Genomic DNA, 72089 nt, shown 5'->3' with positions numbered 1-72089 from the left:
ATTTTCTGAATTTTTCATGAAATCCTAAAATGAATCCATATGGATTCCCACACAAATATCCTGATAAACTAGAGAAAAACTACAGCTTGCATTATTGCTTGCACAGCTTCCAGAAGTCAAGAAATTAGCATCAGACAAGTAAGCCTGTGAAGACCCTTTTTGTCCAAGCTGTCAGATGACTCTCGCAGAGGGGGATAGTGGCTGCCACACTCTGTGCTTTGGGTCCTGTCTCTCTCTGCTGGCTCTCCTCTGAAGAGACCAACATCTGGAGGTGCTGAGTTGAGGGGCTGCAGTCATGTACAGAATTTGCACAGTCCCAGTGAGTTGAACAAAGCCCAGGGGACTCACTTCCTCCAGGATCACCCAAGCAGCCAGACTTTGGGTCTCCTGCAATGAAGTTTCAAAGAATGCGAACTACGGTTTTAGGGGAGCAGATTTGTGAAGCATATCTTTCAGTGCTGGTGATTGCCAGTGACATACAGAATGGCGGGCAGTCACTTGGTCACACCCATCTCCCTTCTCTGAGCAAAAGCAAACAGCTCAGAAGGAAGATGACGGTTTCCCACTTGAACCAGTAAGATTAAGGGAAAGGGAAAACCACTCCTCTCCTGCATGGAGTCACCCTGGCAGTTTCCTAAACCCTCTGTCACTTTTCCTCTTGCCTCAACTACTTTTCTTTGTCATAAAAGTGAATGTTTTCACAAGCTAATCCAGCTTCTTCCATTTTTCATAGGCTTAAACCTAAAAGGGGCTTCAAAAAGTCACTTCACAGATGGATTCCTAAACTCTCTTTCAAGGTCACTGCTTTGACATTGGAGATTGGGCGTGATGAGGGTGCATCTGGGTTGGGAGGGATAAGAATGGAGTCTGTTGGGGTGCCTGGGGGGCTCAGTCGGTTAAGCGTCCGATTTTGGCTCAGGTCACAATCTCACGGTTCGTGGTTTCGAGCCCTGCGTCAGGCTCTGTGCTGACAGCTGGGAGCCTGGAGCCTGGTTTGAATTCTGTGTCTCCCTCTCTCTCTGCCCTTCCCCCACTTGTGCTCTATCTCTCTCTGTCTCTCAAAAATGAATAAATGTAAAAAAAATTAATTTAAAAAAACAGAATGGAGTGTGTTGATCTTTACTGTGTCAGGTTTTATTTTGTTTTGTTTGTGCATCATCTTGTTACCTCAGCACTATTTATACCCCCAATTCTACCTACTCTTTGTGTGCTGTGGCAAGCTGGAGGGAACTTATTTACACATTTACTTTTTACATACTCCAATAGATAATGGTTTTGTTTTCTTTTTCTAGGTTCCAACCATGAAACACAGATACACAGACTATTAACTATACAGAATCAAAAAAGTAGAGAGGTTGGAAATTATCTGCCTATCTGCCTTCCTTTTATGGACAACAGAAGGCTAAGGCGCAGGAGTAATTCTAGGGGAAGACACCTCCCAATTCCCCCATTTAGTGCTCTGTCCACTAACCATGTCCCTCTAGAACGAACCACGCCAGTCCCTACCACTCTCCTCCTCGACACCAACGTGTTCATGGCAGCTTCGCGGGAACGTATTCACCTCAGTTCCAGAAGATAATTTGTGAAAAATACAATGTGTTGTTCTTGCTATTTTTAATTCAAATTCTCACTGTCTATATATTCAATCACATTCAATAAATTATGTGGAAAAACTTAAGTCACAATTCTTCTGAGTCCAATCTATTTCTCCTTGTTAATTTTCACACCTGTGCTAAGGCCATGTCTACTCAGGGAAGTTATGCCCTTCTTCAGTCCATAAACATGTCTTCTAGTGGCCTGCCCACCATTCCGAAGACTGACACCGTGTCTTCACTTAGTTTATATCAAGGGCAGACAAAAAACTTCCATCTCATGATTTTTTTTAAAAAAATCGATAGCAAGTTGTCATTGAAGGGTAAGAGAAAAAAATACAGTGCAATGTTTAAATTCTTGGTTCTTAAAGAGAACCCTGAGAAGATACCTTCTCTTCTCCCTTCACTACCCCCAAAATGCCCTCACCACATGTGCCTGGAAGGAAGAGTAGGTGTCATAAGGATAAACATTCCTTAGTTCCTCAGTGAAAAATAACTTGAGAACAACCCTGTACTACTGGTGTCCAAGGCCAAGAAATTTATCTCCCGTATGATAAAAGGCAAATAAACTACATAATCACAGCTGTGTGGATTTCAAAGACACCCAGCTGTAACTGGGTCCAGTTCAACAAACTGATGCCCCTTCTTGTGAACTAAGACCCTCCTTAGAAAGTTCTCAAAACAAACAAAATTTAGCCAAAGGGAGACCTTGGCAGCTAACTGAATGCCAACCTGGTAAGGTCCTGTAGAGTCCTCCCTCTCTGACACGCTCGACGAAGGCCTCCAGGACCATGCACACACAGAGCCTTTCTTTCTGCTGGAGGGGAGTTGGCAGTCCCACCCTAGGGTTGCAGGTGGACCAGTAAGCTCTGATGCAACCTCGGGGTGCCTGCAGTTCAATTCCCACAGACCCTAGCGCTCTGGGGCTGTTGTCAACACAGGAAATAATCGCTCTCTGACTGAGCATTTCATAACTCTAATTTCTCCTCTTATCAGAATTACCATTCCAGGGAGTCAGAAGCAAAACACTCAAAAGAAAGGGTGCTGGGTCTGCAGGGGACCTGGGTTGGTGGCTCTTCCGCTCTTCAGCGGCAGTCCCTTGGAGGCACGAACCTCCGTGTCTCAGTATCTAGGGTCCCGTGCAGGGTTAGAGAACTGGCTCCATCCAACTCGGCCAACCCCACCAACCCTTACAGACACCCCTCCGGGCTTTACGGTTGCACACCTGGGGTCCAAGTCTCCCCAGAGCGCGAGCTGTCACGCCGGGCCCTGCAGCCCCTGGCCGGGCGTCTCCCGGGCTTTCTTACAGGTGTACAGCCACTTGATGATGCGGGCGTTCCTGTCGACGACCGACGTGGTACTGGGCACCTGCTCGGTCAGCTCCTCCTCCTGTAGCCCCTCTTCGTCGCCGCTGTGCCGGGAGAAGCCGCTGTCTGAGGTGGCGACGCTCACGCTTCGAACCTTGAGGGTGACGCGGTCCGACCCCGCCGAGAAGTTCTCCCTCCCGAGCGCCTCCACCACCTCGGGCTCCAGGCCGCAGAACTGGAAGAAGGTGTCAAATTCCGCCAAGGACGCGGAGCAGCGGGAGCTGAGGTCCGACTGCGAGCGCTGCAGCCCCCCGCGCCTGGCCCCGCGCAGCTCCGGGCCCCGGGGCGCAGCCCGGACTCTGCTGGGCGTCCCAGAGGGCGCGGGGGACGCCGGGGGCGAGGGAACGCCGGGGGCCGCGGAGGCCGCCGTGGAGCCGGGCTCGGGCTGGACAGCCCCCTCGGGCCCGGCCCTGACCTCCCCTCCCACGCGGGTCGTCTCCGGAGGCAGCGGCGTCTTGTCCCTGCCCGGCCCCTGGAAGAGCTTCCTCACCAGGCCCCCCATGGAGCTGTGGGCGCCCTGTCCCCGGACGAAGTCGCATTTCTGCCGGTAGATGACCAGCGAGTCAGGCCTCAGAGGCTTCCGCGCAATGGCCCTGCGCGCCACGGCACCGGGGACGCGGGCCGGGGGCCGAGGGTCGCCCGCGGGCCCTTCGCTGGTCCTGGTACTGCTTCCCTCGGGAGCAGGGCCCGGGCCGCCTCCGGGCGGGCCCCGTACGTACTTGGCGCGGTCGGCCGCCAGCCTTTCCACCGCGCTCCTGCGTGCGGGCACCGCCGCGTCCCGCGCCCGGGGGCCCTCGGGGACCCCGGTCCGCCTCCGCTCATTCTGGGACGCGTCCGAGGCTGGCAGGGCACGCATCCTCTGGACTCTGCTGGTGCTCGGCGCCCCGCGGACACCCCTCCGCCTGCGGCTCCCGGGCGTCTCGGGCCAACTCCTAAGTCCGCGCCGGGCGGAGAATGGCGCCCAACTACCAGCCTGCCCAGGTCCAGGGTCTGAACTAACCCGAGTCCACACCTGTGGGCGAGCGACGCCGGCCCCGCCCCGTCGGCCCCGCCCCCAGGCTCCGCTCCGCCCCGCCAGCCCCCACCTCCTCCCCACCCGGCCGCTCGGTTTGCAGCTCCGCCCCTTGCCGGGCCCCGCCCCTCACCTCGCCCCGGCCCCGCCCCTCACTTCCCTCTGGACCCCGCCCCTCACCTCCCGCTGGGCCCCGCCCCTCACTGACCTCGGGAGCCCTCCCTTCACCTCCCGCCGGCCCCGCCCCTCTCCCCCCGCCGGGTAGGCACGCCAGGTCTTCAGCAGCACCTCGCCCTGCACAGCCAATCACCGGAGGGCTGCGGGGCCGACTGCGTCTGGTGGGCTGCGCACCTAGAAGAGACTGTAGGGTGCGGGAAAGTCCAGGCTGTCTCCCAGGGCGGAGGAGCCGGGAGCAACCGAGTTTGTTCAGCCCCAGATATCAGCAGCCTCCTCCCTGCCAAGGCTGCCTTAGGTCACCGCTGGCTGCTGCCATTTCTGGCGTGGGGGGAAGACAGAGGGACCAGGCTGCCCCCACTCCTGGGCAGGTGTCCTACATCCTTTGAATTCTTAAAGTGACCTCTGCGTGTTTCGAAACAACTTTGCTTAATTTTCTAAGCTCTACTCCTGAGCACGTACTTTTATCAGAAAGGAGACGGATATAAAAAGAAAGAAGACGAATCGCAGGACAGGGTTAGTGTATGTGTTAGGTAAAAAGAATGTGGACGCACAGCAGGGACCTGAATCGAGACCAGACTTGGTCACTGGCCTGCCATGGGTCGAACCCCGGTGGCCAGACCACCGGGTGCGGAGACTCGGGAAAATAGCAGGCTGGTGGCAGAGGCAAGGCTCCAAGGAGTTGGAAAAAAACCTGACAAAGTACCAAATAACTGCTGTTTTTACCGTAACCGAGGCAACGGGGAAACTGGTCACCAGGGCAGTGGATCCGCTTAGGAATGCTAAAAGTGTAAGAGGAAATAGTTCCAAAAGTTGGACAAAGGACAAGAAATATCAGCTGGACGAGTGAAATGTCCACGTTATCTCTTATGTTAAAGCCACCTCCAAGATACGCTGACCTTTCGAAGTTGAGGATGAGTGTAACGCAGCAGCCCGTGAATGGCGGACAGGAGGGTTCTTAAGGTCTGGGGCAGATTTTGTTTCACCTCTTGAGTGCCAGTGGACACCAAAAGGGGCTGGTAATGGGTCAGCAATTGCAGCACCGACTGACCACCATGCCCTGATGATTGGAGAACTGCAGCTGGGTTGTGCCAAATGGGTCCATAGACCTTAAATCCCTGTGAGGCTAAATCCCATAGTCAGGGATAGAAGCCCAACAAGAAATCAGGTCTCCTGAGAAACAGACTAACCAGATAGTATCCTGGGAAAATGTTATACTCGTGGGAAAAGAAGACTGATATACTAGGTAAGGGGGGGTGGGGAGGGATAGAGTAAGAGAGAGGCTTGGAGAGGGCAGGTGCTGTGTTGGACACATTGTGACTACAGTGTGATACTCCTGCTTGGTGGAGAGAGCTCGTGCCAGCCCCAAATCCAGCCTTTTGTCTGCTTAGGCAGCATGGTCTCTTGTCACTCAGAGGGAAAACAAAAAAAACAAAACAAAACAAAACCCCTGTGTTTAATTGCTTAGTCCAAAGTGACTACCTTGTCTAATTTGAGGCTATAAGGTTGGTCCTCTCGGGCCCTCTGGTTCCTCATCTGTAAATCAGAACTCATTATATCCACTTTGCTAGGGCTTTTGTTAAGTCAATGAGATTATGTACATAAAGAGCTTGGCACTATGTCTGGTACAGAGCAAATTTTCACCAAATGTTAAATTTATTATTTTGGTGATGATGGTTATAAGTTAGTCAGTGTTTATCAAGTTTTAAATACAGTTAGGAAATTCACATATGAGTACTGAACCTATTAAGAATAAAAGTAAAATTACTATAAATAAAGTTTTATTTAAGACATTGCTATGGGACAAAACTAATTACATTTTTATGCATAATTCTCCACTTATTAAACAGATAATTTATTGGGAAAATAGAATTGGAATAGTAAGATAATAAGAAGAAAATTGTCTAAATAAAGTGTCATTGTTGCTCAACTGGTAGCTTAAACTTGAAGCCTAACTTCCTTCCTGGTATCACCTCACTTGATCTTAGCCAAAAGGCCGAGAAGCAATTGTAGGTATCACCTCAAAAGACTTGGTCATAGAAGGAAAAAGTGCTTATGGACCCAATGATCTACAAACTCTACAGCTGGAAATTTATCCCAAGGAACATAGAAGAGATGCACACACAGTATGTGGATTTTAATTGCAGAGAAATAGTTGAAGTCAACCTACATTCAACAACAGGAGGAAGGTAACGTGTGACACTCCCATGCGGTAGTATTGTGGAACCATTTACAATCATACTTCTACAGGATATTTTATGGAGTAGGCAATTAGCATGATATATGTGATTTTTTAAATATTACAAATATAGTAGCAGTCTTAGATAAATTTCTAGAAACGAAGCCTCCTGACACTACGTCAGGAAGAAATGGAATATCTGAATAGATCTATAACTAGTAAAGAGATTGAATCAATAATCAAACATCTCCCGAAAAAGAAAAGTCCTGGACCTGATGATTTCATTGATCAAATATTTAAAGAACTAATACCAATCCTTCTTAGCTTTTTCCCAAAAATTGAAGATGAGGGAACACTTCTTAACTCACTCTATAAGGCCTGATTACCATGATACCAAAGCCAGACAAAGACACTGCAAGAATGCTACAGATCAATATCCCTATGAACATCAATGCAAAAATCCTCAACAAAATACTAGTGAACAGAATTCAACACGATATTGAAAAAAGTATACACATAACCAAGTGGAATTTATTCTTGGAATGCAAGGATGGTTTAACATATGAAATTCCATCAAAATAATGTGCCACATCCACAGAATGAAGGGAAAAAACACATGATCATCTCAATTGATGCAGAAAAAGCATTTGACAAAAGTCAATACACTTTCATGATAAAAACACTCAATAAACTAGGAATAGAAGGAAACTATCTCAACATAATAAAAGCCGTTTGTGAAAAACCCACAATGAATATCATATTCAATGATGAGAGATTGATTTTTTTTTCTCTAAGACCAGTAACAAGTCAGGGATTCTTGCTTTTACTATTTCTATTCATCATAGTATTGGAGGTTCTACCAGAGCAATTAGGCGAGAAAAAGAGATCAAAAACATCCAAACTGCAAAAGAAGTAAAATTTTCTCTGTTTGCAGATGATATGATCTTATACACAGGAAACCATAAAAATTACACACACACACACACACACACACACACACACACACACACACACAGAATGAAAGGTTGAATTCAGCAAAGTAGTAAGATAGAAAGTCAATATATAAAAAATCAAGTTCATTTTTATACACTAACAATAAACAATCTGAGAAGAAAATTACAAAAACAATTGTATTTATATCATCAAAAAATCAAAATACTTCAGAATTGAACAAGGAGGTTAAAGTCTTGTACAATGAAAACTACATTCCATGAAGAAATGAAAAACTACATTAATAAATGGAAACATATATCATGGAATAGAAAACAATCTTGTTGGGGGAGCCTGGATGGTTCAGTCAGTTAAGCATCCAATTCTTAATCTCTGCTCAGGTCATGATCTCACACTTTGTGAGTTCCCACATCAGGTTCTGTGATGATGGTGCAGAGTCTGCTTTGGATTCTGTCTCTCCTTCTCCCTGGCCCTCCCCCACTTGCTCTTTCTCTCTCTCTCTCTCTCCAAAAAAAAATAATATAAAATAATAATAATAATAATAAATAAATGTAAATAAATAAAAAGAGTAACTAAAAATAACCCCAATATTGTTAAAACGTCGATGCTACACAAAGCAATCTACAGATTCAATGTAATTCCTATCAAAGTTCCAATAACATTTTTTCAGAAATAGAAAAGCCAATCCTAAAATTCATATGGAATCTCAAGAGACTTCAAATAGCCAAATCTTGATAAAGAAGAATAAAACTGGAGGACACACACATCTGATTTCAAGAGTATGGTATTGCCATGAAAACCAATGGAATAGAATAGACAGCCCAAAAATACACTCTGATATATATAGTCCAATGATATCAACAAGGGGGCCAAGACCATTTAATGAGGGAGAGTAAAGGTTTTTCAACAATGGTGCTGGGAAAACTTGATATCCACATGCAAAAGAATGAAGTTGAACTTTTACCTAACTTCACATACACAAATTAACTCAAAATGGATCAAGAAACCTACATGTAAACCGAAAACAATAAAACTCTTAGAAAAAAACATAAACAAAATCTTCATGACATTAGATTTAGCAATGATTTCTTGCGTTTGATGCCAAAGCCATAGGTAACGAAAGGAAAATAAGCAAATTGACTTCATAAAAATTTAAAAATTTTATGCATCAAAAGACACTATCAACAAGAGTAAAACAGCAACCCATAGAATGACATAAAATATTTGCCAACCATATATCAAATAAGGGACTAATATCCAGAATATATAGAGAAATCCTACAACTCAATAATATGCGCGCGCACACACACACACACACACACACTAACAAACAGAAGAAAACAAAAAACCAATTCAAAAGTGGGAAAAGGACTTGAATTCACATTTCTCCAGGAAAGATTATAAAAATGGCCAATAAACACATGAAAAGATGCTCAATGTCAGAAATCATTATGTAAATGCAAATATCACCCCACAGCCATTAGTATGGCTAATATTTTAAAAAAGGAAGAAAACAACGAGTACTGATGAGGAATTGGAGAAATGGGGATCCCTGTGCACTTGTGGTGGGAATGTAAAATGTTATCATACTATGGAAAACAGCATGGTGGGTCACCAAAAAAATTAAAATAGAATTACTTTATGATCCAGCAATTCCACTTCTGGTTATACACCCAACACATTGAAAGCAAGGTCTCAGACAGACATTTGTACACCCATGTTCATAGCAGCCTTATTCACAATAGCTAAAGTACGGAAGCACCCACGTATCTATCAATGGATGAATGGGTAAACAACATATAGTATATCCATACAATGGAATATTGTTCAGCCTTAAAAGGAAGAAAGTTCTATAACATGCTGCAACACGAATGGACCTTCACATTACGCTAAGTGAAATAAGCCAGTCACAAAAAGACAAACACCATATGATTCCACTTATATGAAGTACTTAGAGTAGTCAAAATTATAAAGACAGAAAGTATAATAGTGGTTTCCAGAAGCTAGGAAAAGGGGAGAACGGGGAGTTATTGTTTAACAGGGACAGAGTTTCTGTTTTACAAGATGAAAAGTTATGCGGATGGCTGGTGGTGATGGAGCACAACAACGTGAATGTATGTAATACCACTGAACTATAATGTTATGACTAAAGATTTTAAAGCAAAATACTATTTATGAACACATTCATTTACAAATAACCACAATTGCTCTGAAACATATTAGTTAATTATCTTCAGATTGAATACACAGATAGAAAAACCATCGATGTGCTCATTCACCTTTCCTGTGACAATAGACTCTAGCTATAACATATGTTCACATAATGGTTTTAAAGTATTTGTTTGATTAAAATAGCACCGTAGCAATGAATTTCTTAATAGAAGTTTACATATCTTTTTAAAGTTTATTATTTGAATCAGTTTTGGTAATATGTACTCTTTGCTCAGTTAATGAGCTAAGAAGAACATGGAGATTACACGTGGAGTTTATCAGTCATTTAAAACTGCAAAATAATAGTAATCCAAAGCATTTTGATTCCCATCGATTTTATGCAACACTTATCGCCCATTGACAGTAAATTCCTAAAAGTCCTATGGAGAATATTCTTTAATTTGAAATTAAAGTAAAAAAAATAAATAAATGAAATACTTTATAAATGCATGTGGAGAGCAGTAATGTGGCTAATGCTTTATAATACATGATGGTCCAGATAAAAATTAAGGGAATCATCTGCTGTTTTTAATATGTGTACATACACATGCATGTGTGAATGTGTGTATAAAATGAGCTGTGTGTTTAACATATACATATATATGGCTCAGGGACGCCTGGGTGGCTCAATCTGTTAAACGTCCACTTCAGCCCAGGTCATGATCTTGGGGTTTGTGAGTGAGTTCAAGCCCTGCATTGGGCTCTCTGCTGCCAACACAGCCCACTTCAAATCTCTGTCTCCTTCTATCTCTGCCCATTTCCTGCTCATGCTCTCTCTCTCAAAAATAAATAAACATTAATATATTTTTCAATGGAAAGAACTTTGGAGTTAAAATTATGAAGCTTAGATCTGAATCCTGGGTATTTCCACACATAACTGAATGAAGGTGTTCACATCAGTTAAACTGAGTCTCAGATTCCTCACCACTAAAATGGGATAATAATATCTCCTTTCCTCTTTTATTTGAATTTTATAAAATTCAAATTAAGTAGCATCTATAGAAAGGACATTGGAAAATAGAGAGTGTTCTTTGAACCTAAGCTTCTATTGTAGGACACTTAGCTAAATTTTGTGCATAGATTAACCCAAATTGCTTAATAATCTTGAATGACTAAATAAATAAATCTTTTAAACATATTATTGGTACAGTAGTAAGGTTCTGTTAAAGATGTCCATAAGTCACTCTCTGAATGTCTACAGGTGCTCCTATGCCCATTCATCCCCTCCTAATTAAATTTGTTTTCTTCAATATATGAGTAATTAGGAGATATGCACACTTATTTATCATGGCATTTTGTTCTCTGTTATGATTAATTATTGAAGCTCCCTGACATATAACACCTAACTTAAAAATCATTACATGATCCAGCCGGCGCCTGGATGATTCATTTGGCTAAGCACCCGACTTAGGCTCAGGTCATGATCTCGTGGTTTCTGAGTTCCAGCCCCACATCGGGGCTGCTGTCAGCCTGTCAGTGCAGAGCCTGTTTTGGATCCTCTGTCCCCCTCTCTTTGCCCCTCCCCCGCTTGTGCTCCCCCTCCAAAAACTAAACAAATATTAAAAAAAATCATTAGCTTATTCTATTCTGAGACTAAGGAGGATAGGAAAAGCACACCCTTCCAGCTGTAGTGAAGCATTTTCCCTACAGACAAATTACTGGACATCATATTACTTAATAATGGCTACAGTGCTATTACTAGCAAAGTAGCTGAAACTATTCTGTCAACATCAAGTGACGGTTACTACAATAGTTCTATTTGGACACTATTTCAGCTACTTTATGAGCTAAATAATGGTTGTGATGGATTATCCATTAAATTACCGTTTATAACATTTTTATGTTATAATTTTATTTTATTACAATGAAAAGGTATATTTGGAGTTCTTTTAAATTTATTTACAAATGGACTTTGGAAACATATCCATTTGTAGTATGCCTATTGCTCTTGATTGTATCTTTTATAGCAAATGCATCGCATTTAACTACATATAACATAGTAATATTTTAAAACATTAACAAGAGCTTTTTCAGTATTTCCTTTTCCCACTAGGAGCATCTAAGTTGTTCTCTGCTCAATACTTCAGAAGAAGGAGATGACATGAGAGAGAATGAGAGAGAGAGAGAGAGAGAGAGATTCAGCAACATATTTCCTGGCATTCAGGAATAAGCAGCTTAGCCTTGGATAAAGGAGTGATTTTGGAGGAAGTGGTATGAGCTCAGTTCAAAAACAACAAAGCTGATTTAGGGTGGCAAATGATGTATTAAAAACCACTTTCCCTGGTTCCTTCCTACCTCCAGACTAGATTCAGAGAAAGAATAAAATCATGCCATTTGCAGCAACATGGATGGACCTGGAAGATATTATGCTAAGTGTAATAAGTCAGTCAGAGAAAGACAGATATATGTTTTCACTCATAGGTGGAACTTGAGAAACTTAACCAACGACCACAGGGGAAGCGAAGGGAAAAATAGTTACAAACAGAGAGGGAAGGAGGCAAACCATGAAAGACTATTAAGTACAGAGAACAAACTGAGGGGTGGATGGGGTGTGGGGAGAGGGGAAAATGGGGGATGGGCATTGAGGAGGGCACTTGTTGGGATGAGCACTGGGTGTTGTGTGTAAGCGACGAGCCACGGGAATCTATCCCCAAAACCAAGAGCTCGCTTTACACACTATATGTTAGCCAACTTGACAATAAATTATGGTTTAAAAAAAGAAAAAAAAAGAATTATTAGAACAAACAAGACACTTTAGCAATATTGTTGGACATAAGATCAACATATAAAAATCAAACGGTACTCATATACATGATATACAACAACCAACTTGAAAATATAGTAGAGAAAAATATTCAAGAGATAAAACTAAAAAAATCCAAGGTATATAGCTTAGTATATTCCAAGGAATCTGGTGAAGTAGCTCAAAAATACACAAAACCTGGATGTGGAATACTACAAAATATTTTTAAGGATATAAATGAAGATCTAAATGAACAAAGACACAACTTGCTCATAGATGGATGGACAATAATATGAAAATGTAGATTATCTTTTTTTCATAGAACTTGGCAATTCAAAAAATCATTTGCAAGAATAAAGGTCCAATGCACTATCTAGCATGGTAGCCACTAGCCACATGTACCTACTAAGCCCTTGAAGTGTGGCTAGTCTGAATTAAGATGCAGCAAAAATATTATATTTTATATTAAGAAAATGATATTTTGTGTATTTTGGATTAAATAAAATATATCTTTATTTTTTTAATTTTTTTAATGTTCATTATTTTTGACAGAGAGAGAGAGAGAGACAGTGTGAGCAGGGGAGGGGCAGAAAGAGAGGGAGACACAGAATCCGAAGCAGGCTCCGGGCTCCAAGCTGTCAGCACAGAGCCTGATGCGGGGCTCGAACTCGTGAACCACGAGATCATGACCTGAGCTGAAGTCGGTCGCTCAACGGACTGAGCCACCCAGGCGCCCCTAAATAAAATATATCTTTAAAGTTTTAAAAAAGAGTCAAGGCCCCAAAATAGCAGAATTTTTAAAAATTGAAACAAGGAGGACAGGATTTTTACTAACAGATATTTAAGACTTGTTATAAAATTACTTACTCTATTATTATTGATAGAGTATGACATTGTTGCAAAGACAGATAAACATAAGTTAAAAATAGTCTTGAATTAGATATAATATAGGGAGCATTTAAAATTCGTGATTGATAGGGGTACCTGAGTGGCTCAGTCGGTAAAGTGTCCAACTCAGGCTCAGGTCATGATCTCGCAGTTCGTGGGTTCCAGCCCCGTGTCAGGCTCTGTGCTGACAGTTCGGAGCCTGGATCCTGCTTCAGATTCTGTGTCTCCCTCTGTCTCTGCCCCTCCCCGACTCACGCTTTGTCTCTCTCTCTCTCTCTCAAAAATGAATAAACGTTAAATTTTTTTTTTAAATAAAATAAAATTAGTGGGTGGTAAATGTTCATAATAGTTTAGGGACAACTGTCTTTATGAATAGAAAATTACTCTATCTCTTCCTCTCAATAAACACAAAGTTTGTGGATTAAACTCTGATAGATTAAAGAACCAAAGTGTAAAAGTAAAAATATAATATTTAAAATTTTTATCAAGTGATTACTTAAATAAGACATAGATAATAGTAATAATAAGAGAGGTATTTCATAGTCCCAACACATCACAATTATAAAAACTTATGTATTACAAAAGAACATGAAATAAAAGGCAAGTCACACAATGGGAGAGGTTATGTACAACAGATCTAATTGACAAATGTTAGAATTCACTTTATGTGAAGAACCTCTACTAACAAATTAGGAAGCACAAATATTCCAATAGCCATATGTCAAAGGATATAAACAGGCAACTCACAGAAGAGAAAATCCAAATACCTGACAAACATATTGAAAGATGAAGCCCGTAATAATCAGAAATTATAAACAAGGAAATATTTCACACTGTCGTGATTGGCCAATCTTAAAACATTCTGACCATAGTATTGATTTACAGATAGTGAAATGTACACATACACCTGCTGATTGGAATATAAATTGGCAGAATCACTTTGGAGAACGATTGCACAATATCTGGCAAATTTAAAGATGAAAACACTCTGCCACTTAACAATTTGAATTAAAATAATTTTTTTAAATGTTTATTCAGTTTTGAGGGAGAGAGAGAGAGAGAGAGAGAGAGACAGAGCACGAGAGGGGGAGGGGCAGAGACAGAAGGACACAGAATCTGAAGCAGGGTGTAGGCTCCAGGTTCCGAGCTGTCAGCACAGAGTCCAACGCGGGGCTCAAACCCACAAACTGCAAGATCATGACCTGAGTTGAAGTAGGACGTTCAGCTGACTGAGCCACCCAGGTGCCCCAACAATTTAAATTTTGAGTGTATTGCCTAATTATAAACGTATTTATAAGGAAACATGACACATTTATGTGTAATAGAAAAAAAGAAAGGCAGCAACCTAAATATCCATTGGTAGGGAACTGTAAAGATAAATTTTGAATATTTATACAATGAATACATTGAAGTAGCTAACATGAATGAACTTTATTTATATGCATTGACTTGGATAAATCTGAAAAACAATGCTTTGTAAAAAGGAAATTACAGAATATTATGTACATTTTGATATCTTAATAAACTAAAAAGAAAGAGAACAATACAGTATTTTGCATATGCAACTAGTATACACCAAATCTACCCTAGAAGTTTCCTCTGGCGAGGGAGGTGGGACACGGGCTTCCACTCTGCTGCAATGTTCATTTTCAGGTATATGAAAAAATTTAAACCTCACTCTCTGTCACAGTTTGTTGCTCTCAGAATATGACTTTAGTATAAAATGTCCATGCATCATTTACTAGCTTCTTTTTTCTTTCCGTTGCAGTTGATATTGGTGGTGATACGGACAATTCAAGTGTCTAAAGAAATGTACTGGAGTGTAGCTATTATTGTAAATTTGAGTTTGGTGGTAGCTAAGATGTTATAAACAGAATTTCAGCATGAACAGATTGGGGAGTTAAAGTTTCCTGCTGTGGGAAACATGAGAGACCAAGGCTTTAACCTACAACAGCTGGAAATAGCCAGTCAGCTACATCAACACATAAAATAAAAGCATTATTGATAAGGCTTGAAAGATTATTTGGCTCAATATCAGGGAGGGCCTGATATGTATTACTAGAGCCTGCATGTGATTTGAAAAGCAAAAAAGTGAGCAAGATTTATAGTATTATACTGAGAGATATACTAACAGTGACAGAGCAGTGGTAGGATGGTTTGAAGTGGTGAGGGATTAAAAAGACAGAAGGCCAGTTGGAGAGTATTATAATTTTTTTATTTTTTATTTAAAAAATTTTTAATGTTTATTCATTTTTTGAGAGAGAGGGAGACAGAGGATGAGCAGGGGAGGGGAAGAGAGTGAGAGGGAGACGCAGAATCTGAAGCAGGCTCCAAGCTCTGAGCTGTCAGCACAGAGCCCGATGTGGGGCTCGAACTCAAGAACCATGAGATCATGATCTGAGCTGAAGTCAGACACCTAACCTACTGAGGCACCCAGGCACCCCAAGAGTATTATAATTTTTATGAGATACTGTCAGTGATAGGTGGATATGATAGTGGAGGTGATGCTTAAATTTATAGGTCAACTTGGATGGGTCACAGTGCCCAGGTATGTGGTCAAACATTAGTCTGAATATTTCTGTGAGGGTGTTTTGGATGAGATTAACATTTAAATCAGTGGACTTTGAATAAAGCAGATTGCTCTCAATAATATGGGAGAGCCTCATCCAATCAGTTGAAGGCCCAAATAGAACAAAGACTGAACTCACCATAGCAAGGAAGAATTCTGCCAGCAGATGGCCTTTGGGCTCAAACTGCAGCATTGGCTTTTCTTGGATCTCTAGTCTGACAACTTTCCCTGAAGATTTTGGACTCACCATCTTCCATAATCACATAAGCCAATTCCACAAAATAAATCTCTTTATATATACACATCCTATTGGTTCTGTTTCTCTAGAGAACCTTGACTAATACAGTGGCATAAGAAATGGGAGATTGGATAGAAAATATATTGGGATGACTAAATCTGCAGAGGCTGGCAACTGCTTGGATAAGGAAGGAAAAAAGAAGAAAACTTGGGAAGTTCTAGTCTATTTGACTCAGAGAATGGAAAGGCCTCAAATTTGTAAGTCGAATATGGAAGAGTGGATATTTAGGGAGAAGAGAATTAGATCAGTTTGGGACATCTTTAGTTTAGGTTTTAGTAGCCCATTCTAATGGAAACAACCAGTAACCAGATATAGTTGTGGACATGAAACTTAGTGGAGATGTCTGAGCAGGTGATACAATATAGAAGCTGGATGAACAGAACCATGGCAATGGAAGATATGCCCAAAGGCAAAAGTGAGTTTAAAAAGAAAGAGAGACAATGTGTATGCATGTGTGTATGTGTGTGCATGTACACGTGTGCATGAGAGAGAGAGAAAATCAAACCAAGACCAATACAAACTACTGCGTGTGTGTGTGTGTGTGTGCGCGCGCGCGTGCGCGCGCGCGCGCGTGTGTGTTGGGGGTTCTGGGGCCAGAAGAGCAGCCTAGGCTACAGATGACTCAGAGGAGTTTAGGTGGTGTGGCACCGAGGAAGGAGGGCATTCCAAGAAGAGGTGATCAACCATGACAGCCATTACAGAGAAGTAAGGGTGATGAGACCCTGGAGGGTTGCCAGGGTGTGGTTTTAGTTGAGTGACAGACATAGATTCTGACTGACACTGAATTAATGAGAGAGTAGGTGGTGAAGAAGTGAAAGATATGAGCAGAGTCATTTTCAAAGTGAAAATCGAGTGGTTGGAAAGTAAAAGGAAGATAACCTGGAAAGATGCCAAAAGAAAGACAATTGTTTCCTAAATCAGGTCGCTTTCTAAATGCAGCAATTAGGCCAAACAAACAAACAAAGTAACTAACAAAACAAAAAACCCTGAAAACTTAGATCAATTCCAACTACTGAAATCTTGATAGTTTATGTTACAACAAGCCCACAGGTGAAATCACAGATAGTATTCGATCTTACCATCTTCATTTGGTCACAGTTACTGGCCAAGGAGCATAGGAAGTTCTTGTACATGTGAAACTTAAATTCCCAGGAGCTACTCTCATCTATTGTTCATTCTTTCTTTTTCTACTATTTACTTAAGAAGAATAAAACTTGTGGGGCGCCTGGATGGCTCAGTCAGTTAAGCGTCTGACTCCGGCTCAGGTCATGATCTCACAGTTTGTGAGTTCAAGTCCCGCATCGGGCTCTTTGCTGACAGCTCAGAGCCTGGAGCCTGCTTCAGATTTTGTGTCTCCCTCGCTTTCTGCCCCTCCCCCACTAGCGTGCTCTCTCTCCTTCTGTCTCTCTCAAAAATAAATAAAAACATTAAAAATTAAAAAAAAAGAAGAGTGAAACTTGAGTGTAAAATTCATTCATCATTTATTAATTTTTCCCCTTTTAAATAATATAGATATTGGTGGTGATACGGGCAGTCTAGAGAACCGTGCCCATGTGTACTGTTCTTGTACAGCTGCCCACATAGAGGGAAGCAAAAATCCTCTATTGTGGGACACACAAGTGCCTGTGGAATGCTCTTTAGAAGAAGTAGATGTAAGAAACTGAGTCATAAGTTGCCCCTTGTTACCTGGCTATGGCCAGACTTGTTCTAAAACTGACTATCCTCAGTCAAGAGTGTAAAGTTATGTTAAGGTGAAACTACTGGTTTCCATTCTTACAGACACAGCGTCCAATAAAAATTACTGAAAATGCTCTCCCGTGGTCAAAACCCATCAATGCCAGAAGCTGATCAAATTAGGGAAGCTTCTTTAAATATTTCACAAAGATCAAAAGGAGATTACACCTATTTGGTGCAAGTGGTTTAATAACTACTCAGTAGTAAAGACTAGATGTTATTTTCATATCTCTTTATTAGTTTTAAAGGTTTTTTTTTCCACTCAAAATGTAACACAGGAATGTAAAAAAAAAAAAAAAAAAAATACTGCCATGGTACCTCGTATGCAGGCCTGCACAGGGCCTACTGGGCCCAAACCACTGCCTGGGTCTGGCTATGCCCTTTCAAGTTGACACAGGGCTGTGCTAATGTGCTAATGGCAATGCATTCCCCTGCAGCTCTCCCAAGTGCCTCTGCTTCCTCCCACACACCCCTGTAGCCCAGCTTCCTCTTCTCTCTTTATGTCTCTTGCTGGTCTTCTGAAACTTCCCAGGAAACCCATCCAGATCTACACAGGAAACTTGAAAGGAGATCATAGTCTGCCTGGGACTGTCAGATGTATTGTTCTTAAAACCTTATGCAATATTTTTCCAATCACATTATGTAGGGTTTCCAAGGCCAGAACCTTTCCTTTCTGTATTCGAGTCCCTAAAAACTAGCAGCATATCTGCATTCAGTGGGTAACCAACAGTAATTTGTGAATTGATTTGTGTTTTTAATACTCCTGACCAATTACTGATATAATCAATATCAAGATCTTTTCAGCTACTTCTTTAAGGACATTCATTAAAGTGCATCATTTGGATTTTTATTAAAACACGATCTCATGTTTTAGTTTCACTCCATGATGAGAAGCTTAATTACACTAGTCAAATTTTTGTTCATAAAACATGACATTGGGAGGTGTGTGGATGTCTCAGTGGGTTAAGTGTCTGAATCTCAATTTCAGCTCAGGTCATGATCTCATGGTTTCTGAGATTGAGCCCTGCATTGGACTTTGTGCTGGCAGTGTGGAGCCTTCTTGGGGTTCTCTCTCCCTCTCTCTGCCCCTCTACCACTCATGCGTGCTCTCTCTCAAAATCAGTAAATAACCTTTAAAAAAAGTAGCATCAATTTCCATGCGCATAAAATGGCAAAACCCTGAACCTAATGAGGGAGCTAAGTTATAAAGTTTCTAATTTTCAAAAACACTAAATTCCATTCTTTGATAAATGGGTTCTTGCCTTCTTTTACTCACACTGAGGAATTTGAAAAATGCCAATTATTTCTTATTACTCAATTGCCTTGGTTTGTTTTGGTTTGGGTAATGCAAAGCTATGATAGCACAGTAATGATAATGAAGAATGAATTCAGGATGTATTACAGTAAATTGCATAAACATTAAAATAATTTTTTCAAACTGCTTTTGTGAAACAAAACAAAAGAATTCTTATCATTCTCATGAACCAGTGTTAGGGTAGGCTTGCTGTAAGATTCAGAAGACCTGCTTATGTTAGGGGGAGCATAGATCTTTGTTTACTTGCCACCATCCCAGTTCACACCTGTAATTCTCACACAATCATTAAATCCCGTCCCTTTACTTTAAAAAACTGCTCATTTGAATGATAACCTATATGTTCACTCTGGTTATAAAGTCAGTTCTAACCAACTACTTTTAAGTAGATTAACTTTTGCTGGGCTCAGTCTCCCATTCATGAAATGAGGAGGTCAGCCTAGGTGATGTCTCAGGTCTATTCAGCTCTGCTGTTGTGACCTGTGAGGAAAGTGTGGGGAGATCTGAAGAGCGATGTATCTTCTGGTTTGCAGCTCTCAGGAAAACAAGCTTCTTCACTAAGAAATTCAAAGAAAGGCTTCCTTAAAAACAGTTTCTCAGAATAAAACAAAACTGCAAACGCTGCTCTGATCAGACTCTGGGATGTTGTTATTTGCTAGGCTTCAGAGACTCACCTCTTGTAAAGGCTTGTCAACAATGGCAAAGCTCTAACAGTGAGCTTTGTCCAACACTGGCCTTTAAGTTAAATAAACTCTATGTCTGGGGAACGATGTAAGGGAAAGCTGGAAGAAGCTGGGGAAGGAGACTGGTAAAGGGAAGTTGCACACTCACCGATAGCTACTCGTAGGGGATGTGACGCCACAGGAGGGACTGGGTGCTAAGAACACATCTACTGCAAGAGGGATCCCCAGCCCAAATACCCAGGGTAGTTGAGATCTTCAAAAGTAATACAGGGGTCTATAAACTATCTTCAATATTTTGAAGATCCAAGTGGAAATTATTCAGCCACTTTACAGCTGATTTGCTTAACCAAAGCATCAGATCCCCATGTTTTCAGCCAGCATTCTGCGAACCCATTTTGATGATAGCAGAATGGGAAGCATAAGCAGATGGAAGAAAGGCTGGTTGAGACAATTCAGCGTGGGAGGATCCTGACCTCACTCTACTCATTTTTGGCAAGACATTTTTACCACAGACATCAGTCACGTGCAGTCCAGGTGTTACACATGACACATCTCGAGTAGTGTCTTTTAGCTTGGGAATTATGAAGAGAATAAAAGGCTTTGTTGAGAATAACTGAAAGCATCCTGCAATGAGAACAATACAGACTTTGCAGTGATATAAGATTTGCATGAGGGGCTCCTGGATGGGTCAGTCGGTTAAGCATCCAATTCCATTCAGTTAAGGTCATGGTCTCACGTTTCGTGGGTTTGAGCCCTGAGTCAGGCTCTGTACTGAAGGCTCCAAGCCTGGAGCCTGCTTCGGATTCTGTGTCTCCTTCTCCCTCTGGCCCTCCCCAGCTCATGCTCTGTCTCTCAAAAACAAATAAATGTTTAAAAAAAACTTTAAAAAAAAGATTTGCATGAAAGATTACATAAAGTAGGTGCTGATGTCAGACGGTAACCCCTTTTTCATGCTCTGCTCTATAACAATCCCTCTCAAGTGGCCGGGGTACACTGCTCTGGTTTGGATGCTATTCTTTCCCAACACAGAAAACCTCCTGTGTGTTCCATGAGGTCTTGCCCTGTGCAATCTCTGCTACATACTTTGCTTGTCTCAGTTGTTTGTTTGTTTGTTTGTTTGTTTGTTTTAATGAATGACAGTTCTTGGATTTTGCTAAGGTATTTTCTCAAGATACACTTGCTGTATAGAAATTCTTTTTCTATTGTTTCCCATCTAATTTGTTCTGAGGTTCGCTGGATGTCTTCTTTGCTAATTACAGAGGTTGTTTCTTTTGTGGTAAATGTGACAAATAGAAGCACGCCCTGGGCAGGTTGCAGGAACCAACAGGGTAAATGTGGCAGGGCCGTGATGTGGGGAAGCCTTGGAAGGCCAGGCTGGGGAAAGGTGTGAAATGCTAGGAGACAGGGTTCACCAAACATTTCTGGTAAGGAGAGTGACAAAATAATTAGGCCCTAAATAAATTAGTCTAATTTTCTCAGGCCCTAACTTCAGTCATATTTAGAAGGAGCTTTCACTGAACCCCTGATTCCGGGAAGAGGAGTGTCTTCCCTTGTGGCAGCAGGAGGGTCTGCAGGAATACCCAGGGCAATGGACCCTGTCATCAGATGAGTCTGGGAAATTACCTTTTAAATTGTCCTTTTTGTGATTAAGATTGTACAATAGCACATTAAAGAATCTGAGCACCTTCTATACCTCAGCAATCCATTTAATTTTGTTTGGTACAAACCTTCTCATTCTTACTGGAGAACAAACTCATGCTTCAGTGTCCTAGCACATAGGTCAGTGTTCCATCAAACTGTGACCACAGGTGTTGTTCAGAAAGAACAAGGAAATTCTGTACAGTACCTTTTCAATATTGAAAAAAAGTTGAAAAGAGATAAGTTATTTGTTAAATTTTTATTGCATGTCAGGGCCCCATTTTCCACAGACCGTGTCCTTACCCTTACCCAGAGGGAGATACCACTATAGCCCATCCCAGTGACTGTAAGGCCAACACTCCTTCCCTGGCCTACCAAAATACCCATTGTAATTCTGGCCCGTTTCCTCCTTCAGGCTTTCCTAAATTTTTAGGAAATTGATCAATATCCTCTTGCAAAAATCCACTCAGTGATAATGAGAAAATATTCCTAATTAGCCTCTCTTACTATGCAGGCATCACTCTGGGTGGCTTTGCTCACCTTTTTGTGACTGTCACTATTTTCCATACTCTTGCTTATAATCATTCTACAGCAGCTTTGAAGTTCTTTGGGAAACAAGAAAAAAGGGAACTGAGACTTCCCAGTACAAAGAGGCAGCTGAGTCATAGTTCCTAAAGCAGAAAACTCCAGGCTGCCAGGAGGAAGGGGTGGGGGGATGCTTACCTCACCAGGGGTCAGGCCACAGAGGCCTTCGGAGGCCCCCAGAGGCGCCAGGTTGCAGTGTTACCTGCCAGCTGCCCCAAGGTACTGAAGCAAACGCCTGGGACTCCCTGGCAATATTGTGGGAAGCCAGTCAAAATGATGAAGAAGCACAATTGTTCTTTCTTAACAAGGACCCAGTGTGCTTAATCTTGAGTTCAGTGCTCAAATAATGACATTCTAACCTGAGTGAAAGAAGACATTGGTGTGAAATTGCAGTGACATGTTTATAATTCTCTCTAAAACTTTAAAGACATTGCATGGATGTTAATCTTCAGTAAATATGATTTTACATAATCAGTTGGCAGTTTACACCATTACCTGAACCTGTTCTAAGAGAGCAGATGAGGTTTGTGGAAACTAAAAACCTGTGTCAAGAAACCTAATTATTTTGTCCATGGCTGTGCCGAGAAATGAGGGCCAGTGGGGAAAAGGCTGTGGTTCGGCTTTCAGTGGCCAAGGGGCAAGCAGCCCTCAGGGACCCGGTAAAAGTGTGGTGATGCTGCACTTGAGGACATCACATCCTCCTCTGAGCCGGAGGGAACCCGAAGTTTCCAAAATCAATTACTAAGAATTGGATGTGGATTAAACGGGAAGATAAATAAAACCTGTACAGAAATACACTTTCAGAGATAATTGCGAAGTTTAACAATTTATTTTATACTTTAGGGAGGAAGTTTATGGGGTGATGGGGCGGCTCAGTTGGTTAAGCGTCTGACCTCAGCTCAGGTCGTGATCTCCCGGTTTGTGGGTTTGAGCCCCGCATGGGACTCTGTGCTGACAGCTCTGAGTCTGGAGCCTGCTTCCGGTTCTGTGTTTACCTCTCTCTCTGCCCCTCCCCCATTCACACTCTGTCTCTCAAAAAACAAATGTTAAAAAAAAGGAAGTTAATTAATTTTGGATTTCTTTTTCTATTAGTTTTGAGGTCATTGGTAGACCGTGGGAGGAACAGCTGTGTGGACATGTTTGCTCCAGTTTAGGGCCCATACAACAGGTTCTGATTGTGAGTCAACACAGGGTTGGGAAAGCACATTGATTTTAAAGCCAGACGGACTGGGGCCAAACCCTGGCTCTGTCAACTGCTAGTTGTAAAGTCTGATAAAAGATAAGGGCTGCGCACCAGAGCTGTACGAGATAATTCCACCTTCCTCACAGGGTTCTGCAGGGATTATGAAGGGCAGTATGTGCAAAAGTCTCTGATACAATCAGCATTTTTTATTCCTCTAATGCCTTTTTTCCCCTTTACTCAGAAATCCTCTTTCTGTCAGTTCTGCAACCTCCAGGTTGCCTAAGCTACAAAGTGTGTTTGAAGGCAGTTGAGAGACTGTGGGCCCCATTTCCCTGACAACCTCCTACAAGACACTTAAGGCACATCTTTGCCTCTGTAGTTAAATTCACTAAATTTGCTAAAGTTATCTGTGATTCTCCAGTTGAACAGACTAATACTGATTTTTTAGCCTTAAAACTCCATCTCTTGTATTCCAGAAGTGTCTCTGGGCTCCAGTGATGGGAGCCCTGCAGCCACGTAAACCTAAAGACAGAAACAACAACCGGCAAACTCTCTGGACACCCACTGAAACCTTGCCAAGGGCGTGAGGAAAAGGTAACTAGTTGGCAAAATGAGTGACAGCTTTAGATTGCTTGGGACCTTTGGGCAGGCAGAACCCCTTCAGCATACTAACTCCAATCAATCAAAAGGCAAGCCAAACCCCCAAAGGGCTGTCTTTCCATTTTATCCAAGTGTAAATCTCATGATAGCTTACTACAGCTCTGTCATGGAAACACCTGCAGAAGCTTTCTGGTTAGTTAGCTGTCAGCATAATATTTTCTCTTCTAGGTTTTAGAATAGAAACCATTTGATGTGAGTCATGAAGAATAAAATGCCCTTTGGTTGCATACCATACCTAGCAATGATTCATAGTGGAAATGTATTATTTAGGAATTGTGAGTAAGATTATTGTACCTTATAATGAGGTGATTGCTATCTGGTATCTGGAAAATGGAAAATAAGTATCTTCTGGTTGATTTGGTTTATGTTCCTCTTTAACTTTCTATTTGGGCAAATGAATCAATAGTAATTTTCTCCCACTCTCCCCCTCTCACAAAAAGAAAGAAAGATAGAAAGAAAGAAAGACAAATGAGAGAGAGAGAGAGAGAGAGAGAGAGAGAGAGAGAGAAGCAAAATGGAGGCCTTTTGAGTTAGATGGGAGTTCAAAGCCTGGTTCCATTAAGTCAGTAGATGTGAAATCCTGGGCAAGGCATGTGGCCTTTCTTAGACTTCTATTCAAAATTGGTAAAATGGGTATAATACCATCTACTCATAGTTCATGCCCATTGCAGTGGATACCATAACACCTATAGCCATAGATGGTTACTGTTTGGAGAAATGCTGGATTCCTCATGTCTGAGCTCCCTTTAACATTTCAGATCCTTCAACTGCCTTGAAGATAACTGCTCAGTTGTCCTCTGAATCTCCCAAATCATAATGCATAAAACAATGCATTAAGGCCAGAGTAGAGGATCTGGGGCCACATGGGCTGGTTTAAATATTGACTCTGTGACTTGCTAGCTGAAGGTTACTAAGGATCTTACTTCAACTTACTCTGTTTTAGCTACATGGGGATAACCACATTGCTTATAGGCTGTTATGAGGATTAAATAGGTTAACATTTGTAAAAAGACAAGGCACTTAGTACACCACCTGATTTGTGGTAGGTGTTACACACTTGTTTGATAAATGAAGGAACTTCTCATGCACATGGCCAGGTCTCTTGAAAGACCCACCTTAGCTGCTTCTCCACTGCCCCATCTCCTTTCCCTCTACTTCCACATCTTGATAGCAGTCAACTGGTAGTCGACGGTCATCCCTCTGAGGTATGGAATTTCCCCCATGGTACTAGTGAAGAAAATAAACCAGATGTGATAACTTAAAAAAATCCCACAAAATTACATGGGCTTAACATAACAGAAGTCACATTTTTCACTTGGGGGTAGGGATGGGTAGGTGGACAGCTCTCCACCAAAGATTTTTTGTCCCCTTACTGCACATATTGTGCAAATATTTGGCTAAGAAGCTGATGCCCATGAGGGACAACATTTGCCAGCCCATCTTGCATGGGTGAATTCATGCAACTGAGTCTCAGCCAGTAGAATATGGACAGAACAATGCATATTCTTCCAGGATTGGCCCATAAAAGTGTTCCTATTGATCCTCCACTCTGGCCTTGACCCCACTAGCTACTAGGTGTTGTTGGAGCTGACTTCAGTGGGTCTTAGAAGCCACTCATGGAAGACAGCCAGGTCTCTGTTAGGCAGGGTACCTGCAAATCTGCCTGACACCTGGTCCCTGCCACTGGTCAGGAACACCCGCTCATGGGGGTTCTTGGCGATTCCTTCCAAAAACCAAAAGTCAACATGAGAAGTCGTCGGTGTCTCCTTCACTGATTGAAACCCATGTGAGCTCATGTCCCTCTACCGCATTAATTTCAGTGAGTTTGCTGGTTTGAGTTTAAGTGCATTTGATCAGAGAAAACAGAGACAAGAATGTTCATATTGATGTAAACTATCACTACATTTTGGAATACTAGTCTGTTATGCCTCTTTTTTTCTCCCCCATTTTGTTAATGTTTAAACATGAGACTTATTTAAAACTATTTAAATTTAAAACTATTTTAAACTATTTTAAAACTATTTTAAAACTTTTAATAGTTTTAAAACTATTTTAATTATTATTTGTGTAATTATTGCATGGTGATTTGTCTGAAAGAATATTTATTCCTGGGCTAGGGAATATATCCCTCCATCCAATGCAGACTTTTAAAAATTACTTTTATTAACAAATACTACCACTCCTGTGATATTCTTATACTCCTATACTCCTATGATATTCTTTTCCACAGGAGACATACAGATGACCAAGATGCTCAACGTCACTCATCATCAGGGAAATGCAAATCAAAACTAAAATGAAATATCACATCACACCTGTCAGAATGGCTGGAATCAACAACACAAGAAACAACAGGTGTTGGCAGGGTGCAACACTGTTGGTGGGAATGCAAACTGGTGCAGCCACTGTGGAATACAATATGGAGGTTTCTCAAAAAAAATAAAAATAGAGGGGTACTTAGGTGGTTCATTGGTTAAGCATCTGACTCTTGATTTCCACTCAAGTCATGATCTCATGGTTGTAAGACTGGGCCTGTGTCGTGCTCTGTGGTGAGCATGGAGCCTGCTTAAGATTCTCTCTTTCTCTCTGCCCCTCTCCCTGCTCATACAGTCTTTCTCTGACTCAAAAAGTAAAGAAAGAAAAAAAGAAAGAGAGAGGGAAGGAAGGAAGGAAGGAAGGAAGGAAGGAAGGAAGGGGGAGGGAGGAAGGAAGGAAGGAAGGAAGGAAGGAAGGAAGGAAGGAGGGAAGGAAGGAAGGAGGGAAGGAAGGAAGAGGGAAGGAAGGAAGAGGGAAGGAAGGAAGGAGGGAAGGGAAGGAAGGAAGGAAGGAGGGAAGGAAGGAAGGAAGGAAGGAAGGAAGGAAGGAAGGAAAGGCAGGAAGGAAGGCAGGACGGAAGGCAGGAAGGAAGGAAGGAAATAAGGGAAGGAAGGAAGGGAAGGAAGGAAGGAAGGAAGGAAGGAAGGAAGGAAGGAAGGGAGAGAGGAAGGAAGGGAGGGAGGAAGGAAGGGAAAGAAGGTAGGAAGGAAGAAAGGAGGGAGGGAAGGAAGGAAGGAAGGAAGGAAGGAAGGAAGGAAGGAATGGAGGGAGGGAGGAAGGAAGGAAAGAAGGGAGGGAGGAAGGAAGAAAGGAGATAAGGAAGGAAGGAAGGGAGAGAGGAAGGTAGGAAGGAAGAAAGGAGGGAAGGAAGGAAGGAAGGAAGGAAGGAAGGAAGGAAGGAAATAAGCAGGGAGGGAAGGAAGGAGGGAAGGAAGGAAGGAAGGAAGGAAGGAAGGAAGGAAGGGAAGGAAGGAATGGAAGGAAGGAATGAAGGAAGGGAGGGAGGGAGGAAGGTGGGAAGGAAGAATGGAGGGAAGGAAGGAAGGAAGGAAGGAGGGAAGGAAGGAAGGGGGGAAGGAAAGAAGGACGGGAGGCAGGACGGAAGGAAAGAAGGAAGGAAGGAAGGAAGGAAAGAAGGAAGGAAAAAGAAAGGGAGAGAGGAAGGAAAGACAGGACATATGATCCAGCAATTCCACTATTGGGTATTTACTAGAAGAAAATGAAAACATGAATTCAAAAAGATATATGCACTCCTATGTTTATTGCAGCATTATTTACAACCACCAAGATAGGGAAACAACTCTAGTGTTCATCCATAGATGAATGGATAAAGAAGTCATGGTACATACAAATGGATTATTACTTAACCATAAAAAGGAATGAAATCTTATCATTTGCTGCATGGATGGACTTAGAAGATATGATGCTAAATAGTCAGAAAAAGACAAATACTGTGTGATTTCACACATATGTGGAATTAAAAAAATAAAACAGACAAACAAACAAGAGACAAAACTCTTAAATACAGAGAACAAACTGGTGGTTGCCAGAGGGGAGGTGGGGGGGTGACGGGTGATCTAAGGAAGGGGGTTGAGATCACACTTATCTGGATGAGCACTGAGTAATGTATAGAATTGTTGAATCATTATACTGTGCACCTGAAAGTAATATAACACTCTGTTAATTATATTTGAATAAAAAAAGACAAAAAGTGTTTTAATGAACACATGAACACTAATGTGACCACCACTCAGATCAATAAATGAAACATCACCGGCATGTCCTATATAACTTGTCCTGGTGTTAATGTCTTCCAGCCAAACCTCGCCAGGGCACAAGTTGGCCTTATGATTCATTTAAGAAGGGGAGAACACATCACAGGGGACAGTGGGGCATCTTACCAAGAGGATGTTAGAAAGAACCTATACTAGGATTTGGCTTATGTTTCGTAATTAGGAGAGTTTAAGGAAGCAGGGCTTTGCTGTGGGCTAGACGCTCCCAGGAGCTGGGTGATTTTCCGGCTGGGCCCCAATAATTCTCATGCAGGAGAAGGAGGATGACTGAGGTAGACAGGCAGCTGGCACCCACTCTGGCCGGGAGAGGGGCACTCAGCAGTTTGTGGCTTGAACACGTTTAGGCGTGATTGCCAAGGGCTCTTGGTTTTACCTTCTTCTTTTCCCAATGTTGATGTTCAAAGGGAGGGCAGCAGTCCAGGTCCTAGAGGTGAAGGAAGAGCAGCTTTTTTCTTTCTCAGGGTTACACACCTCTCCGTACCCCTCTTCCTGGGAGCGAGGATTGTGTCATTGAAAGCACCTTTGTGGGGTGGCTACGTGGCTCCATTGGTTGAACATCCAATTCTTGATTTCTTCTCAGGTCATGATCTCACAATGCTTGGGATCGAGCCCCATGTTGGGCTCTGCACTCTCTCTCTCTCTCTCTCTCAACATAAATAAATAAACTTTAGAAAAGTAACTTTTGTGGCACTGGGAATTAAGGTGTTGGACTTGTCTGCTAGACGGTAGCACATACATTCTTTACTTCACATTCAAATTGAGGGTTCTTTTTTTTCTTCTCCAGGTTAGCATTGAAACAACTGCTTTTGAAACAATTGAAACCTTTGAACAACACAGGTTTGAATTGTGTGGGTCCACTTATTTGTGGATTTCTATTAATAAATATATAAACTTATGATATCAATAAATACAGCCTTAAATGTACTTTCTTTACTTAAATGTACTTAAATGTAAATAAATACCTTAAAGGTACTTTCTCTTCCTTATGATTTTCTTACTAACATTTGCTTTTCTCTACCTTGCTTTATTAGGAATACAGCATATAATACATCTAATACACAAAATAGGTATTAATCAACTTTATATTATCTGTAAGTCCTCTAGACAACAGTAGGCTATCAGTAGTTAAGTTTTGGGGGAATCAAAGTTATACATGGATTTGGAATTGAGCAGGGGGGGTCAGTGGACCTAAATACCACATTTTCAAAGGTCAACTATATACCATTTTCCTCGATTTTTAATTAACCCTAGAATCAAGCACTTAAATATTGGAGAAAACAGTCAGATATATTATCACGACATCTCATTTTCTTAATGATTTTTATAAGTGACCTTTAAAAGAGCTGCCTGTGACTTGCTTTGTGCTTACATTATGGCCTTCAGCCTTTCTCTGACCTCAATTTCATGCTGAGTACATCTAATCTGTGAAGATGTAAAGAGAAATGATGTGTAAAGGGCGATTTCAGCCAATGTCCACAGGAAATTTGCTTAAAAACCATATAAAACATGTTTCCTTTTCCTGACCATATTGGTAGCTAACCCAAACTCCCATGGTCAAAAGATATGCATTATTCTTCCAACTTTGATGTAACTTGCCATAGAGCACCGATTTGCTCTCCCCACAAGGAACATGGGGATACGAGGGCTTCTGGGGATAAATGAGGTGACACCAGAGAACATGCTATGAGTTTTTTTTATATAAATTGCTGTATATTTATAAAACTATTTTACCTTATATTCATAAATTTTACCTATGTCATAGTCTTACAGTTATTATTTTAACTAAGATGAGAATATTCAACCATAGAGTTTTTCGGCAAGTAGCTCAATTTCATTTAGCTTGTGGTAAAGCCAGAGACCAAACTTCTCCTTTTATTTTTATTCTAAACATTTATATTCTGACCACTCTTCTACTGAATTTTTACAGCATGATGTCTCAATGCTTTTCTCCTAAGGAAAGCCATGCCAAATTTTCCTTAAGAGTCTTCATTTGCAAGCTGGCAAAGCATATAACATAAAGGCAAGAAAAACAAAGGCCTACATCCCTATTAGCATCAAGGCCGTGGCTTGTGGTTCCAGAATTATTGCAACCTTGATGGTGAGATCACAACTGAGCAGATCGTCACGATTCAAGTGGGACGGTTTCCTGGAGACTGTTTCCCATGTTGGTACTGTAGCTAGTGATCTCTAACACGGTGCCAGCTTCCCCAGAAGTCCCAACCAACACTGCAACCTGTTCTCCTGTTACTACTTATTACTATTTCAGGACAATCTGACAAAAACTGAAGTGGAAAACCATTAGGCACTAATCAAAACAAGAGAAAAGTACGTATATATTCCAAGCACTGCTCTCAGAAAACATTCATTGTCTGCGGGTCCTCTGAGCCGGCACTTGGCACAAACACAAAGTAGACGAGGCGTTTTTATTTATTCCTTTTTATGTAATCTAAAGACAGATGTGGTGGATGTTATATAAGTAGGAAGAACAAGACAAAAACAGCAGAAATAACAGATATGTAGTAACTTGAATTCAGGAATAGATACATAGAATTGCTGCCAAAGGTATTGTTTCTTGACTTAAAAATTAATGACTCTAGAAAGAGCACTGGGTCTTAAGGTCAAAGAACTGAGATTGAGGCCTATCTCTGCAGTCACTAGATGAGATTTCATTTGTCATCAATAAATGACGATTTTAATATCTGCTCTACCAACTACAGGGTGGTTGTGAGGATCAACTATTATACATTTTTGTGGTGGGAACCTTTCTAATTTTCCTTTTACTTGTATCTTCCTGATATCAGTGATAAACTTTACCTGTGGAATGAAAGAATTAAATTTAAAAATTGCTCAGATTAGCTTCCTGACTCTAAAATTGAGAAAATGCAATACCTTTTGCCTTCCTCATTATCTCAGCACCTACCTCACATAAAACCCTACAGCTGCCAGTTGTGGAGAACCTATTATGTTCCAGGCCCTTCATGTGCAGTGTTATTATCTGCATTTTAATTTTCGTAATTAAGCTACAAACCTTTTCCCCCAGGAAACCACACACACACACACACACACACACACACACACACACCTCAATTTAATAACACTTGTCAAGTATTTATCAAACACTAATTGGGCATCTAATATGTACTAGACACTATGCACCAAAATACTAATATTCCAGAGTAACAAATGGGAAACTGAGATTGAACGCTATAAGCTAAAACTGCTAGTTAGCCCCAGAGGTAGGACTCAAACCTAGGTCCTTCTTATTCCTAGTTTGTGTTAACACACTCTGCCACTCTGCCACCCTTTCTCTAAGGGTCCGATCTAATACAAGTGAGTTGTCTTTAATTTTTCTACTATCCTTTGTTCAGTATAAAGGTAATTGAACAGAATCTCAGGGGCAGGGAGGGAGGAATTATTGTCTGGTTATAGGAACCACAGTCTAAAAACATTTTCTCTAATAAGTAACATATACACACAGCACCTGTTCCGATCCATAATACCTAAAGTCAGATGTTGTCTTGCACTCGAAAAGTGCTACAACTCAAGCAGCTATGGTTTAAGGGAAGAACGAGGTTTAAAGTACAAAATTAGGGCCCTTGTCTTTACTGTCCGTTACCAGCTATATGCCTTTGAAGAAATCAGTTTACTTCTCAGAATCTGGGTCCTACTATCTTCAAAACAGATGATAAATCATTGCATGCCTACCTCACAAAGGCATGTGAAAGCATACTATAAACTATATAAAGAGTTATTGATCCTTGTGGTAGAAGGCATTTCAAGCACTGATTCAAGTTAGCTTGAAGCCGTAACTTGAAACAGGAAAGATTGCTCAAGAAGTAGGTGGAGAAGTAACATAGGGTTTCCATCATAGCCGTCAGGGTTTGGATGCCCATGGAAGGGGCCAGGGTAGTTGGAGCAGAGAGCATTGTTGAGGCTTATGGTTAAGTTCATGAACAGAATCAGCTTGAGGTAGGGGATAGATCAAAAGCAAAGTGCAAGTGGGACACTTGTTGGTAAAGTTCCAAGCCAAAACTATCTTGAGAATGTCAGATCAGAGGCAAGAGCCAGAAGCAAGCAGAGTGAAATTGTTGTGGGGAAACCCAGGTTGACAGGAGCAAGCCCCCAAGTTTCCATGGGGAGTCTGGGCCATGACCTACTGGTCATTTGCATGTGTGTCTTATTTAACGTTAACCACCTGCTCACAGTTGCTACGTGTAGGGGGCAGGGATAAGGGCCACACTGAGTCAAAGAAAGTCAAAAGGTGTGCTCATCTGTGGAAGATTTTCAAGTAGGGAGAACCCTGAAACCCAAGGCTACTGGTTATAAGGGAGCCATGAAGCAAGACACTATAAACATAACAGCAATGCAGTCTTCCAGAAACTTGGGAAAATAGTAATTGGTAATTAATTACCAGAAATTAGTAATTGGTAGTCTTTATCTGATACCAAAATAATTTGAAAGTTCTTATGTCATTTAATGCCATGGACATCTGTTGCTTTTTAGAAAAAGCACACACACGTACAATTCATGTATTTTTATCTTAACCCCTTGTTAGTGATAATAACAAGAGGCCAAATGGTGTATGTTATATTTTTGTTAATCATGAGCAGGAAGCTTAAATTCCTCATGTTATTTTCCACATGTACAGGACGAAGACATCTTTCTATGAATAACTGTGAACAAATACCACATCTTTAGACACAAAAATCTACAGTTGTATGAAAAAAAATTTTAACAGTTTTTGCAAACTCTGACTTCAAAGTACTCATTAAATATGCAAATATGTTTTCTATTTTAAAATAAAATCCCCAATAGATTGCTTAATAAAACCAATTTATTCATTGGAAACAGGTTTCCATATACAAAAAAGGGGTTTGGTTAAATAAGATAGACATTATTTTACTTTCAAATTAAAGAATCTCAGCTTTTTCTCATCTTTTGTAACTTTGTCTTTTAATGCATGACAGTTTTGAAGATTATAGACCAATTATTGTGTACTTATTATCCTTCAAGGAAAAAATAGTAACTTTACAGTAGAGAAGCTTACCAGACATGACTTTCAACAAACAATCCAAGGTGACATAAACTTTGATCTGACAAGTTGAAATCATGTACCATCCCATAGGATGCACTGAGGAGGACATAGCCTCATTTTGTGGTATATTTGCCAAAGATGCATGATATCAGTTAAATTAGGAAGGAACGTGACAAACCCAACTGAGGGACATTCTCAAAAGAAGACATACAAACGGCCAACTGGTATATGAAAAGCTGTTCACCGTCAGTCAACATCAGGGAAGTGCAGATCAAAAACACATCGACACAGCACATGATACCCGTTAGGATTTTTTATCACACACACACAAAAAAGAGTAAGTGTTGGTGAAGATGTAGAAATTGAAACCCTTGTCTGCTGTTGGTAGGAATGGTACAGCCACTGTAGGAAATATCATGGCGGTTCCTAACAAATGCTACATAATTCAAGCAATCTGTCTTCTGGATATTTACCCAAAAGAATTGAAATGGGGATCTCATCGGTGAAGGCACTGTGGAAAGCAGTACGAAGGTCCCTCATAACTCAAAAATGGAACCACCCCATGCTCCAGCATGGATCCAGCATTTGAAAGGTTTTTGTGAACAAAGGTTTTAAAAGATCCCACTTTCTGTCTTTTCTCAGACAATTAGTTGTATGTCTTTCAAACATTGTTGAAGTAGTTGCAACAGGGTTTTCAATATACATTTGAGAGGAACGTTACTTTCGCTAACCCTTCCTACATCACAGGAAGCACAGGTGTCCTGTAACAGCACCTCACTCCTGCTCTCTGTCCCTCTACCATTGCTGTTAATTCTTTCATTCCATAACCTATAATAACCCAGTGCATTGTCGCAGTATTATTTTGAAAAAGGCTGTCAGATCAATATATTTTTTAAGAACAAGTACAATTTTTAAAAAGAATGAGTAAAATAGATTTAATTTTACCCTCATTGATTCCTTCTTTAATGCTCGTTCTTTCTTTATGTAGATGCACGTTTCTGACCTCGTCGTTTTCCTTTTCTGTAAAGAATTTCCTTTAACCTGTCTTGCAAGTGAGCTTCACAATAGACAAATTTCTTCAGATCTGCCAGAGAAAGTCTTCCTCACTTTTCAAGAATAATTTTGTGGGATATAGAATTCTAGGTTGTGCGACTTTTTATCAACACTTTAAATATTTCCTTTCCACACTTTTCTTGCTTGTGAAGTTTCTGAAAAGAAACTCATTACAATCCTTGTCCTTGTTTCTTACAGGTAAGGTGTTTCCTTTTTCCTCTCCTCTAGATTTTCTCAAGATTTTTGTTTGTTTGTTTGTTTGTTTTCTTTTCTTTTTGTTTGAATATGATATGCCTAGGAGTATGTTCATCCTGCTTGGTATTCTCTGAGATTCCTGGATCTGTGGTTTGGGGTTTATCTTTAATTTTGGAAAATTCTCATCCAGTCATTATCACCTCATTTATTCTGCTCCTTTCTCTCATTCTTCTTCTGGTATTCCTGTCATACTTGTGTTAGACCTTTTGTAACTGGTCCACAGTTCTTGGATACTCTGCTCCATTTTTTTCCTGTTGATTTTTCTCTTTGCTTTTCAGTTTGGGAAGTTTCTATTGACATATCTTCAAGCCAATTGAGTTTTTCTTTGGCTGTTTCCAGTCTATGAAAGGCATTCTTCATTGCTATTACCATGTTTTTTAAATTATTATTTCTATCATTTTTTATTTTTTTCTTTTAATTTCTACCTCGCTAGTTACATTACCTGTCTTTGCATTTTGTCTACTTTTCCCATTAGAACACTTGGTATAATAATCATAGCTGTCTTGAGTTCCTAGTCTAATTTTTGCAAAACCTCTGGAAAATCTGGGTCTGGGTCTGACGCTCACTTGTTTCTTCAGACTGGGTTTGTCACCTTTTAGCCTGCCTTGTAATTTGATGCTGAAAGCTGGCCATGATGTATATAGTAAAAGGAGTTGAGGTAAATAGACCATTACTGTGAGGACTTATGTGTGTCTGGCTAGGAGTCAGGCTGTGTTTAGTACTTTCTATAGCTGTAGGTGTGGAAGCTAAAGTTTTCTCTAGTTTCCCCATGTTTATCTCCCCTAATGTCTTAGGGTTTCTTTGGAATCCCTAGGTAGGGTCTGAGTCTCACAGCTCTTTCTGATGTCATGTCCCCATGGGAGCCCTATTGCTGTGGCAAGGTGAAAGTAGGGAGTAAACATTCCACAGTACTGTGCTTACACCTCCGCCTTTGTGTGAGCCTGTTCTCCTTGGCTTCGAGTTTCAAATGTGTTTCTCAGCAATTTTCTCACCCCTAGGTGAGACAGGAAGGCTGGAGTTGGTATTTCCTTCCCAAAGGGGTTTGGCTGTGGTAAAGGAGTTTTCCTTGAGGGCAGATGGAGAACAGAATATGCTGGGTATACTTTACTGGTTGCTTTTACCAGATGTCTTTCAAATGGTTCCTAACCTGTCTTTCTACTGGAAGTGTGAGGAGATTGTCCTCCAATCTTCACCTTGAGTCCCTGGTAGAAATCCCAGAGGCAAAACTCATGAAGTTGTAGGGGCCCTTGTAAGACTGGTGCCTCAGAGGAGTAATCCTGACATCTGTTGTCATGCTTTCTCAAGGATTATAAAGACTTAAAAATTTTTTTTTCCTAACACTCATTTATTTTTGAGAGACAGAGTGTGAGCAGGGGAGGGGCAGAGAGAGAGACGGAGACACAGAACCCAAAGCAGGCTCCAGGCTCCATCCTGTCAACACAGAGCTGGACACGGGGCTCAAACTCACAGACAGTGAGTTCATGAGCTGAGCCAAAATCAGATGCTTAATGGCCTGAGCCACCCAGGCGCCCCTCAAGGATTACAGAGAACTTTTTAAAGGCATTAGCTATATAGAAGCTTTTGTTCTAGCCATATAAAATTATTGTTATAGAAAGTATGAATATAATGACGTATGGCCCCGAGTATGTCTCCTGATATCCATGACTTTGTCTAATTAGACTTTGTCTAATTCTCTGACATTAAGTCAGGGATGGCTTTATCTGATTCATACAATATGGAGGCAGTTTGTGGCTTTAAAGGGGAGGTTATCAAAGGCATTGCTGCTTCTACTTTGGCCTGTTGGGTTGTTTTCTCTGGAGAATCCAGTCACCATCTTAGAGAGAGTCCATGTGCGGAGGACTAAAGCCTCCACAACAACCAGCACCAACTTTGCAGTGCCATTTAAACTTTCAGATGATTGTAGCCTCAGTTGATGTGTAACTACAGACACTCAAGACAACCCAGGACTTGAGCTGTGGAAATGGTGGGAGACAACAAATGACTATTGTCATTCTGAGCAATTGGATATGTAGCAACAGGTAAGGAATACAACATCTCCTGTCACAAGGAAGGAACCAGCATCTCTGAAAGTTACCACACACACAATTTACCAATAGTGAAACGACAGATTTGGCATTAGAAGACCTGAGCTTAAGTGCTGACTCTTCTATTAGAAGGGTGACTTTAGGCAAGTAATTTAACTATTTAACTTCTTCTAAGATCTCTGATTGCAAATGAATTTAGATGTGGTTACTTATGCCCAGAACATGCCCCTTCCTCCCCACCTAATAAATGCCTACCTTTATTTAAAGAAACTCCCTGAAGTGCTGTGAGGCTTTGCCACATCTGTCTTCCTTCATAAGATACACTGAGCTACTCGTGTCACAGAACTGGCCCTACTCATTTAGTGGCTGTTTCCCATTACGTTGGAGCAAACTATGTGTGTTTCTATCTTATTTCTTGCTATGAAATATACTTCATGAGGCAAGTACCACATTTAATTTCACTTTACTTGCAGTGTTTATACACCTGCTGGTGCAAAACAGATGCTGAATACCAGTTTGTGTAAATGTATGAATGTTTTCCTTCCAACAAAGAAATAAAACAGAAAGGCAAGTGCTATTGTTACCCTAATTATTTTCATTATTATTATTGTTAGTTAGGAAATGTCTTTTATCAAGAAGCATTGCTCTTTAGTTCCCTTTTAAGTCTGAAGTAAATTAAGAATTATGCTTACACTATAGGAGTTTTTAAGAGATAATCTTGTTGAGACAATGACACTTCCTTTAGCACAAAAGGATGGATCATTTTCTAATTCGTATTTGAAGCATGACCATTTTCTATAATTAGATGTTCATGCCAACTCCCTCATTTAGGCCTATACATATTGGTGCTTTTATATAGTGGGATATATTTGTCTTTTTGGTTCCTTTCTACAGACTCGAATCCCTTAACAAACATCAAACATCTCCTATGCTCTGAAGTAACTTAGTTGGCACTGTATTAATTTGCTTGGGCAGCCATGACAAAATGTCATAGACCGAGTGACTTAAATAACAGAGTTTCATTTTTTCACAGGTCCAGAGGCTGCAAGTGTGAGAGGAGGGTGCAGCATGGTCAGTTTCTGGTGAGGGCTCTCTTTCTGGCTTGCAGACATCCACCTCTCACTGTGTCCTCCCATGGTGGAGACAGAGTGGGCCAGTGTCTCTTCTTATAGGGACACTAATCCTATCAGATCTGGGCCCCCACCCTTACGACCTCATTTAACTTTAATTACTTCATCACAGGCCCTCATATCCACATACAGTCACACTGGATATTAGGATTCCAACATATGAATTTGGGGTGACGCATACATTCGGTCTATAACATTGTGCTCCTGCCCCTCCAAATCAATGTCTTTATTGCATGCAAAATACATTTATTCACTCCAACAGCCCCAAAGTCTTACCTCATTCTACCATCAACTTTAAGTTTTTATTTAAATTCCATTTAGTTAACATACAGTGTAGTACTAGTTTCAGGTGTACAATTTAGTGATTCAACATTTACGTGTAATACCTGGTGCTCATCACAACATGTACTCTCCTCTACCCCCATCACCTACACCTCCTCTCTGGTAACCATCAGGATGTTCTCTACACTTAAGAGTCTGTTTCTTGGTTTGCCTCCCTCTCTCTCTCTCTTTTTTCCCCTCTGCTCTTCTGTTTTGTTTATTAAATTCCACATATAAGTAAAATCGTATGGTATTTGTCTTTCTTTGACCGATTTATTTTGCTTGGGATAATACTCTCTAGCTCCATCCACATTGTTGCAAATGGTAATGTTCCATTCTTTTCAAAGGCTGAGATAGATATAGATATAGATAATTGTGTCTTTATCCATTCATCAGTCAATGAACACTTGGGCCATTTCCATAATTTGGCTATTGTATATAATACTGCTTTAAACATTGAGGTGCATGTATCCCTTTGAATTAGCATTTTCGTATTCTTTGGGTAAATACCTAGTAGTGCAATTGCTGTATCAACCTTAAAGTATAAAGTCTAAGTCTCAGCAAATGTCATCTAATTCAGATATGGGTAAGACTTGAGGTATGATTTATCCTGAGGCAAAATTTCTCTCCAGCTGTGAACCTGTAAAATCAGAGAATTACGTACTTCTAAAATATAATAGTGGGGGGATCAGACATAGGTTAGATATTCCCATTATAAAAAGGAGAAAATGGAGAAATACAAGTGTGATAGGTCTCAAGCAAGTTCAAAACATAACAAGGAAAACTGCATTATATCTCAACTCTTGAGAACAATCCTATTTGGTTGATTCCCTGCCTTTGTGACTCCCTGCGGTGGTGATCCTGCCTTCTGGATCCACTGGGGCAGGGGTTATACCCTTATAGTTCTGTCAGGTGTGGGTCTTACACCCATGGATTTGCCAGGCAGGGATCCTACCCTTAAGGCTCTGGACAGTTTCACTCTCAAATTTCAGGTGGCCCCAGCAGTGGCCACAGCCTTTGAAGCCCAGGAGGTAGCCTGATGAACTCTGAGTCAACTTCAGGGTTATTCTTCTATTTTCTTAAATATTAGCACATATTCACAGCTGAATAGCTTTATTGCCCTGTCCTGTAGAATCTAAGAAGTCCAACAGCCTTCCTTCATTTTGTCCCATCTTCGTTTTCTTCAGTTAAAACTGGCACTAATTCTGCTCATATAATCCCATTTTCATTCCAGATTTCTGCTGATGTGGCTGATTACATTTGTGGTTCAATCGTACCCTTAATGTTCTCTTTAGAACACAATTTCTCTCTCCCTCCCTCTCTCTCTCTCCCCCTCTCTGTGTCTCTTTTTCTGCAATACAGATAAGTTGAGAATATTCTACATCTCCAAATTCTGGTTCCTTTTTGCTTAATAATTCCTTTAATTCATGTCTTTCCCTTTGCTTTTACTGTAAGTGGTCAGAAGGACCTAGGACACACCTTCAACATTTTGCTTAGAAAACTTCTCAGCTAAATATTCAATTTTACCATTCACAAATTCTATCTTCCACCCCGCCACCAAAAGCAGAACATAATTTAGCCAAGTTCTTTGCCACTTTAATCACAAGGATTACCTTTCTCCATTTCCCAATAGCCATTCCTGATTTACATCTGAGACTCATCAGAATGCCCTTTAATGTTCCTACTTCCAGCAACATTCTGTTCATGATTATTTATATGTTCTCCAAGAACATGGACGCTTTCTCTCCAGCTCTCTTTTACCTTCTGAGGTGTCGAAGAATTGTCTTTAACATCCATATTTCTACTGTCTCTTCATGGCAATATAGGTTTTTTTCTTGTATACATCTCAAAAATCCTCCAGGCTTAATCTGTTACCCAGTTCAAAAGCCATTTGCTTCAATGAAGTACCCCACATCATGGTAGCAAATAGAAAAATACAGCAAACACTGGGGATGGGAGAGAATCTGATTTCCAACGTTATGATATGATTAGATTGAAACACTCAATTTCCAACAAAAACAATGACAAAAATACAAAGCACACACAAAAAACTGAAAAGTGTGTTCATACAAAGGAAAAAAACAACAATAGAAACTATCTCTGAGAAAGACCAGCTGGCAGACATACTTGAGAAAGACTTTAAAACTACCGTCTCAAAATCTCAAAGTACTAAAAGAAGACATGGAGAAAGTTGAGATAACAGTGTATGAACACAATGGAAATATCAATAAAGAGGCAGAAAACTGGAAAAGAAACCTATAATAAATTTTGAAGTTGAAAATTACAATAACTGAAATGAAAAATTCTTTAGAGGGATTCAAAGACAGATTTGAATGGATAGAAGAAAGAATCAACAAACTTATAGGTAAGACAGTGGGAAACATCAAGTCTGAGGAACAGAAAGAAAAAAAAGACTGCAGAAAAGCAAATAGAACTTAGGGACCTGTGGGAGAACATCAGCCAGACCAATATGTGTGTCGTGGGAGTCCCAGAAGGAGAAGCGAGAATATTTGAAGAAATAATGGCTGAAAACTTCCCCAAATTGATGAAAGATATGAATATAAATATGAAAGAAGCTCAACTAATTCTATTAGGATGAACTCAAAGAGAGTCACATGGAGACATATAACCAAACTGTTGAAAGAGAGAGAATCTTGAAAGCAGCCAGAGAGAAGTGATTTGTCACATACAAGGTATCCTCAATAAGATTATCATAGATTTCTCATCAGAAACGTTGGAGACCAGAAGGTAGTGGGCTGGTATATTCAAAGTGCTAAAAGAAAAAAAGGCAACCCCAAATCCTATATACAACAAGTTTACCCTTAAAAGTAATGGAGAAGTTAAGACTTCTCAGATAAACAAAAGCTGAGGGAGTTCAGGACCACTAGATCTGCAAAAAATGCTCAAGGGAGTTCTGTAGCACCCTAGACAGTCACTTGAAAACATATTGAGAAATAATGATCACAGTAGAGGTAGATACATGGTCACTGGGTGGTAGAACTTAGGGACAGGCTGAAGGTGTCCTCAGCATCTCTGGTTGAGACTTGGGAGGGCAGATCAGACAGTTGGTTCTTCTCATTACTGTGCTGCCCTAGACTCAAGCCTGGGAAGGGAAGGCCACACCAACTTCATTTTCCTGTTTTGCTTTTCTCAGGTTCTCACTTTTCCTTCCTTCCTTCCTCTCCCCTCTCCTTTTAACCTACCCTCCTGTCCACCTCCACTTCTTCCCTACCAAGCTGATTTTTTCTTTTGTGCAGCCTTAAACCTGTGGATGGTTGTTCCTATATGGCTTGGGGAGGAGATTGTAAAAGGCCACTGTTACATGAATGATTTCTTAAGCTAAAGTATCCCTAAACATCAACTTTAAAAGCAGCTGAATTCATATGTTGAAGGAAATGACATATTGCCAAAACACGTGTTTTGATTAGATGACATGAATCCCAGGAGCATATGGGAGCCAGAGGCACAGTTACAACTCTAAAACAATTCAAGGGGGGTTTCAATGACCAGGACAAGGTTAGACGGATCTTGAATCACTAGTTCAAGATTACACAGAAAAGGTTAAATATTGTTTGTTTAAATATACTATTTGATAGTACTGCTTCTGTTTAAAAGCAATTTTTTATAAAATTTTATTAATTTGTTTAAGTACATGGAGAATTCTTTATTTTAAATCTGATTCCTAAGGTTTAGACCGCGGAGCCCTCCCCCGGGATTCAATTTCTTCTTAGTAACAGTGTGTATTAGCAGCGTTCTCAGGCAGGAGGAAATCGCTGTTCTCGCCCCAAAACTGCCAGCTCTAACTTACCAGTTTCCAACATAACAGTTTTAATTCTTTCCCTGAAAAACCACTCCTGGTATGGCACTGAGGATGCAAGTATTAAGAATAAAGAGAAATAACTAAAGAGCAGGATTTATTTTCCCTTGGTCCATATAGAGATTAGAGATATTGAGGATGCTGCCTCTGGAGTCAAGCTACTAAATTTTCTGTGCCTCAGTTTCCATATTTGAAACAACTCTATTGTTGTTAGGAGAGTGAAATGAGATCTTACCTGCATATCGCTTAGCCTGGTTGCTATATTATAGTAGGTATGCCATTAACCATACAGCCAGATTTATTAGGGTTATCTCCATTGGTCTTTGCCTGATGATTGTTTCTAAATTAAATGAAAAAAAAAGCATATCTGAACACTTGTTTATACAAATCTTGTATATCATGTTTTGTTTAGTACTGAAAGTAAAGTGTCCTTATAAACTAAACTACAAGACCCATACTGCCATGTAAATTATATGACACTTTTTTAGGAAATTTTAAAACAAAATACTCCCTAATTGTTAAACTGATTTCGTTGTGGTTGGGAACTGTAGGCAGCTTGTGCTACATTTCATTACTAATGAATAGTTCAAACAAATATTAGTCAGTGAGCCCCAAAGGAGAAGGAGACTGATCTAAAAAAAAAAAAAAAGGAAGAAAGAAATACAATATTTAATTCTTAATCTAGAATTTACTTTCTGCAGGATGACTTTTTCTTTTATTGTCCTCTGATCCTTGTGCTCACACAGTGGTGAACGAGTTGGAAATTTGTGAGCTAACCATAAAATGTATACTGTTTAACTTCTTTTGCAAAGTATTTGCATAATTCTGACATTTTTATGACCCTATTAAGTTGGTGACTTGACTCACCTGGCCACAATTTCTTAGGAAAACTATTGTAAGCTTTCTGCTTGGTGATTTGATTGGGCATGTAACAATTTAATAAGTTTTGTTTTCTTTTCTTTTGGTAAGAGAGTGTCCACAGAGGAATAGTATAAACTTTTCAAGGTAAAGAATACTTATGAGCTGACAAAAACCAATGCTGCCTGTGCCAAGATGTTACACTAACAGAAATTCTTACGATTTGTGTAAATGGTAGAGGCTATGTTTGTTTGAAAAGCTGGTTATATGCACACGTAATTGGTGTGTACTTTAAAGTAATGACTTACAGGTTGACTGTCAACTTATCCAAATACTGAAAGACTCTTCATTCTTAATTTATCTTGACTTTTAGGCTTAGTTTGGAAAAGCTAAGAAATTAGCAAAAATTATATTTTTTTATGGTTTCCTGAAAGCAAATCAAATGTGCTACAAAAATTAGCACCACCTGGTAATGCAGAACAAAATTTAAAATATTTTTTATTGATATTAATAATTTATAATTTCCACATTAATCTAAATAATTAAATAGAGCCTGAAAACTAAAAACATAGAATAAAATAAAATAATGAAAAGATAAATTCCCACAGACATGCAAACGTTTCTAAATTGTTACCTGTTCAGATTTATATAAACAAAACATCTGGACATCTGGCTTGAAAAGCTTTTCAACTCTATATTTGTGTTAGGTACACAGTATTTTTTTTTAAGTTCCGGATTGTAAATGGTTTATCCTTTAATCTTGTTGAAAGAGACGTTGCACTAAAAAAATGTACCAGGAATAAATATGAAATTCAGCTGATTGTAGCATTTTGGTAGATTTCATTTCATGTTAGGAACCACATCCATAATACAGTGTGAGTAACATAGCAAGATGTAAAGCAGTATATCCAGGCTCATGTTATTTCTGGTAATAGTCTGTCTCTCCATTCATGTCCATATATCAATTCTGTGATTTACAAAACAAATTTAGAACAGTTGTTTCATGGGTGAGATTATATGGAATGTATTTTGTATTCTGTATATTTCTCTATTTTTGAGGATATTTTATTTTGTATTTCCAGTTTAGACATCTTCACTAAGCTGCTGGCACGTGTTTTCCTGTCCTGGCATTGCATAATTCATTATTTGCCCAACTTGGAAACCCCATTAAAGGTTCCAAGAGTTGGAACCCTTTGTTCATTTGTATCTTGTTATCTAATCTTAGAGCACTGTGACCTGTTTAAGGATTTAAACCTCCTCACCTGCTTATTAGCTTTCATAAGTCAGGTTTAAGAGTTGACATATAACCTTGATTCCTCTAAATAAAATATTAGATATTATTTCATATAAATTACTTTGATTTGGGCCAATAATATTCAAGAACTATTTTTTTCTGTTAAATTCATTATCATATTTAGTCCTTATAAAACAAAGAAGAGGCAGTTTGAGACAAATTTTATTTTATATGTATTCCTAGGATAGAAATAGTAATAACAACCTAAGATGTAACTTTTGATAAACATAAATTAGATATAATCAACACTATGCAGGATAAAAAATGCTAAAATGTGCCAATATCAATGGAATTAATATACCATTTATTGAGCACTTCCTATGTGCCAGATGGTATACATATTTTATGTCATTCAATCCTGAAACAGTAATTTATTAGGCACTGTATTTTGCAGATAAGGAAGCAAACAAAGAGAGTGTTACTTGTCTGTGGTCTCACAGTAGTAAGTGCAAGCGTGGAGACTCAGTTCTGATTGCAGAACCAGAACTCATGTCACTGTGACACCATGTGCCCAAGGATCTTGGTAGAATATGCAAAATAAATAAAAATGTCAATGAAGGTATTTTTTTCTGACTATAACTCACAGCTAAGTATTATATTTGAAATGAATGTGTTATCTTTTTAAAAAGTCCTTTGTGATTTATTTCCTTCACTACAGAGCCCAGATGGTGGCATCAGAGCTTTAAAAAGCCTGCCCTACAAGGAAGATAAATCCCAGGTCTGTAGGAGGAGAGCAAGGTGCCATTGTGCTAGTTCATTCACATAATTGCAAGACTGCTTTGTTCACTTTTTCATTCTTGACATTAAAACAACTGATATTCACCAGGTCAAAGAGAATTACAGCATAAATCAATTTTCTGTTTTAGACAAGGCTTTAACTTTGACTTTCTAATAGAAAACCAAGAAAAATGTAACTCTTAACACTCCAGAATGTAGTACATTATGCTAACCAGCAAAACTATTCTTTTGTGATGTTCTCAGGGAAAGGCAGTAAATTAGAATTAAGATCACCATCTGGTGTGAGTTGGATTAGAGTTGTATCTGTTGAGGGCGTCTGGGTGGCTCAGTCAGTTGAGTGTCTGACCTCAACTTAGGTCATGATCTTGCAGTTCGTGAGTTTGAGTCCCATGTCAGGCTCTCTGCTGTCAGCTCAGAGACCACTCTGCTTTGGATCCTCTGTCCCCCTTTGCCTCTGCCCCTCCTCTGCTTGTGCTCTCTCTCTCAAAAATAAATAATAGACATTTTAAAAAAATTATATTTGTTGAGTGAGTGAAATAAAGTATAAAAATATTCTTTGTCATTTTATTACATAGAAAGATTATGAAGTTTGGTCAGCAAGATTTTTTTTCACTTTTGAGATACTAATATAGACAAAGATAACCCAAAGATCAGAATTTAGAATATATCAGAACTTGAGTTTCTCTTTCCCTATCAAAGGCAGTAAACAATTCTTAGTTTCTAGGTGCTGTCTGCACTAAGGCATCCTCCAAGCTGGTAGTGAGGCTGAGGAACTCACCAGGGTAAAATGGTGGCCCGGTGTTGACTTGTGGGCAATGACTGGTCATATTACAGTGGGCAGACTGACTTACTCTCCAGAGAGCTAATTAAATTAAGAGGCCGTATCACATCAAATGTAATACAACTTGGAAGAGATAAGTTCTAGTTGCTTAGAGAAAAGCATAGTAACTGGACTAGAGCTGAGTCTTGAACCTCAAGTCTGAGAAATGGCACGCAGATCCAGAATTATTATCAAGGATATCAGCCTTGATTACTACTCCATCCCCAACATTTGGCATAACACTTGGCACATAGTAGGCACTCCCAAACTATTTTTAAAAAATAATGAATAAATAAACAAATAAATGGCTTCAATGAATGACTTCATTTAAATTTTGCTCCTAAGAATAGGACCTTGAGATTCTACCTTTTTGAGAAAAGGTACAGGAAAAAAAGTAGATAAGGATTTCAGAGAAATGATTATGTGTTCCGTGCAACATAACCCTCATATCAAATTTTGAAATAACAAAAAAATCTAAAAATTATAGTAAATGAAAAACATACTTCATGGCATTATGTAGAATTCTACATATGGGAACGCTGAGAAATTTCAACCAGATTTATCCTAACTGTAATCCTGTGTAGAACTGAAACCTATCTGCATTCATGTTCTGCCTGTGATTTTTTTAGCTGCCAATGGAAGCAATGCAGATAAATCTTTATTTTCTTTCATAGAGAGTTTAAACAATTTAACGTCATTCTACTTTTCTCCAGACTGTTTCCAGGTTTCCTCAACCATTCCTAGAATGGTATAGCTCCTAGCACCCCCACCACCCTGGTTGTCACCCTCAGGATAGACCAGGTCATTAGTATCCTGCATAAAGTTTAGAGCTGAAGGCCCCAGAACTCTAGATATAAGTGGATCTATTTGTGTTTGTTGGTTGGTTTGTTTGTTTGTTTTTCCCCCATTTGCTCTGGTCCTCTCCCTTTTCTCTATGCTGATACTCTCTCTGCCAAGAATACTCTCCTCCTTGCCCTCTTCCTGTATGTAGCTCAGGGTTTTCTCTGGGGACCCTTCAGTAATCAGGATTAATTCAAGCCCCCTTATACACTTCATGGCTCCCTGTACTTATCTTTTTATTACACTTGTCATCATAGAAAATTTACTTATTTGCAGTTGTGATTATTTGATTAGTATATATTTTTCCCACTAGACAGTAAAATGTGTGAGGGAAGGGATCATAATTGATTTTGTTCATACTTGCTATATTGTGGCTAGTATGGTAACCAATACAGAAGCAATAAACACTCATTATTCGTTAGTTTAACTAATAATCTGGTAACTAAACTTCTGATACCATAACTTAAGGTGAAATTTGCTTTCCTTTTCCCCAAGCATTATTGATTTATTTTTAGTATGGTTTCCCTAAAAGTAACAGTGGGATTTTCACGAGTTTTTTTTTTTTTTCTTTTTAATGTAACTGAAATCACACAGTCCATTAAATGGTGAGCTAGAATCCCAACCAAATCTGGAAGATTCTGGAGCTCTTATTTCACACTGTTCAGATAAAGAGTCTTCCTCTTGAGAAGGAAGGACTCCAGGTACTACTGTAGATAGTTGATGAAATCTCTGGTAGTAGATACAGTTTTCCCCAATAAGCCCTGTGTGTATCTTTCTCATGTATATGCACATGAAACCCTAAAGTCAATAAGTAGGACTCAAAACGCTTCTGTGATGAGCTTGTCAGCTGTGGTAGGCTGCGATCACTTGCAAACTCAGGCTAGGGGACCACAGGGGATGCCTGTCACACTGCTACAGGCCCCTATTCCAGACAAATATCAAGTGAGATGGCAGGAAAGGAGACAGGCTCTCCCTGTGAGACAGCATGTGGCAGCTGCCTAGGGTACAGCTCGTCAGTGTACAAACAATCATGCCAGGTTTCATTTTTATTTCTATTTTTTATTTTTTTAATTTTTTAATTTATTTTTGAGAGAGAGAGGGACATAGCATCAGTGGGGAGGGGGGGACAGAGAGAGGGGGAGACACAGAATCCGAAGCAGGCTCCAGGCTCTGAGCCGTCAGCAGAGAGCCCAATGTGGGGCTCGAACTCACAAACCATGAGATCATGACCTGAGCCAAAGTCAGATGCTTAACTGAGCCACCCAGGTGCCCCAGGTTTCATTTTTATACCATGGCACTGAAGTATAAATATTCTTTTTATCACCCTCTGCTAACAGTCTGTTAATAGACATTTACATTTAATAGGTTGTCAATAGATTCCTAATGTCTCACAGTTCGAAATGTTGGCTCCCACACAAGTATATTTAATGCTGTCTTGTCTCTATTTAATGCCCAGTCTCTTTCAGGCCCTCTGGCTTGGTATTTATCTTCCAACTGCTAGAGTGAGGCTATTTTCTGGCTCAGGATATACATACCCAGCTGTTTTTGTTTGAAATCTAGAACAGCTTAGTGGGCCTAAACCAGTTGTACTATTTACACCCAGGCAAGGAGAGTCCTCTATTGTCAGACAGAATATTTACTGATAACAGATGTGTGTCTCCTTCCCTCCGCCAGGAAGATAGTGCCAATGGCTGAATTTCCCAATGAGAATGATTTATGATGAGGGCTTACATTGATCTGGTTTCATTTCTGCAATTTATGGAACAAGATAATCTCCCTGCCTCTTTCTGCTGTAACTCTTGAGGTGTTCCTGAATTTCCATTATTGCAGTGCTGCTGACATATTAAGAAGAATGCTGGTAGGACTCACTCTCAGAATTCCATCATTTCATGGATGGAAGGGCCTGTCATCAGAACATACCCAAGTCATCATGTAGGAGTTACAGCTAATATCTAGTCCTCTTTGTCCCTAGAAACAAAAATTATCTCATGTCTGTGCAGTGGAGGGAGCAGCACCTCTCCTGGCCTTTTGCACTACACCAGCTTGGAGGGGTGGCAGAGGGGGAGGGTAGGGGGCAGAATCTCTAGTTCTGGGGAGGGCATGGCAGTAGGGTATTTGTACAGCTCTGTGAACTGAGGTCAGTGCTGGGGAACACTGCAGGGGTCCTAGGGGAGTGTGCTGGACATTCAGTGGCAAAGGCCATTGGGGTCTTTGGTGGTAAAGGCTTCTGAGGTCCTCTTATCTTCCTTTTTCTCCAAGGGAGCAAGAGCTAAGCTGAGGGGAGCCCTCTTGGCATCGGGTCAGGCATACAGCACTCAGAGGGGCAGCGGAGCTAGAGAAAGGGGTACGTTTAGCTGCTGTGGCACCTGGGACATGGGACACAGGAACAGCAGCTGCAGTGGTGGAGCTGTTGTGTGAGGTTTGAGAGTGTGTAGACCACCACTGAGCCTCTGGGGCTCACCAGCTGGGCTCAGGTTTGGGGCTGGGGGTGAGATGTAGCAGTAGCATGAGCCTAGGAATGAGGACACGGCAGTGACTTGGGCCCAGGGTTCAAAGTGCAGCCACAGTAAGGCCCCAGGGATGGCAGGTCAAAAGCCTGACTTAGGGCCCAGGGGTAGGGCAGCAGCACAGCATCAGCACAGTTCTGTGGGTGGTGAGGAGCTGTGGCATCCCAATTCCAGAAAGTGTGGGGTGACAGCAAGTTGGGACCCAAGGGCAGGTCTCACTATGGCAAGGGCTCCGGTCCCGGGGACTCTGGGCTGCTCCTTTGACTAGAGACCATGTTGGTGAAGACTACGGCACCCTTGGTAGCAAAGGCTCTAGTGTCTGCCTGCTGTCACCCCCAAAGTTGCTTTTCGAATAAGTGTATTATGGTCAATAAATGCGTGTGATGAACTTTTAACAAAATCTTTATTGTGGAACAATTTTAGATTTATAGATGACTGTGCAAATAATGCAGAACGTTTTCATATACTCAATATCCAGTTTGTCTTTATTATAAAATCTTACATCAGTGTGGTATATTTATCACAATTAATGAACTAATGTTGATACATTATTATTAACATTCATATTTTATTCAGATTTGCTTATTTTTTCCTTAAAGTCCTCATTTCAGAGTATCAACTTACACAGTACTAATGTCTTCCTAAGTTCCTCTTGGCTGTGACTGTTTCTCAGACTTTTCTTGTTTTTATGACCTCAGTGGTTTTGAGGATGACGGTCAGGTATTTTGTACAATGTCACTTACTTGGAATCCATATGCCTAGTTTTCATTACTAGACTGGGATTATGTGGTTGGGTAAAGTGCCATTTTCATCACATGTGCATTCGATCAACATGACATTGTGTTGGTGTTAACCTGTATCACCTGGATGAGGTCATTTTTTTTCAGGTTTCTTCACTGTAAAGTTAATCTTTTCCCCCTTTTTGTACAGTTGTTGAAAAAGGTCATCATACACAGCCCACATCTAAGGAGCGGAGAGTTATGTCCCAGTTTCTTTGGGGAGAAGTATCCTAATGAGCCCATAAGCGAATCGGACATATATTCCTGAGTATACTGGAGGCGCTAAAGTAAAGACGTGCAGAGGTATGCCCTATTGGAGCATTTTAAAAAGTGGCAGAATGAACCACCCCGCCTGTCACATGTGGATGAAGAGTTCAATGGTAGACTTACTTTGAACCCAGTGTTTGGTTTCTGGAGGTTATCAACCATCAGTTCAGGGAAATACTTCCAGGATTTGAAATCTGGGCCGCTTCATCCAGTATCACAGTTGTTAAATCTGTTTACCACTTCTAATTTCCCCCATTCTATATCTAACACATAAGGATAGGAAGCTTATTAACAGAAGAAAGAGCATCCATAGTCACTTAAATGTAGGTCAGTGGTGATTTGGAAACTGAAGGATATCTGAAATGGTGTACCTTTATTCTCATCAAAATACATCATTGTGGACACATAGGAACAGGGCATTTACTGCTGACTGAGTGTAGAATTACAGTCAGATTCTTTGATGTTTGCTTGGGTGTCTGAAAAGTGTTCTCAGAGCTAAAGGCAATTGCTGTAAATCATATAAACATTGGTCTAATGAAGAGAAATTACCATAATGTTGTAAACTCAAAAGAGATAAATATATATGTGCATGTTTTTTTGATTAGTACAAATCAACTGCCCATGTGAAGGGAAGACAGAGGTGTATAGAGCTTGGGCTCTTCATCCCCCAGCTATGCCTCTAAAGGACAAACATGGTGGATGGACATAGAGAAGAGAAGAGGAGACCAAGACTTCAAATATCGTTATAGGGCTAGAAGTGTTTTGGGAAAAACCCTTTAGCAGGGTACACGTTTGTCTCTCTCATTTTGCATCATCTCGAATGACTTTTACTATGAATCCATTTTAAATAGCCTCCGGCTGTACTGGGTGAACAGAGAAAAAAACATGAGCTGTCAAAATGAGATCTAACAATGACAAAAGAAACCACCCAAGAAAACTGCAGGCTTGGGAGCTGAAACCCAGTCTCTGGTTTTCCCTACTGCTGATTTGGCTCTGGAAACCTGAGCACACTCAGGACTTTTCTGGGGCCCTATTTCATGTATCTGTGACAAGCTGGGATGAGAATAGAATACATAGATCATCCCTTACAGGTCCAAGGTTGTACATGACTCTAAGTTGTGTAATTATAGGTTTGGGAAGTACAGAGTTGCCGGAAGAATGAACTCATTCCCAGGTAGGTGGAGAATCTCTGAGCCAGCAACCCTGGAGTCAGAGGTGTGATATGTCCACTCCTATATAAACAAAAACATGCATAAAAGCATGGAAAAAATTCCATTTAATGCAACATAAAAACAGCACATAGAAATGCTGGAGACCATCAAATGGCTGAATCCAGGAAAGCCAAACTAACAAAGCCTCATAAACTGTGCTATCCTGTTTCTTCAGGTGGACAAAAGGACTTCTGACACTGTTGCTTGTTTCTTTGAGGGAAATTCCCAGCAACAGGAACTGAAGCACTGTGGTCAGATCATCGTGTTTGTGGGACTTACTCTCTTCAAGTTTTCCTGCCAATTTGTTAGAACATATTTTTTGATTAAAGCTATGTTGAAATTGTATACCAGCTGCCAAACTATTTTCAAATCAGCTTGTAAAGTTTTCACTCCTACAGCACATATTTTTCCTATGAGGATTTGCAACCATGAGAACTATCATTTAAGATACTTGCATTTATAAGCATGAAAGTGTAATTTCCCATAAAATAAATGCTAGGTGGTCATTTTCATTGAAAGTATTCTAACAGACAACTGTAACAATGTGGTTTTGAAACGCTCTGTAAATTAAGTCTTTGGTGGGTCACACTATGGGAATTTTAAGTCGAAATACTCAAGCACATAAGGCAAGATATGACCTATATACCTGCATATACCTATATGCAGGTGACTCACCTCAAATGTCAGAAGATACCTGTTCATCTCAGAGACCCTGTTCACACTAGTCCAACATACATGGGCCAAGGATGCTTTCCATATGAGCCTCTGAATCTGTCTTCCTCTCTTTGGCTCACTGTAAAATAGGAAGTAACAGCTGCTTTACAAGCCATAAGAAGGCAGTCAGGCAGCTCTGGTGACACGAAAGGGAGCCTTGGTGCTGTCTTCCCTTTCCCAGGCTGCCAACCTGGATACAGGTTCATGGGTTACATACTAGTCCACTCCTTGTACTGACTCCCTGAGTTATTCCAGACCCAGGAGATGCTACCTAAAAGCGGCTGAATCAGTAGACATCCCATTGTACAGCTCTCCGTGACAGCCAGCATCATCTTGCAAGCATACATGTAAACTCAGCTCCTGTGGCCGTGGCCTCAGCAGAGAGGCACAACCTGTGTCACAGTCTTTTGTGCATGAGATCAGACCCTTGAGTGTGTTTATGAAACATGTGCCCATTGTAACATACTGTAAAGTTTGAGACAGTCAATTTATTCAGATGCAGTGGTGATTTTTCTCCAGGGGCAAACATCACAAACATTTTAGAGAATAAATTTCTAGATCTCTTTATGAGCTTAGATAGAATGTATAATTGAATAAAAATGAGATTATACCATAAAAGATGTTCTGTAGCCTGATTTTTAACTTAAAGTATGTTATTTAAATGTTTCTATTATACATAAATATAAATCCATTTTGTTGTATTTTAATGGATGTACTCCATTCTACTAAGGATTTGACCCATGTTTACCACCCAACCTTCTAATAAACATTTAGGTTATTGCCATGTTTATGCTATATCCACACAATTGAAATAAACTATGGTGTACTTTTTAAAAATATCAAATATTCATTTAACACTTAATACATATAGACTTAATTATTATTAATTAATTAATTAATTTAATTGTAAATGTAGTGAATTATTTTAAATTCCAAGAACTGAACATTTGGACTCACACAGTGTATACCTGTAATTAATGTCTTCAAGTTCTGGTTTTCTCGAATTACTTCCAGTAAGTTCGAAAGATTTTTTTCAAAACCAACAATAGGTGTGGCTCTTCTCTCATCTGCTCATGGAAGTCTGCACCAGCTACTGGGAGGTGGTGGCAGAGAGCAGGTCCTTGGGGCCTAGAAAAGTCCTGCAAAAATGTCTCTGTAGCCATCTCTTGAAGACCTGAAAGTAGGCAAAGTAATTCGGGCTCAAGCTGCCTTTTCTGCAAATGCTGCCAAACCAGCAATTTCATCTGAAGCTTCTGCTCCCGTCTCCAAGAGGGAAATCTCTTTACCGAACGCAACTGGAGCTCTCTTGGTACGTGGGCCTGAGTTTTAATGAAGAAGAAATCCCTGCAAATAGAGCCTTGGTCCTTGGAGCATCAGATCAGGGGCAGCTGGTAGCAAGACCTTCCAGCAGGAATGTGGTGGCTCCCATAACTGGCAACGATGTTGGACTTTGTGGAGCATAAGTTAAGCATGGGTTTGGGGAAGTCATTTTGTGTAAGGACCAAGATGGAGAAATTAGGCTCAGGCTTAAATCAGTAATAATATCAGTAATAATGGTGTATTTGTTCAGCTGGTCCAGGCAAAATCTCCTGCCTGATTGGTTGGTCTGAGATTTGGAGACCACGTACTCCAGATCAGCTTGGAAAACTGTGCAGAGGCTGGAGCATGATGAAGCACAAGGCCTTTGAGAGAAGATTACTGACTGTCCAGGATGTTCCAGGACAGGCCCTCCAAACAGATTCCAGGACAGGCCCTCTGAACGGACAATCACCTTGTGTGAAGGTAGTACTGGACATGTTGGCTTTATCTTTAAAAATGGAAAGATGGAGCATCTGGGTGGCTCAGTCTGTTAAGCATCCGACTTTGGTTCGGGTCACTATCTCAGGGTTCGTGAGTTCGAGCTCCATGTCGAGCTCTGTGCTGACAGCTCAGAACCTGGAACCTGCTTCGGATTCTGTATCTCCTTCTCTCTCGGCCCCTCCCCTGCTCGTGCTCTGTCTCTCAAAAATAAATAAACATTTAAAAAATAATAAAAATAAAAATGGAAAGATAACACCCATAGTGAAAGATAGTTCGGCAGCCAGAATCGGTCTTCTCACAGAACACAGCATCTGTGAAGTTGGTGGGTACAATGTCATTGGGTTGAAGGACTCTCAAACTGCAAACATATGGTCAACATCTGAGACTATAGTTACTATTACAACCATGCCTACTTTTATCTTTGAATATATTATTCAACTACAATATCCATTTTATATTATTAAATGGATGGCACCAAGCATTATGAAAAGCCTGATGGATCACACCATTCCTGAGGTTTAAAAATCATGGCACAGTCGAGGACGGGTGCCTGGGTGGCTCAGTTGGTTAGTGTCCAACTTTGGCTCAGGTCTCATGGCTCATGGGTTTGAGCTCTGAGTCAGTCTCTGTGTGGACAGCTCAGAGCCTGGAGCCTACTTCAGATTCTCTGTCTGCCTCTCTGCCCCTCCCCCGCTCATGCGCACTCTCTCTCTCTCTCTCTCTCTCAAAATTAAATAAACTTAAAAAAAATCATGGCACAATGGAAGCAAACAAAATGGTAGTGACTCTTTATCCTATTTTTTTTTTCTTTTTGGTTTATGCCTATTCCATTTTAATTAAATATGTATAAGGTTTAAAAAAAAAATAACTTAGCTTTTCCTGATCCACTATTCTACTTTGAGCTATTTTGAGCTACTTTCCCGGCATGTGCTTCCGTATTTCACACACACACACACACACACACACACACACACACGTTCCTGGTATAATCTAGTCTAGGGTTCTATTGTTCTGTCATTCACATACTTTTGAAATTGCTAAAACTAACACAACCAAGAAAACTTCTCCTGAGTATTAACTAATGGTTTTCTTGCAAAGAAGCTACTTTATATGCATGTTTCTCCTACCATAAGAGTAGTAGTCAACAGCAAAGTCCTCAAAGTATTTGAACACATTCTTAGCCAGTCTAACGACCTAATTGCTGTTAGACTGAAGGTAAGAACATGGTGTCTAAGGAATTGTTGGAGTGTCAGACAAGGATTTCCAAAAATCTGAAATCCCAATCTTCTGTTCACTATACCTTCCCTAAACTGTTTTGTTTATATGATAGTTTAGATGTGAATTGTCATGGTTCACATAACCTTGGTAGAGCCTTACTGGGCAGCAAAAGTCTCCTCTTCTCGCCCATACTTTCCACTGGATGCCACCATCTTTAAAATTTGCTGCCATGGATGGGGCGCCTGGGTGGCGCAGTCGGTTAAGCGTCCGACTTCAGCCAGGTCACGATCTCTCGGTCCGTGAGTTCGAGCCCCGCGTCAGGCTCTGGGCTGATGGCTCGGAGCCTGGAGCCTGTTTCCGATTCTGTGTCTCCCTCTCTCTCTGCCCCTCCCCCGTTCATGCTCTGTCTCTCTCTGTCCCAAAAATAAATAAAAAATGTTGAAAAAAAAAAATTAAAAAAAAAAAAATTTGCTGCCATGGAATTATTTCAAACCTGAGAGGTAATTTTAAGTCCTGAAGTATCTGGTACAAGTCAGGCTTCTGGGAACAATTTCTACTTATTTATAATACTGTAAAGGGGAAGAATATCTATTTCTACCTCAGATATCCTGATATTTTCTCTATTGCTTACTTGTCCTGTCAGGAATTCCAACATTTTAGGACTGAATCAGAACTCTGATATTGTCTAGTTGATGATTCCAAAATAAGCTAATCATTAATTACCAATGAGTTTATTTTTTAAAAAACAAATTCCAGATCTGGGTTTCTGATTCAGCATGTTCTTTGAAACTCCCCCAATAGATTCAAATAAGCACCCAGGTTTGAGAGTCACCAACACAGGACAATCCTGCCACTTAGAGTCAGGAAACTGAAATACCATGGTCACTCAGCTCTGAACCCTGCTGGGACAGACTGGGAGACACATGGCAAGGTCTGCTGCAATTTAGGACCAGCATCTCCCCCCATTGGCCGACAGACAGCCTGTGTCTACCCTGAAGGCTAGTGCCCAAGGCTGCAAAAAATTTCAAATACAGGAGCGCCTAGGTGGCTCCATTGGTTAAGCATCTGACTATTGATTTTGGCTCAGGTCATGATCTCACAGTTTGGGAGATCAAGCCCTGCATCAGACTCTGAGCTGACAGCACAGAGACTGCTTGGGACTCTCCTTCTCTCTCTGCCCCTCCCCCACTGGTGTGCACACGCACGGTCTCTCTCCCTCTCTCCCTCAAAATAAAGAAATAAACTTAAACATTTTTCAAATATATTAACATTTTCAGTGACAAAGTGGTAGAGTTGAATCAGCGCTCAGGTATCCCTGCCATGAATGCAGTGGTGAGTATTCACTATATGGAAGTGGACACTACTTTCCACGCAAAGTTCTGTTTGCTTGCTACCTGGTGACTAGAACAAATTTTGCTTGTGCTTATTGAGTAGCTAATTAATGTGTTGGCAAAGCATTATCTCGCCTTTATCATTCCCAATAATTAAATTTGGTAATCCTGATTGGTGTGTCTTGTAAACTGGAAGATTAGTGATAAGAGAAAAAAATCTAACAGCTGAGTGTAGTTTACTTGAGGAGAAATCACTTGGGCATGAGGAGGTATGACGTCTTTTCACCAAGACAGAAAGCTGGCAGCTGAAGGTAAGATCATACAAGCTGGTTTGCCCAGAGAGTCCCCATTTATATCTGTTGTCTTAAGTGTAATTATCCGTGTGGCCTCTTTCACTTTCTAAAGTCTCCTGGTTTAGACAACAAATTATTTGGTCATACTATTCCTAAAGTATTTTGTAGATTTCAAAATATTCAGCACCATTGAGAGGTCTGTGGGTAAAAGACGTTCCAGCAGAAGCAAGGTGATCCAGGCCATGGCAGCTTCACCCCACTGGTGCAAGGATTCATTTGGTAACAGGACTGAACAAGCAGGGGCTTCTCTGGGTCTCTTGCTCCATGCAAATTCCTCTGGAGTCATGGGCTTGGGTTTTCTGAAGAAGACCATTTTCTGAAGTTTGGAGGACTGCTTTTCAGTAGAAAGTAAATGTAGTTCACTAGAGCTACATTCCTCACCTGGAATCCCCAAATAGTTCTTAATTTGGATTCTTCCAAGATAGTAGCCTTATAATTGGAGCTAACATGTACTAGTGCCTGCCTTAGGCTACTTGGTGAGTGTTCCATGTGCCTGGCCTCATTCACCCTGACAGTGATGCTTATGAGTTAGGTGCTCTTATGGTTCCCATCTCATAAGTGAGAATAGGAGGCTCAGAGAAGCAACTTGCCTTACATCACAGATCTGGTAAGTGATAAAGTCAGGATTTGGATGGGAAGGGTTGGAGAGAGAGAAAGAAAGAGAGGTAGAGTGGTGCGGGAAAAGAGATTGGAGGGAAATTTAATAGGTCACAGAAATTAGAGTTGAACAAGCAAGCTTCAGGAAGGCCAGCAATCGGGACACAGATGAGAACCTAAACATTCATTCAATAACCAGGTATTTGGTTTTCACTACATTCCATGAGCTCCACTAAGTACTCAAGCTCTGTCTGCTCAAGAAGACACAGTCTCTGCAGTGGGGGACAGTCAACCAGGGAGGCAATCACAGCCTCATTCGGGGTGTGTTGTGGTGAAGGTTGGTTCCAAGAAAGGTACACATGTAAACTGAGGTAAGAGTGAGGAGGCAGTCATGGACAGTTTCCTAAGGGAACCCCCAGCTGAGAAGAAGGAGATAAAATAAGTAAAAGTTATCCAGTAGAAGGCAGAAGAAAGCACAGTCAAGGAAGTAGACCACCAGAGTCTAGAGCTGTCAACAGGGTGACCCCAGTAGGGAGCTGCAGGAGGGAAGATGTGCAGAATCAGGAGGTGGCCCAGGCAACGGTGGCTCAGACGGGGGACGTCCACTGCTCGCTCATGTCTGCGATGCCCACACCCAGGACGCCATTTGGCGTGGGACACAAGAAAAGTTTGAGAAATGAATGGAGGAATGAATAAATGGATGGTTGAATACATGATCAGAACTGGTGTTCGCATGTTGAGATATAAACCTCCAAAGGTGAAAAGCATATAAACAGGTTTTTAAAAAGTCTTGGAAAGCCAATCTGAAGAATCTACATGGTCAGCAGCCTGGGTGGGGGTGGGGGGAGGGATAAGGCTGGTTTTTTTTTTTTTATTGTCCCTCCATACCTCTGCCAGTTTTATTAACCATAGAGAACCTCTGTTGGTTCTCTATGTTTGCCTTTGCCAGGACAGAGGTGGTTAACACAGGCTTTGCTGGCACGGCTGTGCCTCTCTTGTGTGGACCTAGGTAAGCGCCAGAGACCCTCTCGGCTCTCACTGGTGAAGTGAAAGATCCGGTTGTTTTTCAGACCGAATGAGGTGTGGGCTGAAAGCTGCTTAGCATAGGGCTTGCCACATAGTAGTACCTTTTGGTTGTAGCTAATGATGCACATCAGCTCTGCTTTCACACAGTTACCATTATTTCAGTGAATAAATTCAGAGAAAGACATTGGCCACATTCATTAATGCTTTCCAGGGCAAGTTGTTCTCTAACGGCACAGGTCTGGTGGCATTTGTTTGACACCTAGGCACTAGCCCTGAGCAATATTTTGTAACTATTGCCACTTTTGAAAAACAAACTTAAAAACAATTGCTGTGGGGAAAATACCTTGTTTTGCCTTTAGTTTCACAAGGTTGACTGTGGCCAGAAATCAGGAGGACTTACAGCCACCAGGGACACAGCCTGCCTGGGCCACCAAGACCAGGACACCTGGAGCATAGGTGGGTGAAGTGAGGTGCCTCAGAGAAGGCCATCCCAGCAGATCAAAGCCTGAACACTCATAGTACAAAACAGTTTTACCACAGGCCAAGGAAGTGTGAAAACAGGTGTTTATTGCAGTAAGAAAGAAAAAGTCTGTGGGACGCTTCTTTGGAGAATAGGCAATTTTAGTATGAAATGAAATATCCTGTTTCAATGAGCCACAAAAATGTGCCTTTGTGAGCACACAGGCCCCTTCTGCCTCTGCCAGCAACATTTGTGATTGCAACGCATCGTGAGTAAGAAGCCCAGCCCTTATTTTGTTCTGAGCAGAAATATATCATTTAGCAAGTGTCAACTCTGACAGTTCCCTTTGGAGAATGTCCGGGAACTTTCCATGCCATTTAGCACTATGACAGAAATAGGACACCACGAGATTAGGCAATGAGCAGAGAGGAAGCATTCTGAAGAAAGATGGTCCAAACCAAGGTGAACTGTTAGGATCTAAGCCTCCTGCAGGATGGATGAAGGATTTCGTAGGAAATTTCCAGTGACTGAGAAGCATCGACATCTGACAATTACTCTCAGCACAAGTATCACTGAACGTTTACTGTGAGTCATTTCACTTTGTGCCCACAGTCACCTGTTGCTGCTTTCTGCTCTCTACTTCAAGGCCGTGTAACAGCGGTTAGAAGCATAGAGCATTCAGACTCTGCCCCTTTTATTTGCTCAAAACCTTGGAGCCTCAGTTTCTTCATCTGTAAGGTGGGGATAACAATACCCCCTACCTCAAAGAGCTGACACAAAGATGAAGTGAGTAAACAGAAGTACAGCACTTGGAAAATGCCCACAAGCTGTTGAAAGTTACTAGACACCTGAAGCTGAGACCATACAGGACATGCCCAAAGTAGCACTGACAGGAAGTGGAAGAACCAGAATTTAAGCCCCAGGAGGTCCGACTCCAGAGAAGTCTCTCTCAACCACTCTACTGTCTTGTGAGAAAGTGTCCAAAGATGAAATTAAATTACTTCAAGCCAATAACTGTTCACTGAGTGCATGGAATTCTAACCCCTTGTGAGGTCAGGGACCACGTCTTACTTACATTCATATCCTGAGCCTATTGTAGAGTCAGGTGCGGGAGAGATGACAGACTATGGATCTTATAGGATGTAGACAGGAGCACAAGACACAATTCTGGAAGGAGTTTCGACTCCGGGCCGACTCACACAGCCTGTGCCCAAGTGTAACCAAGAGCCGGAAAATATCAAATGAGCACAGGTTGCTGTGACTTGCTGTGTGTAAAAGAGATTTCTTAACTGAAGGGAGACTGTGCCAGAGTCCCCAGAGATCGTCTCTTTCAGCAGAAAGTTAGAGTATTTACTTATCCTTCTCTTCTTTGCTCTTATATAAATAAGAGTCCTCTAACTGAGTTTTGGTTAACATCATTAATGGCCTAGAACTTAGAGAATGAGAAGAGAGACCTCTGCCAAAGAGTTGCGTGAAAGATTGTACATGGCTTGCAGACCAAGCTTTGTCTCTAAATAATTATAGGACTTTGGCAAATCCCTTGGCCTTCTGTTAAAGGAGAGAGTTGAAAGATTTTCCTCACAAGTCTTCCTACCTAAAATTTCTAGAATTATTTGACGACGAGTATAAAGGATATCTATTTAAATGGCTAAGAGGACTTTGAGGGGTGCCTGGGTAGCTCAGTTGGTTAAGTGTCCAACTGTCCGTTTCAGCTCAGGTCATGATCTCACGGTTTCAGGAATTCAAGACCCCATCGGGCTCTGCACTGACAGCATGGAGCCTGCTTGGGATTCTCTCTCTCTCTCTCTCTCTCTCTCTCTCTCTCCCTCTCTCTCTGCCCCTTCCCCACTCACACTGTCTCGGTCTCTCTCAAAATAAATAAATAAACTTAAATTTAAAAAAAAAATGGCTAAGAGGACTTCGAAAAGCATGCTTGACTCTGGACGTTGAAAGGTCAGAAATAGTGAGCTGGCAATTCTGAACTCCACAGCACCCTTCTGTGCTTTCCCGCAAACTTGTCTCTTCTAGGTGGTGTTAGATGAAAACAGTTTTGTTCTTTTCATGGCTCTGATTCTACAAGGCTCTTCTTCTAGATATGAGCTGGATACAATCAGAATTTGAGTATTATCTACATTACTCATTAGAGTTCTATTTCTAGTTCATCAAGTTCCTGTGTCTTCTGTTTTGCTAAAAATAAGTCCAACAGCAGGGGTTGTCTTTCTTAAAGACAAATATCATTTTATATTCACTGCATAGCAAGGTTACTCAGTAACTACATCTAGTGGATTTCCTAAAACATTGCTATTCCATTTTTGTCCATAGTAGACAGACTGAAGTACAAAAAGAAAACATATAAAATAGTGCAGTTTATGAATTCAGTGCTTCAAACTCTTACTGCACGAGAAATCCTTGACAGCTTCATTTATTTTGTGTTTGGGTGAGAGGGTTGTTTCCCACATTTAAAACATTCTTTTGCAACAGAAATTATTGAAAACTCTTGATATGATGTTGCCAGTGATATTTAAATTTCAAATGTGCCTGCAGAAGACGGTCACAGTCTCGACTCAGTGGAATTGTTAAATCTAGCTTCTGTTCACTTACTCCGCTCTAACAACAGCCCCCACTTGTTGAAAAACTAATACACATTTCGGGATGTGCTCTGTGCTGATACCTTTGTTGCCTCAAGGCAACCCCACAGCAGGGGTACAAGTTATCCCCGTCCTGCACCAAGAACACTGGGGCCCTAGTGATTTGGGCAAGCTTTCCCCCGGGCCAGGTAGCAGCTGCCAGGAGATGGTGTTAGGATGCTTTTCCAGATTGTCCGAGCATTTTCACTTCCCCATGCTACATTCTAGGGTCTAGGATTGCCTCTTGGGTCAGGAACACAAACAATATTTGACAAGTTGTTGTATGTAACACCTTGCGTAGTTTTGGAGCTGATAGATAAACATACCTGGAATGTGAAGTAAACAGTGGGTGGAAATGTGTAATTGTTCCCCCTGTGTTGGGAGTGCCTGACTCTGCTAAACCTCTCTCCCGCTGCAAGGACAAGAGAGCCACTAACCCTCTCAGGCTGCAGGTGTGTGCACAACCACAGCTCACTTCTCTGTGTTACGAGATTCTGCTGGGGGCTCAGGGGCTGAAGGCAGCTGTCCCTCTGCCCACAAAGCCTCCGGCTTCAGCCCTGGGATGTTTAACTTACACGTGCCGCAGGGGGCTACTTCTAACTGACATGTTCATAAGACAACACTCGTCATGCAGGTCCGGACCAGCTATGAACAGGTCTGCGGTCAGCCTGGTGCTTCCTTTTGAACCCAGCGTGATATTGCCAGATCCTGACCCCCTCGTAGCCCTGAAGGGAGGTCTGAGCCCTTGGTCTGGCTCCTCTGACGTTCCTGGTCCCAGCGCTGACTTGACAGCGTTCAGTGGTGGGTCTTTTGTGAGAAACACAGGTAAAGAGAAGGACATAGTGCAGTAGTCAGTCTCCACGAGGCTTTAGGGGGGCTATGCACTCCTCGACACAAAGTCAGCACAAGGGCCAGAATTCCCAGCTGTTATGCAAGCCGCTAAATTAGCCACTGGTCTTACAGTGAAAACCTACAGGGATGGTTAATATGTTTGGGAACTGTCACGCCATGGGCCAAATTTGGAAGAATAGAGACTTTCTGATGTTGGTGGGAACTAAAATGCTACTTGGGAAATTACTGATTTATTAGAGTCATTGCAATTTCCCAAAGAGATTTGCATAATGCATGCTGGAGAGAAGACAAGAAGCTGAAGGAAGTGGATTTGCAGAACAAGCCGTAAAGGGCCCAAAAAGGTTTGAACTGGGGAAACTGAGGCCCTGTTACCTCTGCTCAGGCACTCTACATCAGCTTCAGCAACATGCAACCATCCCGGAGTTCGAAAGGTGGAAACTGAGAGGAGCGGCGGACACCAGAGGAAAACAGGAATTACCCGATGGGATTAGTCCTGCCTCCCAGCTGTTGAATGCTTCGTGGTTTTTTTCACACCAACAACGAACAAACTCATTCATACAAAAGGATATACTGGAAATCTTGGAATCTTACCACACTTGCAATAGGGTCAAAGTAATTCAGGAGGTAATCTCTTACTGTGCCTGATTTATAAATAATAACTTCACTATAAATGTGTATGTGTAGGGAAAACAGAATATGCATAAGGTTTGCTACTAGCCATGGTTTCAGGAATCCACTGTATGTATTAGATAGGACCATTGTCCCTCAGATAAGGGGGATGACTGTATCATTCTAATTACCTAGAATCCAATAGCAGGAGTAATTTTGTTTCTATGGTAATTTAGGGGCTCTCTAAAGCCCTAAAGATACCTATAACTTACCATACCCCGTATCATCTCCAGGATCTGACAGTTGGAAAGATTAAATCATACACCCTAAAGAATTCTTTGATTAATGAATGTCAAGTCAATGACTTATGGTGGCCCAGGGTGTTGCTATTGGGTCTATAAAAATACACTCGCTCCTTCTATCAAGCTACTTTCCCTCTGAGTCAATGTTTGGAGATCTATGAATTCAGAATTTAACTATACTCCTTACCTGATACAAGGGAAGAGACTTGTGATCATATACTACAAGTCTGCTTGTTTCCATAACTCTCGAGGCCATCACTTGGCCAAATGCTGGGAAGTCTCCCCCCGGAGATGGCTGGGAGAGCCAGGTTACACACAGTGGCTCCAGTGACAGGCTGGATAAGATAAACCCTGCTAGATGGTGCTGATAACTCACATGAACACCAAAGTGAAGGAGACACACAACTTGGCACAAGTGGCTATAATTCCCTTGAAGTATCTCCAGGTTAAATGTTCCAGACAGTAACCTCCAAGTCAGGTACTTATAATTAAGAATAATCCTTAAATGTTATAAATCTAAGCAGATATATAGAACATATCTAGTTATAAAAAAATTAATAAAAATGAGAATAATATTTATGAGTTTTTAAAAATGAGAAAGCAATACTGTCAACAGTTTAATGATGAACTGTCCACCGGTGCGATGCATCTGAAAACAAAGCAGCAACATAAATATGAACTATTAAAATGTTTATGTTCTTTGGGTTACTAAATCCACCTCACAATATCAATCCAAATTAAATGATCAGATTTGCTTACACATATTTATATGAAGATATATAGCAAAAAGAAAGTGAAGAAGCAAAGTTATTACAGGCTCCCCCCAAATAAAGAAGTGGCTTAAATAAATTATGTTCTTATTAAATGATATTTGATTTAGCCAATAAATATTGCTAATATTTTTGATGTATAGGAAGTGTTCATAACATAAGGTGAAGCAAAAAAGCATGAGACAAAATAGAATACAAAGTATAGTCTGGAAGAAATCCTGCCAAATGCTGACGGTAATTACTTTTCAGATGGGGGTCCCTGTTCAAGGGGACTCCCTGCCCTGCCACATCTGGGAGGTCAGGAAGCAAAAGGGAAAATTCCTCCTTCCTCTGCTTTCCCTTCTATCCAGGCCCCTAACACATTGGATTATACCCACTGAAGAGAGCTTTCTGCTTTACTTAGTTCACAGATTTGAGTGCCAATCTCATCCGGAAACACCCTCACAGACACACCCAGGAATAATGTTAAACTGGGTGCCTCTTGGCCTCATCAAGTTAGCACGTAAAGTTAACCATCAGGGGTTATTAATTAGAGAAGCAGACATTACGTAAAAGCAGGTGCGGAAGGTAAATAATGGAAGTTCAACCTGTATCAGAAAAGTCATAAAACTAACCCAATACCTGCTAAAATGTTCAGTGTTTTATTCCATGAACTGGGATTATTTCGGTGTTTATTCCGTGGACCAGGATTATTTCAGTTGGCCAAACAGAAGAAGAAATAGGCTATAACAATTAAATAGCCACACAAAATACAACTTACAATCTAGTTAATTACTTTCTATTGGTTCTTACACAGGAGTGAACTTTTCATGGAGGCCAATATCCAGAAAGATCCCCAGAAGCAAGGCTATTGCTGCAATGGAGTCAAGGCCGTGAGTCCCAGAGTAAGAACCAGACACAGAAAGACCACCTGCATGCAAACACAGAACTCCAAATCTAATGCTGGTCATGGTTGAAGAAGAAAAGTGCCACCCACCTTTTCCTTCTAGATCAATTTTTAGTTGACTTTTTTGTCTTGGAAACCTTTTCTTTTGTGAATATGTAATGGTGAACTATTTGTTTTAATTCTCTTTAGCTGGTTTTCGTGAACTAATACTAATAAGGAGCACACTAAATTCTGGGGACAGACATGTAAATGACAACGTGTCCTTGCCCCACACAGTGCACATTACCTCGCACACACGGAAAGTCTGTCGATTAATTTGAGGTGACCTTGGTCCTACCATTTAAGTGTAAAAAAGTGCAAGATCATGGCTCCGTCTTACCCAGGTGAATTCTCACTCAAGTGTATTTTGGACCGAAGCCCACAAGATATAAGTATGCCAGTCTGAATGCAGGTGAGCCTGCGGCCATGTGTGCCAGCTCCAGCACCACGTCTCTGGCCTCCACATGCCAGCTCCAGCTCTTGCTGATGACGGGGATTTGGCATGCCATTTAAATCAGTGTCTCCAGTTCCCTCCATTCAGCACATGGAAAGTTCTCGCAGCCTCTGCACATGGTTGGCGCTTTGCTAATATCACACCTTGGTCAAGTCAGCACCTCAAAGCCCTGGGTTCGAAAGATGAGAATTGACGTGGAGAATATGGAGTTCAAGGTCAGGTTTTAGCCTAGTTTAAACTATCTAAACTGGGTTTAAACTCCAGCTCTTCTGCTCAGTGCTAAATTACTTGGAATACTATAAGCCCACCTTCATCTGTAAAGGAAGAATAACAAGTAAACGGGTTAAAATGAGGACAAAATGAGATAATATCTGTAAGACACGAAGAACAGGTTAGCACATAGCATGTGTTATCTTAGCTGTGAAATCCAAGCTAAGGGTTACTCCTGAGTTGCTATATTGTGTAACTATTAACTATAAAGAGTATAAGAAGAAATAATTGCTTCTTGGCTACTGAACTTCAAATTTTTAAGTAATAACATAGATATTACAGACTTAAATAGAAAACAAGAGTTTTTGTAAGCCCAGCCACAGCCTAAAAAAGCAGACATTTCAACAAATGGAACATCGCCATCAATCTTATTTCTGAATTTAATCTTCACAGGAATTCTAAATCAATAGCAGTGGGAGTAATCCTATACAGTGTACATTAGCTCTAAACCTCTCATGTCGGTTCTTTCCGAGAATAACTATATCCATCTCCAGAACTGTTCTCATCTTACAAAACGGAAACTCTGTCCCTGATAGGCAATAACTCACTGTTCTTTCCCTCTGCCATCCCCTGGCAACCACTGTTCTACTTTTCTATCTCTATGAATTTAATCGTTCTAGGTACCTCATAGTGCAAAATCATACATATTTGTCTTCTTGTGACTGGCTTATTTCACTGAGGGTAACATCCTCAAAGTACATCCATGTTGGAGCAGGCATCAAATTTTGTCCTTTCGATGACTGAAGAATATTCCATCATATGTATGTAGCATGTTTTGTTTACCCACGCATCTGCCGCTGGACACCTAGGCTGCTTCCCCATGTTAGCGATTTTAACGCTGCTGTGAACGTGGCCGCACAAACATCACTTTGAGACTCTGGTTTCAATTATTTTGGGTTTACACCCAGAAGTGGAATTGCTGGATCGAGTGCTAATTCCATATTTATTGTTTTTGAGGGGCCACCAAACGCAGCTGAGTGATTTTACATTTCCACCAACAGTGTACGATTTCTCCAGTTCCAATTTCTGCACATCGTCATCACTTGTTTCGTTTTCTGTTGGTGTTGTTGGTTTTAACTGTAGCCATCTTATGTGTGACGTGTTAGCTCACTGCAGCTTGGATTTGCATTTCCCTGATGACGAGTGATGTTGGCTACTGTTTAATGTGTCTGTTGACCATCTGCATATCTTCTATAAAGAAATATCTTTTCAAGTCATCTGACCATTTTTTAATCAAGTTTTCTTATGTTGATGAGTTTTAGGAATTTTTAGAATATGTTCTATATATCAATCCCTTATCGGATATATGATTCACAAATATATTCTTCCATTCCGTGGGTTGATTTTTTACTGTTGATAGTTCTATTGATGCACAATTTCCTTTTTCTTTTTTTTTTTTTTTCTTTGTGAGAGAGAGAGAGAGTGGGAGAGAGGGGCAGAGGGAAAGAGAGACAATCTTAATCAGGCTCCACACTCAACACAGAGCCCAATGCAGGGCTCAATTCCAGGACCCTGAGATCATGACCTGAGCCGAAATAAAAGAGTTGGACAATCAAGGGACCAAGCCACTCAGGCGCCCCTTAATATACAATTTCTTTTAATTTTCATAAAGTTCAATTTGGCTATTTTTCTTTTGTTGCCTATGCCTTTGGTGTCTAAGAAATCACAGCCAAATCCAATGTCATGAAGCTTTCACTCTATTTTTGTCTCAAGATTTTATACTTTAGGTCTTAAATTTGGGTCTTTGATCCACTTGAGTTAATTTGTGTAAATTGTGTTTCTTCACTAAATTTTAAAAATTATTTTTTTGTGAATTAGGATATGACCAGTGTATACTTTATTATATTTTTAACTCCAAATATTCAACAAATAAAGATTATCTTGGAGCTAAATGAAGATTATAGTTCCGAACTCCTTTATCTGACTTTTCAAAGGGTACTTCACCCATCACAAACAATTCTTCCAAAGGAAAAGATCTTTTCCAATCAAAATATTACATGTCCACAGTAAACCATCAAAGAGAACCACAGGGTTTATTATGATATATAGGAGTCCTTTGAACCACCTTTACATGCACGTTCCAACCCCCATTCGAGAGGCAACCACTTTCCTCATTTTTACTATTATATTCTGGCTTTTTTCCCCCTACTTTTTAAATACTATGCTTGGAGTACTCCTTCTTGATTTATCATTATAAAATATTACCTATCGTCTTTTTGTTCTGGCAGAGAGATGTTCCTCTCTCCTGTTCTCTTTATGTCTTCTCAAGATTGTTAAGTTACCATTTTGTGGCACCAATAACATGTGTTTATATTACTATGACTATTAATTATACTTTTTTATTATACTACTCATTGACTGCTAAGCCAAATGTAATGTGATTACATTTACTTTCTCATAACACTGTTTTTCTTAAATACTTTCTTAATTTTCATTGCCTAACTTTTCTATTAAACTACAGTTTCTTTCACAAATGCTCCAACTGATCTATTTGCCCATCAAAATATTTCTTAATGTTCAAAACCAGTTCTTCAAGGTATATGTCTATTTCCTACCTTAAAAACCTCCCAAATATAGCTGGCAAGTTCCAGCAACGACTTTGACTTTTTGCTCCCCAGGTGATGGTACCGAGAGCCTCCTCCCCCTCCTTCTGGCACTGGACACTTGTGTGCTGAATCTCATCTTGCTTTTTTTGTGGCTCACTCCAACTGTCGCTGAAATAAAAAATTCAGTAGCGTTCTAAGAAAACCCTACATATTTAAAACTGGGTTTATTCTTACTTCTCACTTGACTAGAAATTTAGTATGATGTGGGTAATTAACCTAGGTTGAAAATGACTTTCTCCTAAAACTCTGAACTAACTTCTGGATTCTAACGTTACTATTGAGATTTTTTTTTTTTTTTTTTTTTTTCTGTCATTTGGATGACTCTCCTGTGTTTGTACATGATGTTTTGTTCCCCTTTTCTTTTCTTTCTCTCTTTGAACTTTTAGGACGATTTTATTTTGCCAGATATTCTGATAGTTGGTGATAACACCCTGGTGTTGCCCTTTTCATTCATTACACAGGATACTAAGACACGCCAATTTTGAAATTGTTCATTCTGAGAGATTATATTTCTTTATTTCTTTGGTTATTTTATTACCTATTATCTCTATTCTAGTTGCCATTACTGGATATTCTTGGCAAATTATTTAATTCCCTTATCCTTATCCAATGTTCACATTGTCCATTTCTTTGTGTCTGGGTTCCTACTTTTTGAAAATTTTCTTATGTTTATTTTTAAAAGTTTCTATTTAAATTCCAGTTAGTTAGCATACAGTGGGAAATACACTTGCTATGATGAGCACCAGATGTACGGAGGAGTTGGGTCACTCTATTGTACAAGAGAATCTAATATTATACTCTCATGGGTTTTTTTAGCCTCTGTATTTAAAAAAAAAAAACAGATATTGTATCAAAATGTCTTGTGCCCCTTTTCCCTTTGTTTCTTAAAAAAACAAAACAAAACAGAAAACATTCTATTATTGTTTCAGTGAGGGAATATGCATTCCAATCTCTTAGAATGTTACAGAACATTTTCCTTTCAATTTTTTCCTCCTAACTATTGTGTTTTCTTTGTTATTTCGTGTGTGTGTGTGTGTGTGTGTGTGTGTGCGCGCGCGCGCGCGCGCGTGCGCGCGCTTTATTTATTACCAGCAAGATCTGGCCTGCGTGAGGCAATGGACGCTCTGGGCTCAGGGTATGTGTATGATGTGAAGAAGAGATGATGACTGGGAGACTGTTTTGAAGGAAAGGGGAGGCCTTTCTTTTTTTCTCTCTCTCTCTTTCTGGAGGCCAGACCCAAGAGTTCCCCTCAGATTTACTTCCGGATAGGGGTAGACGTTGTAAAGGAGTCATGGCAAACTATGGCCAAGCTGCCAATAAGATCAAGAAATTCTTGGAAATCTAGCCGCCCTCAGAACTGAGGTCCAGTTTCTTCATTACGTGGTCAAGGACACCAGGGTCCTTATGGTTCTTTGTGAAGACAGCCAGTTCTGTATTCATGGAGATTAGGATTGTAAGAAGTAAGGGAGATGATTCATCTTCAGAAATAACAAGTAAAATCTGTGCTTTCTAATTAACAATAAGTTTACAACCTATTGGAAATATGTATGAACCCCCCACAACCGCCGCAATATCCCAAACCTTTAGACACTTCACTTTCTGGTTCTTCTTCCCCTCTCCTTTTCATGGACATATTTGCACAGGCTTCACAATGAGCACACGCCAAAGAACAGAGGGAGGAGGGACTGAAAGGCTCTGCATCACCTCAGAGAATGTACACTTGTTCCAAGCAGACTAGTTGTTGCCTTACATCGGCACAGGCGACGTCCAGGTAAGACTGTACCCTCTGCAGTATCAACAATGAGGAACCGGGGGAGGGACTTGCATTCTGGGAGATAAATCACCTTCTGTAAGTGCCCTGAGTGCGCCTGTCCCTCAGACACCTGCTCTTGCAAGAATGTTGATTCAAGCCTCGCTTCACTGTGCTGAATCTCTGCATCCCTCCTTGGGCTGGTTCCGTGGGCTAATTTCTGACAGGAGCGCTGTTGTTGCATGTGGGATTGTTGCCCTCCTTTCCAGCACACTTCTAGAAAACAGTAATCAGAGACTCCTCAGTCTCAGTAGGGCTGGACGTTTTTGCCATGTCTGTGTGGAGTGGGTGCAGAGGCTACAGCAGCACTGTGAGCTCTGGGTGGTGAACCTTTTCTGTTTCTTTTTTATTTGGCCTTTGTCTTTCACATTGAAGGCTTTCCTTAAATGTGATACTTGGCCTCCATTCTTATTTAATTGCATGGCTCTACCAACCTGATTGGAAATCCTGGCAGGAAACAAGAAGTCTACTGATTAGTTTCATTCTAGCTGTTAAAAGGTAATCCGTAAAGGGTTCAGCAAGAAAGCACTGCTCGAGCTGAAACCTAAGAGATGAATAGATGTTTGTCAGGAGGCCAATGTAATTAGCAAAGAGAAAGACATTTATCTCCAGAACTTAGCACACTGCCTGGCCCATAAGAAGGTTTCCATGACTATTTAATAAATGAATAAATCTTAAGTGGCATGAGAGATCATGGTTTACTTTGGGAATTCTAAGAAAATTCTATTTTATTGTAATTTGGATTGGTTGACAATGAATTCTTAGTGTACTTTTATCAAAATATATCTTATTCCTAATTCTTCATTCTTAAAGGATATTTTCGTTGAATATAGAATTACAGATGGACTTTTCTTTCTTTTAGAACCTTAAACATGCTATTCCATTGTCTTCTAGCCTAGCTAGTTTCTGATGAACAGTCCATAGTTATTCTGAACCACTGTTATGTGTACATAATGTGCTATTTTTCTCTGGTAGTTTTCTCTTTATCTTTGATTTTCAGCAGTTTCTTATGATATGCCTAGTAATGTCTTTGTATTTATCTCAGTTGTGGTTTGCTGAAATTCTTGAATCTGTGAATTTGTCTTTCACCAAATTTGAGAAGTTTCCAATTATTTGTTTGAATATTGTTGTTCATTCTCTTTTCTGTCATTCTGAAACTTCAAACATGAATTTTATGTTTGTTACTGTCCACCATCTAGTCACATTTTTATCATTTTTTCCCTTTATTTCTTCTTCATATTGGATAATTTCTATTTGTGTGTCTTCAAGTTATCTGACTCTAATCTATTATTTTCATTCTGCTACTTTAGTACATACATCCAGTGAATTTTTTCTTTCATGTATTGTATATTTGATTATAAAATTTCCACTTGGTTTTTGTTCATATTTTCTGTTTCTCTACTGAGATTTCATATTTTTCATTTGTCATGAGCTTAATTTCCTTTGCCTCACTGAGTATAAAGTAACGACTTCACAGTCCCTATCCTTCCAATCTCTTCATCAGCTTGATATTGACCTTTTCTGGGTTACCTTTTTTCTTTGATAATGGATTCATTTTCCATGCTCCTTCTATTTTGAGTAATTTTGGTGCGTATCCTGGGCATTGGAATATTATGCTGGGGAGATTAGATTCTGTTATAATCCAAACAGTGTTGGGTTTTTTTTTTCTTAATTTAGCAGGTTAACAAGTTGATTTGACTCAAATTACAAACTTGTTCTCAACTGCAGTGGACAGTGACTCGAGCATCAATTTAGTTTCTTAGACCTACCTGCACTGAACTTCCCACACATGCAAACCAGAGACTTGGGCTGAGGTTATCACCAAACCAGGGCCTGCCTCTCTAACTTTATTTTCTCCTGGATTCACCTTCACTTCCCAGTGGCTGTTTCTAGCCTGAGACCTTCCTCAGGCCAGAAGGACAATGAGATTTCTAATGAAATTTTAGGCACTCTGCACCATACTATGTTCATGGCCTTTCCTTAGATCAAACCAGAAAAATGGGAAACTTACCTGGTGCCAATAACCTCTGATATATTTTGCTGCTCTGAAACTCTGCGGGCATTTTTAATTATTCTGAGCTTTCAAGTAGTTGACTTACGTATTATGTTCAGAATTTGAGGTTTCTACAGGATGTTTAGTCTGTTTGAAGTTTTCTCTGCCATACCAGAGGAACAACTTGGAAATAACTTTTCTTTTTAAATGACATTTTGCATATTATTGCAAAAGGCCAAACAATTTCAATCAAATACAAAGAAAGAAAAGCTCACCTAAAATCTCACCATTCAAAAACACCCCTATTAGATTGGGGTAACACTCTTACAGATGTGTGTGCATGTGTGTGTAGATAAAGGATAGATATTAGATATAGATAGATAGATAGATAGATAATAGATAAATTGATTATAGATAGATTATAGATAGATGATAGATGATCGATAGATAAATGATAGATAGATAGATAGATAGATAGATGATAGATGTCGCACTTTACCTTAATGCATTTATA

General features: G+C 40.5%; 1 protein-coding gene, 1 long non-coding RNA gene and 1 pseudogene across 2 annotated transcripts in view; 1 reads left to right on the top strand and 2 right to left on the bottom strand.

Moving 5' to 3' along the window:
* The window catches only part of FAM110C (family with sequence similarity 110 member C), a 7815-nt gene extending 3852 nt beyond the window's left edge, over positions 1 to 3963 (bottom strand). The window contains exon 1 of the mRNA XM_042933806.1: positions 2818 to 3963. Within this exon, the coding sequence (XP_042789740.1) occupies positions 2850 to 3815 (966 nt within the window). The 5' untranslated portion in view covers positions 3816 to 3963 and the 3' untranslated portion in view covers positions 2818 to 2849. The remainder of the gene's footprint in view (positions 1 to 2817) is intronic.
* Positions 3964 to 24833: 20870 nt separating this feature from the next.
* On the bottom strand, positions 24834 to 47909 carry LOC122215194. Its single transcript, XR_006200306.1, has 3 exons — positions 47826 to 47909; positions 41780 to 41884; positions 24834 to 25006 (listed from the first exon to the last, which is right to left on the bottom strand). It is a non-coding gene; the product is annotated as an uncharacterized LOC122215194 (long non-coding RNA).
* Positions 47910 to 52719: 4810 nt separating this feature from the next.
* LOC122215193 lies at positions 52720 to 53894 on the top strand (annotated as a pseudogene).
* The last annotated feature ends 18195 nt before the right edge of the window (positions 53895 to 72089 follow it).

Source organism: Panthera leo, chromosome A3, assembly GCF_018350215.1.
Source record: "Panthera leo isolate Ple1 chromosome A3, P.leo_Ple1_pat1.1, whole genome shotgun sequence".
Classification (NCBI taxonomy): Eukaryota; Metazoa; Chordata; class Mammalia; order Carnivora; family Felidae; genus Panthera; species Panthera leo.
This window is presented reverse-complemented; position numbering and strand designations above follow the sequence as displayed.